Here is a 72,089-nt window from a genome sequence, read left to right on the forward strand (position 1 = left end):
TGGGTGGCTCAGTCAGTTAAGCATCTGACTTCAGTTTAGGTCATGATCTCGTGGTTCATAAGTTTGAGCCCCAGGTCAGGCTCTGTACTGACAACTAGCTCAGAGCCTGTCTTTGGATCCTCTCTCTCTCTCTCTCTCTCTCTCTCTCTCTCTTTCTCTCTCTCTCTGAGCCTCCCCTGCTCATGCTCGCTCTCTCTCTCTCTCTCTCTCTCTCTCTCAAAAATAAAAACATTAGAAAAAAGAAAAAGAAGAGAACCTAGAAGGGAGGTGATAGAAATATGTTTATAGTATTATAAGAACGCAGAAAGGGAGACCACCTACCCCTTCCCAAAGGAGGTGAGGTTATCTTTCCTGGAAGACATGAACCCTAAAGGGTGCCTAAAATTGAGGCGTAAAGGCATATATGTTGGGTGTAGAAGGGGCAGTGAGGCATTCTCTAATACTAAGGTGAAAAATATCATGACTTCTGATTTATAACCACTCATCTGTGGATATGACCAGGAAAGAGCCACGGCTGAAAATGTCAACAGGATCAAATCTTGGTGAACCTCACTTGGTGAACACGAGGGGCTCTTACTATCTGGGTAGAGATACGTGTGGGCAGTGTGGCATCAAACAGGAAACACGTTATTATGCTTAAGATCACAGGCTTTGTTGGTACAAGCATCATGGTGATAGGCAGTTTACAGTCATAGACATATGTCATTTGTGAGTACTTACAATTTTGGAATACTGGATGGCCTCTGACTATGGTATATTCTAGACTCTCAGAAGTCTTACGCAAGTGACTTCCTGAACATTTGGACCATGCTCCCAATGGCATCCTATGGATCTCTTGACTTTCTCGGTCCCCTACTGGCTGCAGGACCCACAGACTAATGTTTGATTCTCCATTCTGACAACTTGATTGACATTCTACTTCAACCTCCATGCTGGGGTCACCCTTCTCTGCCATTCAGTATTTTCCCTGTATGAGAGCCAAAATCAACTTGGGAGATTTATACCTTAGGGCATGGCTGTGCCTGGCCAAGGTCCTTGTGAAGTGACAGCGCCTTGATTGGTGTGAAGCAGTTTGTAAGGTGTCTTCTAATCAGAACCATTTAGGAAGCAGGGCTTACTTTTGGACTTAGCCATGTGACTTGCTTTAGAAACTGCCTTTGGCGAGTTAGTAAAGGACAGATTTGAAAGATGTCAGCTTTAAAATGGAGGTGGTCTTGTCCCATGTGTGTGGGACACAGAAAGATGGTGCTTACCGGGGGGTGCCCCCAAGTCTGTTGGCACCATGGGTGAAGAGATCCCAGGATTTGGGGTGGAGATGGGCAGATTTCCTTCCCAGATGGTCACATGGAGAGATGAAGAAGTTCATATATATATTTTGGGTTTCTGATATGACTTGGTTTCTGATAGGCCCTCTGACCACTGTTCCTTTGTTTTTGTGAATTCAATTTTATTTACCTCCTATGAAATGTAGGTATTTTAAGCTTAAAAAATAATCAGAGAAATAAGATGGCAATAGAAAATGTGCTGGGCTCCCGATCAATTCTTGAATACTACATTAAAGTTGATTAAAAAATAATACTATTATTAAGTTGTCTTTATCCAGTTTGGGTATTGCTTTGAGCCACTTTGACAAATGAAAAGGACTAAACTTGCAGTGCTGACTTGGCTAAATTCTGAATCCCATAATCTGGGATTCCTATATAAAGGAGTTATATGTTCATGCAGGTGACTATATCATTTAGCGATTTCCTAAGAGAAGTTAAGAGTTACTATTCTTATCATTCAGTAGTTCTCCTTCTTTGTAGTCTAACTTTCAGAGCCTGATCTCCTCATACAATCTGCGACATTTGTGTTTTTTCTGGTAGCCCCATTTTACACACTCTGTCAATGAACCCAACAGGAGAGAATGCCAGAAAGTTGGAATAGGAAAACCAAACATTTATTGAGTACCTACAGCTGCCGCCAGATGTTAGGATGAGTCATCTTGTTTGAGCCACACAGTCCGAGCGCTTAGGTAACATTATCATCCTGTTTTTAAAGCTGAGGACATGAGTTTCAGGAGCAAACTTCCCACACCACAGGTGACTTTGTGGTTGAGATAGGATTGTGCCCCAAGGGAGCTGAATCTTTAGTTCAAATGTGCAGTCTCTACTCTGTATTTTCATGTTTTTAAATTTATAAATGACTTATGTGTTTATTTTGAGCGTTGACTGACACGTTTAGTGACTTCACCTGGGACCCACTCTGTCCTTTTGAATAATCTGGTCACAAGATGTGAACTGCTATTTGCAGATTTTTTCTTCTTCTCAAATGAACAGAGAGCACATGTTATGTGCAGGATCTCCCAGACATCCTTGTAAGGCAGAGCCACCCAGAATGGGGTCTTTTTCAAAGATCCCATTCGCCAAGTTCCACCAAGTGAGGCTTGGGCACCTTAGTCTTGTGCACGTCCATATTCTTCATTAAAAAAAAATTAATGTTTATTTATTTTTGAGAGAGAGAGAAAGAGAGAGACAGACAGACAGACAGACAGAGAGAAGGGCAGAGAGGGAGATGCAGAATCCAAATCAGGTTCCAGGCTCTGAGCTGTCAGCACAGAGCCCGACACAGGGCTTGAACTCATGAACTGTGAGATCATGACCTGAGCTGAAGTCAGATGCACAATCAACTAAGCCACCCAGATGCCCCCAGATTCTTCATTTTAAAACATCCCCAAGTGTTAAAACACATGACTATGAGAAAAATTGCTACAGGAATTGGTACAGAGCACAAACTCAGAAATGTTTGTTGAATGAATAAATGAATGAACAAATTATCCAGACTATAATCTCTAGCACATAAACTGCAGTTCTATAAACAACCAGCATTTAAATTCTAAGTTGTTTGTTTGTTACTTCCTGCTAAATTATCAGAGATGAGGAGCCCTTTGTAAGTAAAATAAGTATAATAGGTATAGTATGATAAGTATAGTAGTTTAACAGCTACAGCCAACTGGTTCCTATTCATTTTACCCTCCTTGCCTATCTCTGGGGCTGATACTGTTCATTAGTTTCATATAAACATTCTTGCAGAGGCTCTCTCTGGCCCTTCCCCAACAACCCTCATCAGGCTTTCTTACTTTGCCCTATTTAATTCCACCTTCATATTTACTACACTTTGAACTCCTTTTTAAAACATTTTTAAAGTTCATTTATTTATTTTGAGAGAGACAGTTAGCCTGTGTGGGGAAGGGCAGAGAGAGGGAGAAAGAAAGTCCCAAGCAGGTTCTGCGCTGCCGGCACAGAACCCGACAGGGGCTTGAACTCACAGATCATGACCTGAGCTGAAACCAAAAGTCAGCCGCTTACTTGACTGAGCCACGCAGGTGTCCCAAACTCTTCTTTTAAATTTTTTTTGATGTTTTATTTATTTTTGATACAGAGAGAGAGCATGAGAGGGGAGGGGCAGAGAGAGGGAAACACAGAGCCCGATGCAGGGCTCAGACCCAGAAACGTGAGATCATGACCTGAGCCAAAGTTGGATGCTTAACCAACTGAGCCACCCAGGCGCCCCTTTTTAAAAAAATTTTCTAATGTTTTTTTTACTTTTGACAAACTCTTTTTTTAATTTGAGAAAGAGAGAGAGTGAGAGAGAGAGAGAGAGAGAGCAAGAGCACGCATGAGCATGTGAGCAGGGGAAGGGCAGAAGAACAATAGAGAAAAAAATCCCAAGCAGGCTCCACACTCTGTGGAGTGATGGTGGCCTCAATCCACTACCCTGGGGTCAGGACCTGAGCCGAAATCAAGAGTGGATCTTTCAACAGACTGAGCTACCCACGTGCCCCTACGTTCTGAACTCTCTTGACAGTTTCCTGATCGGTCTGTCTCTCCTGCTCTTGCACGAAAGCCTCACAGGCCCATACCAGCTCTGTCATCCTTTTGTATCTGCAGAAACTAGTCGGGGAATCCGTGAACCGTCTGTTTGTTGGACTGACACATCTGAATCTAGAAATTCTTTGTATTGACACTATCGCAGGACCCTCGGAGAAGAGTCCAAAGTTAAGTCACACCTATGATTAACTGCCTTTTTGACAGTTTGATGAGCCTCACGTCTTGTGTGAATTTATCTTGAACTTTTCCACCACTTTTCAAATATCTTCCCACAGCAGGCCTTCGTGCACACCAGATCTCCCAGGGGAGATGTTAGCATAATTTTGGAACAAAGTTTCCTCCCCCCAAATGTCAACTTCACTAGTGGCGTGTGCCATCTGGGGGAGCAGCTGGAGGAAGGAAAACAGAGATTGGATGGGGTTCGGCTCAAACCTCCCATCATTTGGGGATCAAATAGTCGTCTCTTTGTTTTCAGGAATCTAAACAGCAAGTGTGCGGGGAAGGTTTTAGGGGAGATGCCCAGACACGGAGAAACAGGATATCCAATCACCAAGACAGGTGGTAGACTAATTTTGAAAAAAAGGAAAAAAACCAGGTAAGCTGCCATATTACTAAGTAAATCCTTGCAGTCTGTTGAGCAGCTAATCCCAGGAAAGGTAAAAAATAAAAGCCGGTGATTCCCAAGCATCGCAGTGTTTGCAACAGAAATTTCTAATTTATATCACTTGTGTAACCACAGGTGCAGTGAAGGTTTAATGTATTTTTGAAGTGTTCCGGCACCCTCGCCAGCAATCCAACAGCTGCAGTTAGAGATGTGTCTTGTCTCCGGCGTCAGATGAGAAGACACATTGTCACCCGAGACAAGCAATAGATATTTGCATTCTCTCTTTTTTTCCCGGCCTTGGTTTCTTTTCCTTTCCTATTCTCCTCCCTTTCTCCCTTCCATCATCCCTAACTTTAATTTTATTTTCTTTTTATTAAGAAGACTGAACTGGGAGGACCAGAGGGGCTCAGTCAACTAAGCGTCTGACTCTTGATTTTGACTCAGGTCATGATCTCAAGGTCCGTGGGTTTAAGCCTGCTTTGGGCTGTGTGCTGGCAGTCAGAGCCTTCTTGGGATTCTTTCTCCCTCTCTGCCCCTGCCACACTCATGCTCTCTGTCTCAAAATAAATAAGTAGAATTTAAAAATTAAAACAAAAAGAAGATGGAATTCTTCAGGATGTTAAGCCACCACTGCCTGAGTACCATCATAACACGCAGGACGAAATCACCAGATGTCAGAAATGCCACACTGGAGGCACAGAGGAGAGAGGACTGTCATCGGGCCAACAGCGATTAGTTCTTTTATTAGAGTGAATGCAGTTTTCAACTTACCTGCTAGATTTCATAAGAACTGCATTACTTAAAATGATGAGAGAGGCTTTCACCAGCACTTTTGGAAGGAGGAAGAAACCAAGCATCTGCAGACTGCTTTGAAAGTGACAATGACATGTCTTCTCCGTCTTTGTCCCCTGCTTTGACCTCATTAGAACTGGAATCCACAAAATGAAGTGGATTGGCGTGTAAAGAAAGGAGATTTGGGCTTTCTTCTATTTTGTGATCTTGGGCAGGTTGATAAAACTCTTGACTCTCAGTTTCCTGATCTGTGAAATGAAGGCGATTTGGGCTCCTAGTACTAAGAATGTTCTTCTTTATCAATCGATTTTTTTTCCTGGTTCTTTGATAAACATGATTAACAGGGGTAGTAATAAATTAACCTCATGTGCCAGGCCCAGTTCTAAGCACTTAACATATTTCAGCTTCCTTAAATCTCACAACCAACCTGGCTGGACATCAGCTAAAATCTTCATTTTCAATCTGAGAAAATGTGAAGCATAGAAAGGTTAAGACACCTACCCAAGGTTGCTTCAGAATGGAGACAGAATTGGAACCGTGGCCACCTAGAACCAAGTACTTGGTTCTCTTACTGCTTTGCCAGGAGCTGAGTTTGGGTTTTGTTACCCCTCCTGAGCTTCTGCACACAGTAGTTGTTTCACCCCAAGGAGATTACTGTCCGTGCCTCACTTTCTCCATCGGTAAGAGATTATCATGGTACTTTACTCAAGGCTGTTTGGAGGAACTGAATGAATGACAATGTCATATTAGTCAGGAAAGGTTGCTTTATGGTTAAGTAAAAACTCAATTTCCAAACTTCAATGGCTTAAGACCACAAAGACTTTTGTGACCATGTCTCATGCCCAGTGCAGTTTGTAGGGTTTCTGCTCCGTATGGTAACTCAGGGACTCAGGCTAATGGAGGATCTAATGTAAAAGAATCATGTATAGGAGAGGAGGAGGGAGTTGAAGAATTGACTGTTTTCATTGCCCAGTCTGGATGTGACCCAACCCCCCAGCCATCGGTCAGAAGGAGACATGCGGCTTTGCCTCACTGGAAATGCAGAACAGGCATGAAGGTCTTTCATAAGACCCTAGACTCAGTTACCACTCAGTAAATAGTTGCTATTTCAGTGATCAGCCTTAGTCATAATCAAAGCATTAACAGAATTTTATCACCTATAACTCGGCATTTAAAAATAGATGCTGTAATTTGGAGTGCTCAATTTGGTAACGTTTTAAGAGGTGTTGAAGTGTATGGAGAGTAAGGAGAATGATAGGAGATGATTTTTGAACCTCAACAGGTAAAGTGTTAATTTTTCCTAAGTCACGGGACAATCTGAAATAATTGCTTATGTAGTTTACCAACCCTTATTTAGTCACCCCCTGTTGCTTCTATCTGTTTACACTCACCTATTCATAAACAATAAAAAGTTGGGTGTCCTCAAAGGAAAAACTTGCTCATTTCATTGGCTGATAACATATAAATTATCTAAACCCCTTTATGCCCCATCAGCTCATTTATAAGGTACTGCCCTTTATTATGACAGATTTTATGATATTTTGTGATGACCAGTCATGGAGAGAAAAAGGTTTAATGCACTGACATCTAATTTTATTATCTCTGGTACCTATTCATTTTTTAGAGGCATTTCTTGACTTCGTGCCAGTTTGAGCATGAAGCTTTAAAAACTCGATGATGGCAGGGTCGGGAATTAAACCTTTAAATCAGAACGGGATTAGAAAGACAAATCACAAAGAGATTTCAGTCATTTAGCGTCCATCCAGCAGGTTAATAAGTGGTACTCATGGAATAAAAAGCACATCACACAGTCTGTTCTGGGTAAGTTGTATGTGTGTTCGGTGCCATTTCTGGGTTGGATGATGTGTTGTTCACATGGGCCCAAGACAAGGGAAGGGAACAAATATGCATTGAGTGCTTGCTGAATCCAAAGGATCATGTTGGAAGTTTTTACTTACGTTACCTCACTTTATCTTCAGAAAGTACTGTGAGGGAGTTAATGATGGTCCACGTTAAGATGTGAAGAATTTTAAAAATGGCAGAAAAATGAGGAAAATTTAAACTTGCTTCCCATGCTGGCTTTCTCTCCCAAATACCTGCTGGCTTTTGCTTTATATCTGCTGTTCCCTCCCTTTTTTTTTAGTTTTAATGTTTATTTATATTTGAGAGAGAGAGAGAGAGAGAGAGACAGTGCATGAGCAGGGGAGGGGCAGAGAGATATGAAGACAGAATCTGAAGCAGGCTCCAGGCTCCGAGCTGTCAGCACAGAGCCCAACGTGGGGCTCGAACTCACAAGCCACGAGAATATGACCTGAGCCAAAGTTGGACGCTTAACTGAATGAGCCCCCCAGGCACCCCAACATCTGCTCTTCCCTCTGGCTGGAATGGTCTTTGGCCAGATTTTGCATAACTAACATCATCTCATCATTTAGCTCAATACAAATTCCTTGGGTTTAGGGAGGGATCTTGCTCATGAAAAGCCTTCCTCCTTTACCACTGCTGTGTTTGTTGCTGTGCACATGCACATTCCATAATGAGGCAGGACTCTGTTCCTTATGTGCTTATTGGGTATTATTTCTTTCTGTTTCCTTGAAGGTGTAAGCTTCTCAGGGCTGGGGCTTGTATATCTTACTCACTTTTTTTTTTTTTTTAATCTCCGGAGCTTAGAAGAATTTCTGGCGAAGAGTAATTTCTTAGTAAGTACAATTTTCTGGTGAATATATATATATTATACATACACACACACACGCTTATGATGTGGCTAAAGGTACTGAAGTTCCGAAAAGAGAGGTCACTTGTTTAAAGATCACACATCATGAAACTGGCAGAGTTGGGTCTGGAACCCAGGAAATAGCTATAATAGGTAACACTGATAGAGTAAATTACCTCTATCCTCACTCTTCCTTAGAATGGAACTTTGGATGTGTTACTTCGGGTGATCCACCCCCAGCCCAATCGCTTTTTAACTCCCATTTTACAGTCGAGGAATCTGAGGCAGAGAGGCTCGGTGACCTGCTCAGTCTCCCAGCTCCTTGTGAGGTCTCTACACTGCTTCCCAAGCCGTAGTTTTAGAGCATCGTCCATTCTTTCACTTGACACAAGCTGCGAATGCTCTTTAGTCCAACCTTCTTGGCCCAGATAAGGGGGAAGGGAAACTAGAATGCAAGTTTTCCAATTATCTATATTGGCTTCGTTCACCAGCCTTATGAATTGTAGTCTGTTCAGCTATAGGCACTGAGTGGATATTTGTTAATGTGTGAATAAATGGCTGCAATGGCATTTATAGAATGCAGAGAATTTATTTTAGGATCCGGGGAAGCTGGCTGGCGGATATGTTCATTGCTTGCATGGTATCATTTAACCTTGCAAAGACTTCTGGCAGCTAGGTGGTCATTATCCCTCCTTTTAGGGAGGACACTGAGAATGCACAAAAGGCCATATGTTATCACACTTGTTTGTCTTTCAACCATTTGTGTGGGTTGACTTTACGTCTGCACTGGGAAGGTCAGAAAGGAGTAAGACAGAACCAAGTTATCTTACAGACATTAAGTTAGCACCTGTGGGGTTACTTGGCTTCACGTTCCCTCTGAGCTTTCATTTACCCTAGAACAGAAGTAAAAGAGGACCTGCCTAAAGACCATTCCTTCCGTCACGTTCTTAGCCCAAATAGTCAGAAAACATTCCAGTCTTGAGAGAGGAAAACCTTTCTAGAGAATTCTAGACAAAGAGCCAACTTTATCTTTTACATTCCATGCTACCAAGCCTGGTACTTTTTCTCATATAAATACAGTGATTTGGGGATGCCTCACTTGGGCACATTATTGTCCCCACTGCTAGTGGGAGGGGGGGTCCCCAGAAACCATCTGGGTGCACCACTGGGAGGAAAGGTCAAGCTCGAGGAAAGCCCAGTGTAATTTTAGTTCTTCTGTGTATTAGCTGTGTAACTTCGCAAAAATTACTTAATTCCTCCGTCTTGATAGTCTTCAAATCTATAAAATGGGCTAGTGCCTACATTAATATATGGTTGTTGTGACAATGACAGGAGGCAATAGGTACAAAATGTATAGCATGGGTCCTACTCAAAGTAATTGCTAAAAAATGTTAACCAAGAATGTGAATGCTTTTAAATAAAAATTCATCAGTGCAAGTACCGATTGTTCCTAGATGTTGACCTTCCACCAGCTTCTTGTTTTCTTACTCACCTGTTCCCTGTTTCCAAACATGACAGTGCAAGTCAAGACCAAGACCTCATCCTAACAACTGCATTCTGGACACATTGGTTATATAATCACGTTGACCTGAAACATAGGCACCTTTAATCATTTTAAAAGTCGTTCTGACTTGACCATATTCTTGTTTAACTATCTTAAGCAAATTAATTAGCTTTGCAGGGCCCCTGATGCCATGAATTCATGGTCTATAAAACCTCAGGCCTAATTGAACTTTTTAATATTGTATCTTTATTACCTGATATAAGTATCTTTTAAACTATAAGAACTGCTATAGTTAATACCTTATTAAATAACTACCTACAGATGGAAGAATGAAACCTTTTCAAGATTGCAGAGTAGTCAAAACTCAGATTTTAAAACAAAGATGATTTTATTTCTCTTTTATGGTAACATAAAAATATCAAGAAGTTTGACTATGTAGCAAGGATACTAGAGAGGTCTCATGTTTCCAGCAAAGAATGTGTGGTCATAGGGCCACATCTGGTATCTGAAGGTTAATCGGTAAATATTCATAAGCTGAAATACCTAAACTAATACATCAGATCTCCTAAACCACAAAGTCACAAATACTACTTCATACCCACGAGGATGGCTGTAATCAAAGAGAGATAATCACAAGTGTTGGTGAAGGTGTTGAGAAATCGGAACCCTCACCCCCCAGCGGGTGGAGATCTAAAACAGTACAGTCACATTGGAAAACAGTCTGGCAGTGTTCAACAATTCCATTTGTATGTCTATACCCAAGAGAAGTAATAACATGTGTTAGCATGAAAACATCTACAGGAAGATTCATAGCAGCATAACTCATAATAGCCAAAAGGAGAAACAACTCAAGTCTCCATCAGCTGGTGCGTAGATGAATAAAATGTGGTACATTCATATAAATGAACATCGTTTGGCAATACAAAGGAATGGATTGATACATGCTAAACAAATGAACTTTGAAAATATGAAGTGAGGGAAATCACAAAAGACTACATATTGTATGATTCCCTGGTTTATGAAAGGTCTAAAATAAGGAAGTTTTTAGAGACAGAAAGGAGATCAGTAGATGCAGAGGGTTGTGGGGTAGAAAGAGCAGGGATAGTCTGCTGATCGACAGGGACTTAATTTCTGGAATGACAAAAATGTCCCCAAATTAGATCGCAGTGGCGGATCCACAAGTCTGTAATATTAAACCTGTTTCATCGTACATCTTATTTGGGTGAAATATATATAGTATGTGAGCCATAGTATTTAAGGCAGCTCAAGAAAACTGCCTAAAAATTTTTTAAATCTATATACAAAATACAATCTTGAAAAGAAAATACTTGAGAATCAACTTAAGAGGCCATGGGTGTCATAATTTGAGTGTCAATATGAAAAATAAATGTGATAAATTGAAATATATTACATATGTTAGGACTCCACGAAATCATAATGATACTTAATAATTCATTGATTTGCTTTAGAGGAACATTAGGGATCCCACTTATTATCTAAAATTAGGTGCACCAAGGGAAAAGTGAGGCGTATAACCTGCCTTTTCTGTTGAAACAGTAGCCCAGAGTAACCCAACTGACTGATGAAGAAATGTTCTTTCTGTAGACACAACCACCAAGGAAAGGAAGAAGTAACTAGAATTATAATATTAATACTTTACATGTCCTTAACAAAATAATGACTATAGGCAATGAACACCAGTGGTCACTAATAAATTAAAAGGAGCCACGATTAATTGGGTGCTTCCCAGTAGAAGTACGCGATAGCATCTGTACATCTTTGTTGCCAAAAGAAATTGAATCTCAGTGACATGATGGAGAAGCAAACTGCGGAATCCTGAGTGTGGGGATTCTACTGGGTAAACAATCCTGTTTCAGCAAGAAATTCATTGCAAGGGGGAATAAAAAAGAGGAGAAGTCCTCGATTCAGGAGAATTAAGGGACATATCCGAATGCACTCTGTGGGCTTTGTTTGGATTTTGATTATGAAAAACCAACCATATATATATATATATATATATATATATAGTTGAGAGAAAACTATCAAAACTATCTCCATATATATATTCAGAGAGAGAGAGAGAGAGAGAGCCACCAGAAAAATTTCAACAATGATGGGCTATATTATGATATTAATTTTTGATGTGATAATGGCATTGTGGCTATGTCTTTAATAAGAGTCCGTGTCTTTCAGAGATACATACTGAGGTATTTATGGATAAAATTATGTTCAGAGTTTGCTTTAAAATAAGCTAGTAGTGAGATGAGTTTGGTGGGAGAACAGATAATACAAGAAAGCCTGACCTCATAATTGTTATAGGCGATGATAGGTACATGGGGGTTCATTATACCATTCTCTCCACTCTGAATACATTCGAAATTTTTCATGCCATACATTACAAATACATGCACTTAAAATATTTATGCAAGTGTTCTATTTATGTGATGTGTACACTAGACACGTTAGGAAAATTGCCTGTTGGAACAGGTGAAGAAGGAGCAAGGCGTATGAATATAGAGAGAGACTAATACAAGGGATTTGAAAGGACCAATGCTAATTGTGTGGCATAGGACGAGGAAGGTAGTCAATCTAACCCACTTTACTTGAGGTCCAAAATGGGAAACGGAGCAAAACAATTCCAAGTTTCCTCTATATTGCTGTTGGTCTTACTTGCATGTACACATATCTTCTTGGGAAGAAAATTGAAAGGGACCACCCACCCTGTATGTGTCTATGCCCAGGAAAACAAAAATAACAACAAAAACCCAAACACAGAACGCATACTGTAACCCATAGATCTGACCACTTCCATGTTAAGTAAGCCCTGTCAAAACAACCACAATTACATTAGTCAGTATATTTTAGGCTAATAAATTGTTTTATAGATTATCAGAAAGATTCACTTAAGCTGTAAGGTCTTTTTCTTCTTTTAATAAGAACCATTAAGCCTAAGCTACATCTTCTCCTTAAGGTAATTCATTGTGGGAAGCCACATTAAACACGAAGATAGAGTCCTGCCAATCGTCTGTGATAATTCCAATTTTGCATATGGAGAGATCACTAAATGTTACCTCCTGGAGCTCCTCTTACCATTATGAATGTATTTTGTACTCACGCAAATGGTCTCAGCCGAAGTGGTGATGGGAGTTCATTTTACGCCTACTGTTTGGTCAGGAGCCAAGTGAATTAGTGAGCTCTCAAAGATATTCCACAGGCCACTTCGCTGAAATCATCATAATTTATGTTTTCTTTCCATTAACATCCCATATACCCAGGAGATAGTAGACTTAGTTCTGGATAAAAGAATATTGTCTATGACTGCATTTTCTGTGGTTTCCTAGCTTACCTTTCAAAATAAAACGTATTGAGTATCATTTTAAGAAAAATTTAAAAAGGTGTCTGTTTTTCAATGGGATAGTGAGTGCAGTGCTGGAGAATTCCCTTTCTTTTTTGTTTGTAGTAATGTTGTAAAAGCGATGAAGGGCAGAAAAGGCGGACAGCCAACTAGTTATGGAGAAAAGGTAATTGTAACAAGGTCAATCAAGATGCAAGAATAATTGTATTGGTTCATGTAAACAAAAATTAAGAAATCAGTCTGGTTTCAGCACAGCTGGATTTTGCTATTCAGATAATGTCCTCAAGAATCCATGTCAGATTCCGTCTTTCTGATTTATTTTCCTAAGTCTTTGCTTCAGTATCTTACGGACTTCTCCTTCATGGTTGGAAAGATGGCCCCTATGTGTCCAGGCTTGCAGTGTCCTTTCTGCTCAAAATCACAGGAGACTCCCATTTCTCCCCAACCCCATTGGTCTGTTTAGTTTACCAGATCCAATTCAGTGCTTTGCTGAAGGTTGGTTTTGATATATATTGTAACTATTACGTATATGACAAGAAAGAAAAAAAGAAACTATTCAAGGGTAAGAGTTTTCAGTATTATCCCCCCTCTCCTCCCTGGAAGCCCTTTTTTGACATGGATTTGACATGTTTGTGAGGCTGACAAAGACAAGCCAAGGCAGACAGGCAGCATTGGTGAAGAGACGAGGAAAGTGGGTCTCTTTCTAGGAGAAAAATTCTAAGACTGCTTTCTGGAAAAGGGAGTGCATTCTGAACCTATCATTTGACTTACTTTGTATCCTTTTAATAAAAGGGTTGCTCCCATTCATGAGGACTGTGCCCACAGAATCTTATCGTGTTCTGAAGGCCCCGCCTCCATGCCATCACAGGGGGGAGCAGGTTCAGACATAGGAATTTTGGGAAGGACACATACATTCCGTCCATGATGCTGTACTTCTCCAGTTCATTAATTTTTCTGCATGTAAACAGTCAAATGTGTGGTTAGAGCAGCGATCAGCAAAATAAAACTGGTGAACCAGGATGTCCACCTGCTAAGTTTTTAAAAACTGGGAACTTTTTTTTCAAATGAATGATCTTTCAATTTGTAAAAGGTTGAAAAAAGCAATTTTTGATTTTTATTTCACTAATGGTGAGCAAGGTTGAGCCTCTTTTCATGTGTCTGTTGGCCATAAGTATGTCCTCTTTGGAAAAATATCTGTTCATGTCTTCTGCCCATTTCTTAACTGGATTGTTTAATTTTTTGAGTGTTGAATTTGATAAATTCTTCATAGAGGTGGATACTAACCCTTTATCGGATGTGTAATTTGCAAATATCATTATCAACAATAATCAAACCATGGAAAGAGCCCAAATGCCCAACGACTGACACATGGGTGTGTGTGTGTGTGTGTGTGTGTGTGTGTGTGTGTGTATCACTAAACCATCAAAAAGAATGAAGTCTTCCCATTTGCAGTGACATGGATAGAGCTAGAGTATATTATGCTAAGCAAAATACATCAGAGCTAAATGGGTGATGGGTATTAAGGAAAGCTCTTGTTACAATGAGCGTTGAGTGTTATACTTAAGTGATGAATCACTAAATTCTACTCCAGAAACCAATTTTACCATATATGGCAACTAACTAGAATTCAATTAAAACTTGAAATTAAAAAAAAAACTATTTTTGAGACATGAAAATTATATGCAATTCAAATTTTACTGTCCATAAATAAAGTTTTATCAGAACGCAGCCACACTCGCTTATTTACATATTGTCTGTGGCTGCCTCCATGCTTCAAGAGTGGGTAGTAGTGATGGACACTGTGCGGTCCTCAAAGTCTCACATGTTTACTACTTGGTTATTGATAGAAAACTTGCTTTCCCCTGAGTTCTATCCAGACCCAAAGAAGCTATGGTCAAAGAGGAAAACACAGCTCAGCGAGGTCATCTGAGGGCCTGGAGATCAGACGGAAAACATAATTAGAAAACTCTGATGTAAAAGGCAAGCGACTTCAGGGTTTCTGTGTAGGTGGGTATGTATGTGTGTTTCGGTTTGAAAACTGTGAAGATCTTTGGCTCATAGACTAGGAAGTTAGCAGCACCTGCCAACACTTGCGGGAAGTTAATACTGAAGATCTAGGACTGCCTGGACAGGTGACCTTGAATAGCCCCAAATAACTGACCTTCAAGTGTCGCTGTGGTAATTCCCACAGGCCACTGTTGTTTCGTGCTTGGGCAGTAAACTCGTGAAAAAAGTGACTATGTTGACAACAATCATCTGCTTTGCTCCATGCAGTTTGGAATTGCAGGAGAAGAATTCTAAGGTTGGTGATAAATGCATTACCTATAATCAGTTAATCAATCAATCTCAGTATGTATAATATGTATTACATTATAGATATATACATATATTTGATATTTAGGTATCTAGGCAAGGGCAGTGAATAACAGGAGGAACAGCTCAAAGGTATAACAGCGTGGCTGGAGCTGAGTATGAGAATATATAAATGGGAGGAATGGCAGCTGTGCCTAGAAAAGTGGAAAGTAAATGTAAAAATATTAAAATACCAAAACAAGCAGTTGACATTGAGCAAGCAAGGGATGAAATTTAAGCATAAGACCTAATTCTAATTAGCATCATGGTTTTTTCTAAGTTTATTTATTTTTAGAGAGAGAGAGAGCACAAGCATGGGGAGGGGCAGAGAGGGAGAGAGAGAGAGGGAGAGCGAGAATCCATTCTGTCAGCGCAGAGCCCGGCTTGGGGCTCGATCCCGCAAACCGTTAGATCGTGACTTGAACTGAAACCAAGAGTTGGGCACATAATCAACTGAGCCACCCAGGCAGCCTCAGCATCAGAGTATAATAAGTGTATTCAGTGAATACGGTTTTGAGGCCTTTGACTCACCTTTTGCCAGGAGACTAAAATCAGTCCCTTTATCTGAGAGGAGTTCAGGAACTAAGATCAGGTGAGTTTAGAAACTGTAAGTTTTTACAGTCAACAGACAGTAAAACCTAATATTATGGGTGAGTTGTGGTGCAGTTTTCATGAGATAATGCCTTTCATGGTATGTGAAAAACAATAGGAAACAGTGTAAATATAAGGATTATTACTATCGTCATCATAATCACCGTTATTATTAGTGTGTTGCAACCTTGTGTGGAGGAGCTGGTGGGCAACGTGTTTCCTCCTGTGTGAGCTTTGAACTTTTTTCGAGCTGTGATTTGTATAGATTTGGCAGCTCCGAACTTCCAGCCTGGAACTTATTAACCTTACTAATGTAATTGACCTAAAACTACGTTCACCATTAAAGCAATGAAGTTCCTTGGGGAAAAAAAAAAAAAAACAGTTGGCATTCTGACGTGAGGGATGGGCATCGTTAAATTAACCTGGGGAATCCAGGAAAGAGAAAACATTCTTGTGGTTTCTTTTGGAACCGATTGTTTTCTCCGTGGGGGATGGAGGAGGAAGCCAAGTACCACTTTGGCTGTATCACCTACAATTTCAGCATCCAGATCTGCAGCTCGCTGAGCCGGAGGTGGTTTTTCAGCAAAAGAGAATAATATAAACTCCCAAGTTTGATTTCTTTCTAAAGGTCAGTGGCAAAAATGAGAGTTCCTGTCGTTCTTGGAAAAGAGAGAGAGGTGGATAATCCAAGCGTCTTAAATAGGAAAAGACACACAACGCTACTAGTGCAGAGAAATTCTACCCTAGTCAGTCATGATGTGTTAATTATGTGAGATAAAGAAGAGATGGGGACGGGAAAGCTCTCTATTCAGTGGAGTGAACATTATGGTGACAGCGTCAGAAGTGATTGAAGACCATGGGGGCAGCACTTTCCACTTAACTTAACAAGGAAAAGCCCCCTGTAACTGAATAGCCTGCTGGTCTTGTCATTTAACCGGGTTAAGTAAAGCATAAAAACGTTATCTCTTAAGTCTCTTTATCCTCCTCCACTTTAATCTAATTATCTGGGGTATTTTCTCTACACACATTTGGAACCTCATCAGACAGGTATAATTTTTGGTTCCATCATCAGACATAATTTAGTAAACTCTACAAGAGAAGTAGTATAATTCATTACCCATATTTTTGCTTACTGTGTTCTTTCTTGATCATATTTCAAGATTTATTTTTTATCATTTCCTTTCTGATTCAATGGTTTCCTTCTCTTTTTGAGCAGAGATGCAAGGAGCAAATTTCTTACTTATCTTTCATCTAAGAATGTCTTGATTAAGCCTTTGTTTCCAAAGGATTCTTTTGTTGGGAGAAGGATTCTGTGCTCTTGACTATTTTCTTTCAGCCCTGGGAAAATACTGTGCCACTTCCTTCTGGCCTCCATGATTTTTCACAAGAAATTGACAACAATTGGAGTTGTTTTGACATATATGTAAAGTGCCATTTCTCTTTCACTACTTTTAATATATGTACACATACACATATATTAATATATATAGCCTTTAGTTTTCAGAAATTTGACTATAATGTCTTGGTATGCATTTCTTTGAGTTTATCCTTTTGGAGTAAACTCAGCTGTTTGCAACTGTAGGTTTTGGCCTTTTGCCAAACTGGAACATTTTCCAGCCATCATTTCTTCCAGTGTTTCTTCATCCCTACCCTTTGTCTCCTCTGTTTTTGAGACTCAAATGGCATGAATGGTGGATATTTTAGGTGCCACGAATCCCTAGGCTTTCTCCTTCTCCCCCAAGGTACCTCTTTCAGTTGTGCAGATGAGGTCATTTCTGTGGTTCTTCTTTGAGCTTGGTATTTTTTTTATCTTCCTTCTCCATCCTGATGTTGAATCCATTCATTGAATTTTAAACATTTTTGGTTATTAAAATTTTCAATTCAAAATTTCCATCTGATTCCTTTTCTTTTTAAAATTATTTTTATTATTATTTTTTATTTTGAGAGAGAGAGCAGGTGAGGGGCAGGGAGAGAGGCAGAGAGAGAGAATCCCAAGTAGGCTCCATGCTTAGCACAGAGCCTAACATGGGACTCGATACCACAACCGGGAGATCATGACCTGAGCCAAAACTGAGAGTTGAATGCCTAACCAATCGAAGCATCCAGAAGCCCCCTGATTCCTTTTCATGTGTTCTATTTCTTTGCTTATATTATCTGTCTTTGCTGAGACTTTCTATTTTCTTCCTCCCTTCCCTCCTTCCTTCCTTCCGTAGACCATGCCCCATGTGGGACTTGAACTCTTGACCCTGAGATTGAGAGTTGCATGCTCTACCAACTCAGCCAGCCAGGTGCCTTGAGACTTTCTATTTTCTAAAAATGTTTCTAATGTGTTAGTAATTGCTCATTGAAGCCTTTCTATGGTTGTGTGATGGCTGTTTTAATATCTTGGTGAGATAATTCTATCACGCTGTCATCTTAGTTTTGGCATTTATTGGTTGCCCTTTTTTATTGAGTTTTTCATTCAGTTTCCCTGCCAGCATTGTGCTCTTGGTCAACTCCTACCTATTTTTTAGATTTTGGACATCATCTCCCATAGAAAGGTTTTCGTGACACACACAAGTTTGGGTTAAGTGCCCATGCTGGGCTTTTAACCTGTTTCTCCTCAGCAAAACACATTATTGTACTCCAGACTTTATTGTATTCCGTACTGATTTACTTGTATCCCTCACTTGAATAAAAGCTATATGATCATCAGTATGTAGCCTATAACCTGAACTACTGGGAAGTATTGGGTGCCCTGCAAAGGGAACTCTTATTTTGCCTGGTTTTATTTTTTATGTCAGACACACTATATATGATCTCTGGATTGAATGGGCTTTTAAAGAAAGGCTAGGCTTGGGGGAAGGCAGAGAGTAGGAGACCATAAATATATAGGATTTTTTTCTATATTTATAGAAAATTTCCCCCCTCACAATGTAAACATATGGGTGTCTGGGCTGGTCTGGTCTCTGTGACAGTGTCTACTCCGTCCTAGTGTAACCTTGCATGTCCTCCCTCTTGTCCAGAGATACCGCTCCTGTGTCTTATATACAGAAGACACACTATAAATGCTGCTTTAATTGAATTTGATTTGTTTGAATTTTATATCTACCCAGTTGTACGCTTTGATATGCCCTTTGCAAATTTAGCCTGAGTCACTGACAATAAAGGTGACTTTAGCCACTGGGCTTAGACAAAATGTGTTTTAGGTCAGGACAGGGTAAAATGTACTTGACTTTTTAGTTGCCACTAGAGACCTTCTCTTCTGAAAAACAAACAACTAAACCGAGAGACTTGGATAGGGCTAGCTTTAGGGGAGTTAAGTGAGGCACTCACTCGGGAGCACAAAAAGAGAGAGGCACCCAATATTCAGTGATCAAGATAAATAATATTTAACATAATTATTTAGAAAATCAAAACTCATGAAAAAATTCGTAATTCGCAAACCATTAAAATTTTAAATAGAGACAAGCTATTGTTGATACACAAACCTGCTTTGCTGTGCAGCGGGACTAGTCATTTTGAATCAGCCTGCAGTTGATTCCTGGACCCATGTGGCCATCGTCTCTCCTCCCCCCTCCCCGATGGGTCTGTCACAGCTGATAATGGGGCATGAATAGATTAGACAATACCGGGTTTTTATGTAGTTAGGCTTTTTTTTTTTAAGTCAAGTAAAATTAACATACAGTTTTATATTAGTTTCAGGTGTTCAGCTTAATGATTCAACAATTCTGTACATTACACAGTGCTCATCATGATAAGTGTGCTCATATCTCTCATCCCCTGGTTCACCATCCCTTTATTGTAGAGTTTTCATTAAGCTATTTTCACTTGGTTAGAAATATGAGAAGACATTTTATAAGTGTGTGTAGAGGTACATATTATCTTTCAACTCCAAAATTGTCCTTTAGGTCACTGTCCTTGGAAATATCCATCAGGTGTCATGTTTTAAGAAGCAAAGGATGTCTGATTTCCTTGAACCTCTTATCCCAGGGTCCAGTCTAAGGCTAGAAGTGAGAGGGCACCAGGAATCCACTTGCATGGCCAACTTCATTTGCTGAAGGAGCTATAAAGTCAAGCACAGTCCATTGCCTAAAGCAGCCAGTTTCCCTAATCGCAAAGAGAATGGGAATAAGAATTTTCCCTTCACATGTATCAATGGCTCTCCATACTCAGCAATTCACTGGATGAGGGGAGGAGGTAGTTGTTTACATCTTAAAAGTTGCAATTGTTTATAACCATTTTAAGTACTGTATTTAAGGAGCAGATGATAATATATTTGAAGCATCTATGGTCACCAGTCACTTCTCCCTCTGTCTCCCACTGCATCACGAGATAACCATTGTCTGCGATTTATATTTGCTATTAGATTTTTGCTAATGGTGAGTAGGCTTCCTCAGCAAACTATGAGATAAGTTTGCATGTTTAAATATATATATATATATATATATATATATATATATAGAGAGAGAGAGAGAGAGAGAGAGAGAGAGAGAGAGAGAGAGAGAGCGAGCGCATCATCTGTATGTACTATTCTTCAGCAACTTGCATTTCTTTCTCATTTGGCATTATAAAATGTATACTGTTAGTACATGTAGCTCAGGCTGATTTATTTTTAACTTCCATACACTATTCTATTGTGTGACTAGTGCTAAATTATTTATCCATTCTCCCACTAATAGGCTTTTAATTTCTCTTCCTATTTCCTAGTACGAAAATGTTGCTTTCTTGGACATTCTTGATCATGTCTCCTTATCCAAGGTACCAACTCAAAGGACAAATGCTAAGTTGTTAATATTCACTTTGTTGGCTTTCCTGGTTCTTGCTAAATTGATCTCCAAAGTAGTTGGACCAATTTGCAGTCCCAGGAACAGTGTGTAAGAAACCCCTTGCCTTGGGGGCACTTGGGGGGGCTCAGTCAGTTGAGCATCCGGCTTCAGTTCAGGTCATGATCTCAAGGCATTGGGCTCTGTGCTGACACTCAGAGCCTGGAGCTGGCCTCAGATTGTGTCCCCCCTCTCTCTGCCCCTCTCCCACTTGTGCTCATGCTCTCTCTCTCTCTCTCTCTCTCTGTCTCTCTCTCTCTCTCTCTCTCAAAAATAAGTAAACATTAAAACATTTTTTAAAAAAGAACCCCCCCCTTGTACCACATCAATGCCTATAGATCATGTTAAGACATTTTAAGATTTTTGTCCATGTGTTGGATATAAAACAGTATCTAATTTCAGTTTTACTTTACATTTCTCTGATTACAGTGAGCTTAAGATACCTTTTATATGTTCAGTACTCATTTATATTTCCTTTTGTTAATTTCATACATATATATCACACATGTTAGATATATGTATATGTGTATATACATAAAACTCATTTTTTTATTCGATTGTTTTTATTTTTCTGCTGGGTTTGAAAGTCTTTTTATTCTGGATACTAATTTGTTAATCATTTTTAATTCCTTGCAAATATATTCTAATCTATTTCCTGTCTCTAGACTTTTGAAATGTCTTTTGATGAACAATTATATTCTCAGTGTAGTCAAACAATCAACATTTATTATGATTTATGTTGTATTACATTTTATGTTAAAAATCATTCTCTGTCCCCAATCATAGGTATTGTTTCTTATGTTTCCTTCGAAAGTATTTAAAGATAATGTCTTTTATACCTTGGTCATCAATTCTCATGTGTGTGTATGTGTTTATGCAATTTTATTTATTTTTTTAAAGATACCTGGGGCCCCTGGGAGGCTCAGTCAGGTAAGCATCTGACTGCGGCTTGGGTCATGATCTTGCAGATCATGGGTTCGAGCCCCGCGTCGGGCTCTGTACTGACAGCTCAGAGCCTGGAGCCCGCTTCAGGTTCTGTGTCTCCTCCTTTCTCTGTCCCTCTGCCTCTCCTCTGTGTCTCTCTCTGTCAAAAATAAACATTTAAACATTAAAAAAAATAATAAAAGATACCTAATGGTCCAAGTACCAGCCGCCGCAATTACAATTCAGTCCCAGGCATTGAACTTCAGCTCAGCTGTTCTGAGCTCCATTCTCTGTTCCACCAGGGTTTAGCTCTGCCCAAGCCAGCACTACACGTTTCATTCCTGTGCCTGGATACAGGCTCGAGAAAGTAACCATTTCACCTTCTTGATCTTCTAGATTGTCTAGGTTATTTGGATAATTCGTTCTTCCCTATAAATCCTATAACCAGTTTGCCAAATTACAACAAAAACCCCATTGGGATTTGTATTGAAAGTGTACTATATCATGATTAATTTGGAAATATCTCACATCTTCGTATTTCGAAGACTTTATGGCTTGAAAACTATGATGAGTCTTTCCATCTGTAAACAGGGTACATATGTCCATTTATTTAGACCGTCTACCTAATTTGTCAACAATTTCTAAAACTACCTACAACCCCTGCCCTCTCGTTAGAATTTTTCTTAGCTACTCATAATTTTGTTGCTATTTTAAATGTTACTTTTTAAAATTTTTATTTTTTGTTGGTACCAGTGAATAGGATTTTTTTAAACAGAGATCCCATATGCAGCAACCTTGCCACACTCAAATATCTGTAAAAAAAAAAAAATACACCTATGCTCCCTGCCCTTTCCTTGGTATTTCCTGATCTCTATTCGCAGCAGAGTGGTGGAAAGCATTGGCTTTGGGAGAATAGGACAGAAATTCTCATTCTAAAATGTGATTACATTGTGATACCTGGAGGCAATTATGGAATTTCTCTCAATTTTAGGGAGTTTTTAAGCTAATTCCACCTCAGAGATATTAAATAGTATCTCCTTTATTGCATGAGCAGGAAAATCAGCTCATGAATGCAAATCTCTTGGCACGTGGTAAGGACTTCATAAATGTTAACTACTATTATTATTATTATGTGGTTATTGTTTCCAGCAGATGGCTCCACCAATTTGAGAGTGCAAATATTTGTGCAGTTTATTCAATTAGGGGAAAATTAAGTGCCAGCTGAATATATAGCAGGGTGTCTAAGCCTTGGTTTTAAAAACTTTGGCCAGATAACTCTTTATGTGGGGTTGGTCCTGTACGTTGTGCAATATTTAGTAGCACCATTGGCCCATTTTTATTAGGTGCCAGTACCACTCCCTCCCTGCTTCCTCAGTTCTGAGGGTGACAACCACAAATATTCCAGACATTGCCAAATGTCCCCTGGTAGGGAGGGAAGCAATATGCCCCTTACTTGGTAACGACTGTTCTTTGTAAATCTTCAGTCTTTCTGTCTCTCTGTCTCTCTCTCATCCAAGTGACACATAATAAATTTCCCTATAATTCTCTCAGACCTTTTACATCCTGTCTTGTCTCTGCATGCCCTTCCCCAACTTGAAGGTCACTAGGTCAATACTGCCTATCAGCTGGAAGCCAGAAACTGCAAAGATGTGGCCCCTAAGGGGTTGTCTGACTGTCATGCTGAAATTCACATGAGACCTACCCCCGCAGGGGAATAACTGCCTCCCTTCCAGAGCTAGCTGGTGGGTGGTCTGCTGCCTTTGTGGCACCCATGCTACCCCCTCCTGCGTTTCAATCAGCAGCCCTCTGAGCTTTGTTAAAGTAGCAGCTTTTGGAAGAGAACCTGATCTTTCAAATGATGGAGCCAAGAATATTAAAAAAAAAAACAAAAAAACTTGAACATAGCAAATCAGATTGTACTTTGAGATGAATAATGAGGAATCCAAGGAAAGGGTTTCAGGATCCTGAAAGGAGCAATTAAAAAGAAAACGTTATTCTCAAAGAGGAAATATAAGGGCCAGTCAGCACACTTGAGCATGTGCTTGGTGTGCGCAGAGCCCCTTTCAGCAGCTGGAACACTGAAGGGCTTTACCTTGAAGAAAGGCATGCGCAGTCAAGAGGAATGGAAGGTAACATGGCTCTTGGCTGGGCTGGGTTCCTACCGTGTTTGCTTACTAGCAAATAATAATTGAGTAACAATTGATGAGTATTTACCTATTAAGTGGAATGACTGCCTGTGCTGGTCTGTGGTCCCTGCCCTGTTGGTGAGTCAACTTTACAAGCCTCTTATCAACATCCCTACTGCCGTTGGGAAGGTTAACAATAATTGTGAAGGCTCAGAGGAGAAAGACAAGACCTCTTCCCAATGACGCTTCTGCTCCTTGCACTACGTTTTCCAGTTTTTTAGTCTTTGTCCCTTGTTCATAGTCCCGTATCATTGAAGTCTATCCCAACCTTCCACTTGCCAGGTTCTGAGATAGCTTTCTTAGTGAAAATTCCTTGTGTAAGAGTCACCTTAAGGTGGCGGCCGAGTGGCCATTCTGCTGTAGGTCGGGGAAGAACTCCGTGCACCGATGACCCCCACCCCCTCACCTGCAGACCTGGAAGGTCCCACCCATTTTGAAAACAGCCAATCATGAAGCTCCAGCTTCCCAACACCCTGACAGAGGAGGCAACCTATTCCATCCCGCCACGTCCCTGAAATGCCCTCATTTGATAATCTGCCCTCCCAAAATCAAACCCGGAACTCCCTCACCCTTAAACCGCCCCCCCCCATCACCTATCTGGTGCAACTTCCCTGACTCCCCACTCCCGGAGTCATGGAACTTCACAGGGGAATCGCAGATCCCAATAAAGGCTTTCTTGGCTCCATAACCTGGTCTCTTTCTTTCCTCTCATCTCTGCCTCCATCTATGAAATCTTACATCTTGGAGGTTGGCACCCCCAGCCACTGCTGGAATAATCCATCCTAAGTTATTTGCATTTGTTCTTGCTACCTGCCCACTTCCCTGACACCCTCCCACATGACTTCCTTCCCACAGAATCCAAAATATTGGCCATCAGCTTCCAGGGAGATGAAGTGTCACAGAAATTGCACTGGACACATTAAAGAGACAAGGAAGATTTTTTTTTTTTCAAAATCAGACTATTGCCTGAGTTAAAAAAAAATCTTTGTTGACCTCATGAAGATAACCACCTACATTTTATCTGCAGCATTATTTATCATGGGAAATTACAAAAACCATGCTGACTGTGAGACAATACTTTTAAAATGCATCCTTGTGGCTTATAGTGTGATAGATGGCCATCAAACAGCTCCTAGAGCAGCATGTGACGATGTGAGTACTGCTCATTGAGAAAGTGTGGTTATGAAACCTATTGTAAAATATGATGCTGTTTTGAAAATGCATGCAGGAACAAAGACTGAAAGAATACACACCATTGAAATTTTTTTTCATGTTTATTTTTGAAGGAGGGAGAGACAGCGCACGAGCAGAGGAGGGGCAGAGAGAGAGAAAGAGACACAAAATCTGAAGCAGGCTCCAGGCTCTGAGCTGTCAGCACAGAGCTGACGTGGGGCTCGAACTCATGAACCATGAGATCATGTCCTGAGTTGAAGTTGGTCATTTCACTGACTGAGCCACCCAGGCTCCCCAATACACACCATTTTAAAAGTCATTATCTTTGAGTAGTGTTAATATGGATTATTAAGTTCTCTTTGCCAACTTTTCTTTTGCAATATTTATACAAGCATATGCTCCTATTGTAGTAACAATGAGCAAATCTGTTAAAATGAAGAGATGGAAACACTAAATATGACAATAAATATTTGATCTCATTTCTTGGATTGTTAGCAGTTAGAACATGATGTAAATATTAACTTGTTCATCTACTGCCTCACACCTGGGGATGTTCACAGGCACAGGAGGGGACCAGAGGCCAGTGGCAACAACTTGATATTTTACCTATCAAAGTCAAAGTTTAAAAAATGGGTTCTAATCAGCAATAATTGTTGCCTGCTGATGTCTGAGTTCACCAACTGGCTCCAGTTTGATTTCCAATCACATATTTAGTTAGCATATCAATTTAGTCTCACTAGTGAGCCTGTGATATTGTAAATAACTCAGAAATTTCCTACCAACAAACACACAGGCGCAGTCACTCTTCACTTTGGGACTTGGAAACAGGAGGTTCAGCAGGCATATGGCTTTCTTGAGTATCTCTCTCATTTGGAAAACCGTGGGGAATGATGTAATTATCTAGATAATTCCCACTCGGGTGACATATGGGTTATTTTTCATGCCATTCACAAAATAAGAAAAGAAAAAGCCCTTTATAAATCTGTTGACCAAGAATACTATCGCTTCCAAAGTATCATCCTCAATTTAAATTTTATTTGAATCTCTCAAGAGATAGCTTTGCTGTAAGTTAGATTTTCAATTTTCATTTTCCTGAGTCTTTAGTTTCTTCTAGAAATCAACTCAAAAAGAGTAAAACCTTTCAACCCTGAGCCTTCCTCAGATAAGATGATTGAGAGAATGTTGCAACAATTAGCAATGCCAACTTGCTAATATCCTTGCATTTACTCAACAAATCCTATCCATGCCAGATGCTTCTCTTTGTGTGGGAGTGTGAGGGTTAATTCTATGTGTCAGCTTGATGGCCTAAGAGATGCTCAGACAGATGGCAAAATGTTATTTCTCAGTGTGTCTCTGAGGATGCTTCTGGAAGAGATTGACATTTGATTTGGTAGGCAAGTAAAGAGACTGCCCTGACCAATATGGATGCCTCATCCAATCTCTTGGGGGCCCAAATGCAACAAAAATGCAAGGAAGAAGTAAATTCTTTCTTCTTGAGCTGGATTTGGACCTTCTCCTGTCCTTGGTTATCAGAGCTCCTGGTTCTGTGGCCTTTGTATCCTAGGAGAGATACCATTGACTCCTGTGGTTTTCAGGTCTTTGGATTTAGACTGTCTTAAAGGTGGTAAATTATGGGACTTTTCATCCTCCATAACCATATTAGTCAATTCTTATAATAAATATCCTCTTTGTATCCTTACATTGACATATCTATACATCTCTGTCTATCTATCCATCAATCCATCCATCCATCCATCCATTCATTCATCTATCCATCCATCCATCCATCCATCCATCCATCCATCCATCCATTCATCTATCCATCCATCCATCCATCCATCCATCCATCCATTCATCTATCCATCCATCCATCCATCTATCCATCCATCCATCCATTCACCTATCTATCCTATTCATTCTGTTCTCTGGAGAATTCTGAGTAATACAAGGATTAGAACAGTGAATAAGGTAAATGGAATCCCTGGCCTCAAGAAACATGCATTCTATTTAGGGAGGCAGATAGCAACCAAGCAGACTAAAATAATTTCAGATAAAGATAAAGGCTCTAAAAAAATAAAGCAGAAGAGTGTGAGAGGAATCTAATATAGCAGAACAGTGGCTCTCAAAGTGCCTCAAAAATAATGATACCTCCTACTTTACCAGGAATGAATGAAGCAAGGAAGAATCTCAACTCCTACCCTCACCAATTATGCTGAGTGTGCTTGTGTAGGACACAATCAACACAACTACCTGTGGCTACATGAAAGGAATGAGTAACTTTTATCTTTACTTCCTGTATGGGGCAGGTCCTGCTGTCATGGCCAGTTTCATGCATGTGTGGCCTATGCAGTTGCACAGGACCTGCACTGAAAGGGGAACATGCCTCGTTCAATGTCGTATGTTCATAATTTTCTCTTTGAACTTGTGATTCATAAGTGAAATCCTACGGGACCATGGAACCTGGCTCAAAGAGAGAGAGACATGCAATATGGCTGCCCATGTTCCTTGTCATCCCTTTTGTAAATAATGTTTGCAGTGCCCCATGACCACAGAATTTTGGTGCACACACAAGGTGTGGAAGTTTAACAAAATTCACAGCAAATACAAGGTACCTGTGTTGCATCTATGACTGATTAGGCAGGAATGCAACAACACCACATTTTCCATTTGAACCAGAACTTGCCTTGAACTTAGAAAGGAGATAGTAGTGTCTTCAGAAACATGAATGACCTAAGAGTTCTGTCACATCCTTTCTTGCTCATGTTACTTTCCTGACCTAGACAACCACTTACACTGAAGATGATCACATGGAAGGAAAGGGCAAGCTAGGGCCCCTCTTCTCCCCACCCCTCCTGGCCCATCCGTGAGATGAAAGCACAGGGTGTTGATGGAGTGTACATGAAATAAAGACCACTGAGTTAGTTTTATATAGTGATCTCACTGACCTGATAAGAGCAAAACATATATGTGTATGAACTACAAAATACTGATTATGTAATTTTGGTGAATTTGTATGAGTTACATGATTAACTATTTGCATATAAAATCAACATCGTATAACATAAAAATGAATGTTAAAATGTATAATAGTAATTTAAAATTGATTTTATTGATTTTATTGATTGTGTTAGCTTAGAATGATATTTAGTAGCAAAACAAAAACCTGTCTGCTATGACAAGTCAAGACAGATAATGAAAGAAAGGGAAAGGTAACTCTAGCAGTATTTATTTTCTGGCTTTATGAGTAAGAGTCACTCCATTTTCATTTTGCACTAGGATCTGCAAATGATGAGCTCTTCCTGTCTGTGGGAAACTGAGTTCAAGAGAGTATAATGAAGAAATGACTGACGCAGGGCAGTGAGAAATTGGAAAAGACATATCCTGACCTTTCCTCTCTCCTGCCCTCTGATCTTCTAGGCCCTTCCTTTGGCAAACTCAACCAGAAGCCAGACAGCGAGGGAGCCTGTGGGACGCGGCCCATGGAATCAGGTTCTCAGGACAATAAGACAGGTCAGAGGAGGGCAGAGGAAAGATTGGGAGGTGGTGATAAGTTGAGAATAGCCGAGGTACAATAAAAAAATAGATATTCGATCTTTACTTCCAGGTCCTGGCACAGAGCTCCTAAAACTCTTGGAATTTCCTTAGTGATAAGACTATAGTTTGTATCACCTGGATAGCTTCAGGATGGGGGCCGGCTGCCAGAAAGAGCCAGACATGATAAGAGGGCTGTAACTTTTAGCCCCATCTGCTCCTAACCTCCAGAGAGGGGAGAAGAGGTAGAGATTGAGTTAATCACCAATGGCCAATGACTTAATTAAGGAACCACACACAAAAAGACCCTAAATGACAGGATTTGGAGAGCTTCTGGGCTGGTGAACACATTGAGACGCTAGAAGGGGGATGTATGTGCCCAGGGAAGGCTGGGAAGCTTCGTGCCTGTCTCTCTTACCCTGTAGGCATCTCCTCTGTTGGACTCTTCCTGAGATACAGCCTTAGTAATGAGCAGGTAAACACAAGTAAAATCTTTCCCTGAGCTCCATGAGTCATTCTGGGGAAGTATTGAACCTGCCAGTGAAGTCATGGGAACCCACAGATTTAAGTTGGCTGGGTAGAAATATGGGGATCCTGGGCACCCCATTTGCAACTGGCATCTGAAATGGGGGCAGTCTTATGAGTAAGCAAGCCCATGACCTATGGAGTCTTCACTAACTCCTGACAGTGTCAGAATTGAATTGAATTGTTGGATATCTAGTTGGTATCAGAGCACTGGCTGGTGCTGGGAAACACACACTTGGTGTTAGAAATGGTGTCAGAAAATACCACAAACACGGGCACACTGCCCTACTGATGGGGACAACAAATGCTGAGCTCTATGCTAAGCACTTTTCTTCATTTCTCTTCAGATTCTCATAGTAGGATGAAATGGCTAAGTTATTAGTAAGCCCATTAGGAAACTGGGGAGGTTGAACCAAGAGCTTCACCAGGAACAACTAGTAAGTGTCAGATGTAGGATTCAGACCTGCATTGGGTTCCTATGGCTGCTATAACAAATGACTACACATTCAGTGGCTTATGGCAACACAAATTTATCATCTTACAGTTCTGGAAATCAGGACAGAAAGGGTCTTACTGCTCTAAACTCAAGGTCTCAGCAGGGATGCGTTCCTTCTGGAAGCAGAGGAGAGAACCTTTTTCAGCATCTAGAAGTCATTTGCATTCCTCAGCTCATGATCCCTTTCTCTATGTTTCAAGCCAACAGTATAGCACCTTGCATTCTTTTTTACTCTCTCTCTGACTTTGATATTTCTGTCCCCCTCTTCTAAGAACCCTTATGGTTACATTGGACCCACTTAGATGACACAGGATAGACTTCTCAAGATCTAGTCATATCTGCAAAGTCTTTTTTGCCCCACAAGGCAACATATTCATTGGTTTTAGGGCTGGGGATGTGGACATTTTGAGGGGGAGTCATTATTGTCCCTACCACAACATGTAGCTCTCCCATCCCCCAGTTCTATTTTCTAGAAATGGAAAATTAGCAACATCTTGAATTTCAGAGCTCAGCATATTTTTTAAGCCCACACAATTTAAAATTTTTTTAATTGCCAAGATTTGACTCAATACTTTTCTTTTTTTTAGTTTATTTATTTATTGAAAGAGAGAGAGAGAGAGAGAGAGCATGGGAAGGGCAGAGAAAGAGGAAGAAAGAGAATCCTGAGCGGGCTGCACACTATCAGTGCAGGGCCTGATGTGGGGCTCAAACCCATGAACCATGAGATCATGACCTGAGCTGAAATCATGAGTCAGACATTTAACTAACTGAGCTACCCAGACACTCCTCCACTCAATAGTTTTCAATGAAAATCTGCATGTCTAACTTGTCTTAAAGATGTAAAGAAGCCATGATTTTGGCAAAGTAAGAATAGGTTATATTGGCTGTCCCTGGTGGATGGGCTATGGACCATCCAGTTACCATAACCCCACAGTTTCCTGGTCAAGTTCTCACTATGAAGGCCACATACCCATCATCTTACTCCTGGCCACTGGGGGGCATTTGCAGAAGCAATCCCATCTTTGTCCCTCCTCATGCCTTTCTTTCTTGCTCACAGACATCCAGTGGAGTTTTAAAGGATCAGCAAATTTAGCATGTATGTCCAAAGATGAGTCTTCAATTTTTAAATCTAGGTATTGCCAAAATATTTAAGCCTTATTCCTGTCTCATTTGGGCATGGGTCAGCAAATATAAAAGCAGACAGAAACCTGCATACAGTGACATCCAGGGCTAGTTTGAAAATCAACCTTCTCGGTGTTCAGTGACATGCAATGGAGCTTGTTAAAATAAGCCTTTTTCAAGTTATTGACTGTTTGCCAAGAAGACACCCTGTTCTGAAAACTCTAAGAAGCCTCCATAAGATTTTAAAAGACAAGTCTACAGACCTCTGTTAAAGTTCCAGATATTCTGTTTGTAGAAAGTATATAGGGGGGAAAGGTGGATTTGGACTTCATAGTTGCTAGGCAACAATGCATGGCCATTGCCATTCTGGATTTAATAACCTTTAGCTTCTGCACTTTTTTGGACATATGGCTAATTTACAGGCAAGTAGCCCTCACATTGATTCCCCCTCTTCATCAGAAATGCTTGTGCCATGCTAAATTATGTGGTCCATTCCAAAGGCATGGCAATTCAGGTTAATACACTGCCGCAGTTCTACGATGTGGACCTTACGGTGATTATTAATGAAAAGCTGTGCTCTGTGTCAAATTAATGTGCCATAGAGTTATGCTTTGGCTCAAAAGCAAAGCCAGGTAACTAATCTCTGCCTCCTGTTTATTAGCAGAATGCTGAGCTCATTATCGCCCTTGTAAATTGGCAACATGCTCTGGAATGCCAGCCTACTGAGCCTTGATCAGGGATGAGGGACATCCTCCTTCATTGGTGGGTTGTGATTACCTTTTCCACCAAACTCAACCCTGAGGTGAAAAAAGAAAAGAATATTATATTGTTGACCAAATTCCAGTTCAGTCTCGCCAGATCCATCTCTTATATCATCTGTATAACAGTCTGTGATGCACGGAGTGTGTGGCCCCATGGCCTCAGCTTAGGGCTCAGAGTCAATTTTCGATAAATGCTCATCGAGTGTTCAGGCTGATGTTAGCCACCATGGAGGCCATTTTTCCCCCTTTTGTCTTACAAGCCCTCCTTCCCCCTTTTTCTGGAAATGTGACCTGCACTTCCTTTATTTTGCTGGCCATAGTGGTGGGCATGTAACACAACTTGGCTCATCATAGTAGCTTATTCTTACAGACATAGTGAAGGGACCAGGGGTCAGCACACAACACAAGCAAAACCAATCCAAGCCCCCCCTAGAAATGGTCTGATGTTCTAACAAGCCCCTTCCCCCTGTGTGTACTTGATAACGGGTAGGTCTGGGGACCAGGGTGAGACAAGCAAGGTGCCTTTAGGACACAGAATTTAAGGATACACTTACTCTCAGGATCCTGCAAGTGCAGAGCTGATACTTGAAAGTAGTACATGCTTCAATCATGACCAGTATCTGCCTCACTGGCCTCAGCCTGGCCCCAGACCTGAGAAGATGGGAACCTAGAAGTACCAGCAGTCATTCCTTCAGCCACACAGAGAAATCCATTTCATTTAGAGGGAGTGAAATCCATAAGCAAAGTAGGCCTGGCCCTAACATTTGTAGGGCTCAAGGGAAAAGTAAGAATGAAGCACACAGCATATGTTTAAAGAGTAATACTTTATTAATGAAGCTGCACCAATAGTCCAACTAGCGTTCGTGCCCAGTGACCATCAGCCATGTTCACGGTCTTCCCCTCAGGACCTAGACACCAGACCAGCTGAACCCCTCACCCCTCACCTCCCATCCCTGCACATCTGAGTGGTAGTCAGGCTCTGGGAGATGAGTCACCCACTCAGCAGACTCACCCTGGCCCAGTTACTGAGAGACCAGGCTGAGGGGGAAGCACAGGAGAATTTCCTTCTCCTCAGGTCGTTTTCCTGGTTCCAGTAGTACTTGAGCCTGACTTAATCCATGACAAGGAGAAGGCAGCTCTGGCAAGAGGGCCATTTTATCTCCTTGGGAGATCAGAAGCAGAAAAGTTCCCTGGGTCACCAAAATGGCCACATAGACTGTTGGAGTTTCAAAGATACCCCTTTAAACCAACTTCTGCATGGATGATCTCAAAGAACAAAGAAAACAAAGCTTCCGTAACTGTGAAACTCTCTCCACCTGTCCAACATTCATGCAGTTTTCAAATATCATACTTGAAACAGCTCAGGAACAAAGGGTGTTTTTGTACAAGCAAAGCAGTACACATATAGGACTGTCACCTGCCTAAACCTGTCCACAACTCTGCCAGAAATACAGGGGTGATCCAGGCAAAAATGTATTTAATGACCTAGGTTAGAATCCGAGTATCATGACTTTCATTTGTATGTAGAAACAGCTATTCAGAGGGTGTCTGACATCAGTTTTTTTTCTTTGCAATTTTCTCTCCTCCTGGAAAAAGTGTTGGGAGAATTCTTAAGCAGCTTGAAATCATCATATTCCAATATTTATCAATCAAACACTTTACCATGGATAAAGTGTTAACCGAAGCTCTAGAAGGATATTTTACGGGATTTGGAGATCTTATCCTAAAAACAAACTTCATCTAAAAGATGAGCTTCTGCATGATTTGATAATATGCTCCTTCTTTCACTGTAGAAGAATCCAAAGGCAAATGTAAACAGAGATAAAAATGAGTCATTTAAGGCAGAGAAAAGCTGAGTGACCCACCTCTGTGTCGGGAGGATTGTTCAAGAAAAAGACTGTTTTACGTAGTAATGATGCCTGACTCCATTAAATGTCTTCTTTTTATTTTAAGTTTTTTAATGTTTATTTTTGAGAGAGAGAGAGAGACAGAGTGCGAGTAGGGGAGGGGCAGAGAGGGAGGGAGAAACAGTATCCGAAGCAGATTCCGGGCTTTGAGCTGTCAGCACAGAGCCCAATGTGGGGCTCCAACTCACAAACCACTAGATCATGAAGTCGTCTGACATGAGGTCGGATGCTTAACCGACTGAGCCACCCAAGGCACCCTGAAATGTCCTCTAATTGAGGGACCTTGTATTCCATCTGTATCTTCATGTGTTCTATAGAGAAGGTTTCTCAACTTCAGCATTGCCGACACTTTGGGAAGGGTAGTTCTTGGGCCCGCAGGGGGCTTTCCCATGCATTGCAAGAGGCTTACCCACATCTCTGGCTCTTTACTCAACCAGTACCAGTACAACCTTACCTCCATGTGATGCCCCCAAATAGGTCTTTAGGAGAAGCCAAATGTCCTCCAGGGACAAAATCACTCCTGGTTGAGAAAAGTGGTTTCAGAGGACATCGGGAGATGCTTGCCCACCTCAGTGTCTTTGTGGGAAACTGCCTCTGGTTGTCAGTACAAATTCATGTGCTGATTCTCCCATTACAGAAGCTGAGAGGATCCTTGAAGGATCAATGAGCCAGCTCCTCAGACTCATGGCCTCAGCAGGTCCCAGGAAGATCAGTGAGCTAAACTTAGCCAGTGAGGTTCTTTGCTTCTTTAGAGGAATGCAGTTGATGAACTGATTGGGTTTAGTCTTCCCAATGGCAAGTTCCCAAGCAAGACCACTGAACAATGCCTACTATTGATACCTGGTTCCTGTCTGTTCCAGATCTGGTCTAACGGCCTTCTCTCCCAACCTGTAATAACCCTCATTGTAGTCCTTAAATAGATTAGCCAGAGTTACAATGCCACGTGCAACCAAAGACCTATGCTAGAACAGACTCCTTACATTCCTTTCCTTATTAAATCTTTTAAAAGCAATGAGTTGGTAAAAAAAAAAAATCAAGGAAAAATAGAAAATCAAGGAAGATTCCTTACATTCCTTTCCTTATTAAATCTTTTAAAAGCAATGAGTTGGTAAAAAAAAAAATCAAGGAAAAATAGAAAATCAAGGAATTAAAACTTGTTTTAAATAATTTAACCAACTAAATTATTCTTATACTCAAACATTAAACACTTAAGCGATCCTGAGAGGCCTGGTGACTCAGTCAGTTGAGTCTCACTCTTGACTTCAGCTCAGGTTGTGAGCTCATGTTTGTGAGTTCAAGCCCTGCATTGGGCTCTGTGCTGACAGTGTGGAGCCTGCTTGGGATTCTCTCTCTCTTCCTCTCTCTGTCCTTCCCACATCTTTGCACATTCTCTAAATGAATAAACTTTAAAAAAATTAAGCAAGATTTATTGCTTGTCAGTTGCATGCCAGTATTCTACTGTGTCCCTATAATATAAACTTTACTTTTGCTCTCAAATACATTTCCCCTTTGATTTAGTTATTTCAAACAAACAGAAATATTACATGACATTAATGACAGTAACTGTTTACTTCAGGGATACTCAAACTTTCAGTGGCAAAACCCAAGTTTCAAACAAATCTATTGCTCAATTTCAATATGAAATGAACAAAATGCCATTTTATTAGTACCTATTTTTGACTTCTATATAATTCTTTATATAAATTTAAAGTTTAGCTTTGTACTTAACACTTTTTAATGTTTATTTACTTATTTTTAAGAGGGAGATTGAGCGTGCACAAACAGGGGAGGGGCAGAGAGAGAGGGAGACCCAGAATTGGAAGCAGGCTCTAGGCTCTGAGCCATTGGCACAGAGCCCGATGTGGGGCTCGAACTCATGAACAGTGAGATCATAACCTAAGCTGAAGTCAGATGCCCAACAAACTGAGCCACTCAGGTGCCCCTTTATACTTAATGTTTAACTCAGTCTATGAGATCACTAAGATATTTTGGTGATGACGTTTAAAAATCTTAAATATATATATTTTTAATACCTATAGACTTCAGGGATGCCTGAGTGGCATCAGACTCTTGATTTCAGCTCGGGTCATGATCTCACAGTTTGTGGGATGGAGCCCTACATCCAGCTAGTTCTGTGCTGACTGCACAGACCCTGCTTGAGATTCTCCCTCTCTCTCTGCCCCTCCCTCCCAAATAAATAAACATTAAAAAATACTTAGAGACTTCAGTGTGTCTCAGCATCTGAATTATATCTGTCATGAAATTCTCCATTTGTTCACCACTAAATTAATGTTTCCCTGTAGATAATTTTCTTTTATGCCAACTGTCCATTTATTGCCCATCAGCCCCAAATTCACCCTTCAGTACCTGCCCTTTAATCACACCCCTGGACCCTGTGCACACTTCTCTGCCAGCTGACACAATGTTGAGCTTTGTCAGTAGAGGCACCTGGAGAGACCCTGGTGGAGAAAGCCTTCTGTCTTCCTTTTTCCAGAATGTTCTCTCAGGAGGCTCTTGCAAAACGCATGACTTCTCTAGTGACCCCTTCCATAGTATAAGCAGCAGGTGGCTTCCCCAGCTCTGGTTCCCGCCGCACTTGCCGTGGGGCAACCAGCAGCCTGTGACCCTCCCTGAAGACAGCTTCCCTCTAACCCCTCTCAGCTGGCTTCCTAGAAAATGCCAATGTGACACCACCACCCCACACAGCTCACCCAGACCCCCCACAGAGATTCCTGAAGTCCTGCTGGTACAGTTCCTCGGTAAAGTTCCCCACTGACCCACATGAGCCATGACCCGGTTCTCTTGGACAAGGTCTGAATTACAGCCCTGGGGGCAAGGGGACTTCTTCCTCATGCACTGTTTCAGCCCAGGAGGTGGGAGCTGTTTATTTCTCATATTCCTGTATTCTTTAGAACCTCTTTTATCCCTGGATAGCCAATCCTCTGTTACTATAATTACACGATAAAGTTTAAGTCCTTCGTACTAATCTTTTTATTTTCAAATTTTTGGGTGATTTCTCTCTGCTGGCTGGATCCCAATGTATCATTTTTTTTCCTTTTTTTCAATCACTGATGTCCTTGTTGGACAATTCCAACATGTCAAATGTGTATGAATATTTTTCTATGGATTCTTTTAAATTTTGACTGTAAATCATAGTTTCTATTTTTTCAAATGTCTAGTAAACTTTATATTGTATCATGGATATTATAAAGAATACTTTGTAGAGATTCTAGTTTCTCTTACCTTCTGAGGGACGATGACTTTTGTTCTATAAGGTACATAAATTATGGGAAGATATCCTTGATGTTGTAGATGCTTGGTTTGCAACTCTGTCATTGTGGAACTATTTAATTTATTCACTTTTATTGAAAATATTTGTTGTAATTTGAGTTGTGCAATGTGTTAATTTGATACACTTTTATATTGTGACATGATTGCTCTTGTCGCTATGTTTAGCAATTCTATCGTGTTATGTCATTATGCTTTCTTTTTAGTGGTTGGAATAAGTAAGTTTCAGTCTCTCAGCAAGTTTAATGATTGTACTATAATGTTGTTGTCTATAGTAGGACTATTTCAGTTTTATCCTTAGTTGTCAGGTATAACCCTTAGTCCTGGGACCTTAACTGTTAAGGCATGCCTCTTTTGAATAGAAAGCCAGGATGTTTACTAACACCTTGTAATTTGGGGAAACTTGAACTAAAAGCTCTCTCTCCCCAGACCTGGGCAACAGATTACCATCTGCTAAGTTAACATTATAGTTGTTTATTCATAGCTTCCTTGGAGGTTCACTCCACAGGTGGGCATTTTAGAAGTCAGCAAATGATTTAAGGTTAAGGGTGGCTTATGTAGAATTGGGAGCTTCCTCTCTGTGCCTCAATCCTTTCTGGGGTCTCTCCCCCCCCCCCAGTTTCTAGCCACAATGGCATCCCCAAGCTCATATCTCCAACTCCCCAGTTTTTCTCTGATTTTTATCTCCCTTTTATGGAATGGACCAGAGTTCCATGAAGGTAGAAGCCATATAAATGTGGATCTAACCCTATAGAACCCCTTCTTTCAAGGTTTTATACCAGCTTTTTTTTTTTTTTTTTTTTGCTCACCCGTGCTATTTCCATAATCTGTTGCTGTGTATGAACATGCCCCAGAATTTAGTGGTTTCTAACACAAATTGTTCACTTAGCTCTCCTTTCATTGTGTTGCCTAAATGGTTTTTATCTGAGCTGACTTGGCTTATTTGTGCCTGGATCACCAATGGACCTGCAACCAGCTGGAGGACAAAGTGGTGTCTCAGTGGTCCGAGACACACTCACTCCTATTTGGCTAGTGGTTGTTGACTGTCAAAGGGGGCAAGTGGGCCACGTTTATCATCCTCCAGGTTAACTTGTGTTTCTTCTTGGTCATGGGTTTTCAAAAGAGCAAAAGGATAAGTCTCAATGAATGAGTGGCATATTATTAATGCTTTGTTGGTCAAAGAAAGCCATGTAGCCAATCCAGGTTCAAGGGCTTCAGAAATAGATTCTACCTCTTGGTGAGAGAGGCTACAAATCTCATTGCAAGCGTCTGGATAAAACAGGGGAAGACTAGGTAGCCTCTTATGTGTTCTATCACAAGAGTCTTCAAACTATAAAAAATCACCTGAAGTTTGGAGTTGTTATTGGTCTAATACATGCGGCTCCACTATTGCCAAACTTATACTTCCTGTGTCTTTAAGGGAATGTGGAAGCCATGTGTCATTCATTTGATGTGATCTGTTGTGAATTTGCTTCCACACTTTATTTTATGTGGTCTTGTATGAGCTATTAAATGAAACTGAGTGTAGCACTAAAACAATCCCAGTTATGTCTACTAAATAAAGGTCTGCTTCTATACAGGAGATTCCTCCTCACAGCCAAGCCTGATTCAAAGTTCCCACAATGAAAGACAAGCTTTGATGTGCAATTGTTAACAAAAGGTAGTTTGGAGAGATTAGAATTATTTCCAGTTTTGCATAAGGTCAGAGTTTTTGTGTAATTGCATAATTCAGGTTCTGATAAAATATAACCATGGTGCATATTCACAGATATAGCTCCCAGGCCTGCATAAAACAAATGAATCTGACAATATGAGTTAGCACATTTTGGGGTTGCAGTGTTATCACTTGGTGTATAAGATTTGATGGGGCAGAATAATTTATTATAGTTTTTAAAATAATTTAATCACGTTTTAATAAAATTCAAATAAAACATTTGCACAGTCCTTGAATAATACCTGTACTAAAAGGAACATAGTTCCTTACACATTGTTTCATATGTGGCTTCTGCCACAAGACCATAGATGTTGTGAGAACAGAAACCCTGTCTCATTATTGCACCCTAAACTCCTAGAAAGTAATCATCCTCAGTATTTTCTTTAATGGAGGTTTAATCAAATAATAAATCATCAACAATCTGGCTAGTGGCAAGATAAGTTTTGGTCCTGAATGGTGATTGTTTTACAGTAAGTTCTGTGCACTAGGCACCATAAATTGCATCGCTTACTAATGTATTGAATAAATATTATTGAGCCCCTATTATGTACCCATGTGCTATGAGAAGTCTAATGGATACCAATAGGATTAGTTTTTGTAAGCATGCAGCGCACAGTATTGAAGTGGTAATAAATATAATAGTAAAATCACTGTCAATGCATGCATTGTTGCTGAGAAGTCAATTTAGAAAAATCCACACTATCCTATGTTTCTCCTTTGTTCTCACACTATTGCCAATCTCAAAACCCTCCCACACAGTATATGGGTTTTTCCCCACACCAAGAAATTTTGTGACACCAGCTGGGGGTCCTGCAAGTTAACTAAATTCTGACATTATCTATCTGGAGGTGGAATCCGACATTACAGGTTATGGGCTCAGTCCTAAGAGACTGCTGTCCACTTCAGAGGCCAATTGCAAGTAGTAGATCTTCAGGTTGTCCATTCCTTCTGTCCAATCAGGCTACAAATCAGGGGTTCCCATGACCCCTCTTGGTTTGATTAATTTACTAGAGAAGCTCACAGAGCTCATGGAAACACTTACAGTTACCAGTCTATAAAAGAATGATAAAAGACATACATGGCCGGATGAAGAGATACATAGAGTGAGGTCTGGAGGGACCCAAGTCCAGGAGCTTCAGTCCTTATGGAGTCGGAGTGTGTCACCCTTCTACTCTGTGGATGTGTTCACCAACCTGGAAACTCTCCGAAGCCCACACTATTGGGATTTTTCTGGAGGACTTCTCATGTAGGAATGATCAATAAGGAACTCAACTCACAGCCCCATCCCCCTTTCTGGGGAGTAGGGAATGAAGCAAAAATTCCAGGGTTCTAATCATGGCTGGGTCTCTCTGGTGACCAGCTGGAAAGCCACCCTGAAGACTATCCAGAGTCACCTTATTAGAACAAAAGATGTTTCTGATGCTCTCATTTAGAAAATTATAAGCGTTTAGGAAGCTCTGTGCCAGGATCAGGAGGCAGAGACCAATATACATATTTTCTGTTATCTCACAAATGTGAAACGGTACAGCCACCTGGAAAACAGTTTGTCAATTTCTTAAAATGTTGAGTCTTTTAAGAGGAGTATCAACCCAAGAGAATTGAAAGCAGATGTCTAAACAAAGACCATATGATAAATTGAGAATGTCAGCAGCATTATTCATGATAGCCAAAGAGTGGAAAAAACCCAAATGTCTATCAACTGGTGAATGGATAAACCCAATGTGGTATGTCCTTACAGTGAAATAACATTCAGCAATTAAAAGAAACAAAGTACTGATGCATTCTGCAGCTGGAATACATGGAAAATACATACACAAGTGAACCTCTAGAGCATGATGCTAAGTGAAAGAAAACACACACAAAAGACCACTTGTTGCATGATCCCATTTATACAAAATGTCCAGTAAAGGGCAAATTTGTAGGGCTAGAAAGCAGATTAGCAGTTGCCCAGCTGGGATTGGAAACAGGGAGTGACTGCAAACGAGCACAAACTTTCTTTTCGAGGTTATGGGAATATCCCTAAATTAGCTTCTGATAATGGTTGTGCAACCCTGCGAACTTTTTAACAACTACTAAATTGCACACTCAAAATGAGTAAATTTTATGGCATGTAAATTATACCTCGATAATGCAGTTTTTTAAAAAAATCCTCATTAATGGGATGTAATACATTTTGGGTCAGAGAAGGCATACTGGAATAAATGGCCTGAGATACATGTAAAAAGAGATAAAAATTCTCTATTTGACATTTCTATGGTTGAGTGGTAGCCAAGGAAAAGGCTACCGCTGAGGTGAACAACAGCATGATGTATGTTGAGTGTGTCTGGTACGTGTGCTGCATCTATGGTAATTTCTGTTTCAGTAAAGTAGGCAGTCATAAAAGGTAAAAAATAGAGATGTCAGAACTAGCTAGAACATGGAGGGCCTTGCGTATTGTATTTTAAAAGTGGGCTCTTATTCTGTACATGATCAGGACATTTCAAAAGCTTTAAACATGATAATTATTATTATTATTATTATCACCTGATCAGGGCTTTATTTTTCCGATGAACCACGATGGCAGCTCCCTAGGATTCCTAGAATTGTAAGCAGTCATCCCAATTCACTTTCCTCAATTTAAAATTTTTTAATGTTTTTTATTTATTTTTGAGAGATACAGGGCGAGCAGGGGAGGGTCAGAGAGAGAGGGAGATACAGAATCCAAAGCAGGCTCCAAACTCTGAATGAGCCATCAGCACAGAGCCTGATGCAGGGCTCGAACCCACAAACTGTGAGATCATGACCTGAGCCGAAGCCGGATGCTTAACCCACTGAGCCACCCAGGCGCCCCATGCTTTCCTCAATTTAATTAGCAGAATGTTTGTACCAATGTCTGTTCCCTGATGGAGAAGTTCCTATATGTGGCTTTGGATTGGTGACTTTTGCAGAATGTTGTAGGTGGAAGGAAACTTGGAATGAATCTTTATTTTCTCCACATTGATAGATCATGGACCAAGGGTACCCTAAATTATGTTTTGTTGGGCTCATTTGCCCAAAATTTCACTGTAACTTTGGTTAGTTGTAAATTTGTTTTAAAGAAAGAGTTATCATAAGAACCTGGATTTTTAGCTTTTCTTATAAAAACAGTTAGAAGAGAATACAGTGCTGGGGCCCGTTCTCACATGTTAGCCGTCGGCTAGGACTGAGTACAGGCTGCCATCTTTGATGGGGTGTATGCTTTCTAGGTGCTGAAGCCAAAGCCCAGTTAATGCTGGCCAATTTTTTAAACCAAAAAACTAAAATTCAGTGTTATTCAACCATAATTTCTCATCAGCCATAATTTATTTGTAGTTATTACTGGATTAGTCTGCAGATACATATGAAGACTGCTTTTAAATGTGATTTTAAACTATTTCTGTTGAGCATGCTATCTGAGCATACTTTTGCCCAGCCAGTTCCATGCCAGAGGAAACTAATTTGTGTTGTCACTTGTATGATAATTATTGCATTTACAAGACAATTTGAGACTCAATCTGGTACTATTTTCTTTTTAGTGTGTAGAAATCGCATAATTTACTATTCATTATATATAGCTGTTATAGGAAGTATGGGAACATTTTGGGATAAAAATTTTCAAAATACAGCAACTCAGCGTGTCTATTAAGGCGATTCAGACTTAAAACTCTCTAAGCATTCATGCCAACATCTGTCTAACCCAGAAAACCAGTCTGGTCTGGTGATAGTGGCAAGAGCTTGCATTTGAGCACTCCACTGTGGGATTCTGGACAACTTCAGGCTTGAATTATTGTTCTGAGTGATGCAGAACTTGGCTGACATGAAACACCATTGGGACTAAGGCTGAAAACAGATGTTGTGACATCTTACTCCTTTAATTCTTAGCGTCTGGTATTTGCCTGGGCTGGTAAAACTGGTGTTGGTAAATTGAGACTATTTATCTAGAATTTAAGTCACAAATCTGTGCAGGGATTCGTATAGGAAAAATTCCCAGTGACTTGGGACATAGTGTGGGACAGCTGGATGGAGAAATGTCAACAGCTGTTCAACACGCCTGAGCTTCATATAGCATGAGACCAAACAGAGCCCGAGATCATCTCTGCAGGTAAAAGCTAAACAGCGAGCATGAAGAGGTAATGTAAATCACAGACATTAGCCAGCATGATGGACAGCTAGTCTGCATTCTGTGAAGGCATCTTTTCCTTCTGAGAAATGATGCTGTTGTTGTTGTTTGTTTGTTTGTTTGTTTAGAACAACAAAGGTAATCATGCCATGATCAGTAGAATGTTGAAGCAGAGACGTAATTGAAGGTGGAATTATTGATGCATGGGTCAATGCCAGCTTGATTAGCAGGTCAGAAACCCAGTATTAATAAACGCTCAAAAGGAAAGCTGGGATCCAAGAAATATAAAGTCCAAATGGATGAAGGGTCCAGAGGACCACATTGACTCTTCCTTTGGCCATGACAGGCATGTCAATCCCTGGGCAGTCTGCTGTTGAGCCTGGAAATGGCCTACTTCTCAGTCCCGTGCTTCAGATAGATGCCTGCTTTAGCTCAGAGGCAGAAGCCTTCAAACCCTCCTACCTACCAGCTGAAGATACCTAGTTCACTTTTCCAGAAAAATCAGAGTGGAACGCATATAAACGCTGCAGTTGAGTCACGGTGTTATGTATTACTTTATCACCAACCGAGGGTGGGCAGAATTTTTTCTTAAACTCTGCGGAAGGTAGGCTCTCCAGATGAAAAGGAAGAGAACATTTTCTTATAACTCAGTTTCTCTGAACAACAGTTGCTGTCACTTTCAGTATAATGATTCATTTTACTGAAGGTGATTTCTTTTGGATTTAAATTATCCCACTGACTTACATTACTTGGAAAGGTATCTATTTCCTATTCGCGTCAAATTATATGAAGATAGCTGAATCTCATTTATTATTTCAATAAAAGGTACTTTTTGTGTGTTCTGGGAATCCAAGAATACGTTGTTCTTCATAGAACCTCTCACCTGTGGGGAGGATGTGTTGCATTCTGGATGGGATGTTCTGTTACAGGCGGGTCCTAGAGCAAATGTTTCTGTAGATTATTTATGGACAAGGTTACATTTTGCTCCTTCTGTCTTTCACCAGCGAGCCTGTGACTCTTGGAGCTATTCACCCCTTATCATCATATTCATTTGTTCTTTTGTGAATTTTAACATTACCCATTTATATTCAGGCCTCTGTTTGAATAGAACCAACTATTTCTCGATCTTGTCAGATTCTCCTCCGTATTTCTGCTGTAGCCATTATGAGTCTTCCGTGGCTGTGTGATAGCTTTTAGATACTCATCAGCAGCATAAGACATTTTGTCTAATATGACCCGATCCTCTTCAAGGGCTTTCTTTACACTTCTTCATCTTTAGGGAAGGATAGTATACAAAATGGCCAAGAGCATGCATGAATAAGTTCTGTTGTTAAAATCTTAGTGAGTGCCATGAGTGTAAACTTACGCTCCCATTAGACTTCAGAGAATGCTTGTATCTCGAACATGGTTTTTGTAGCATTTTCTTCCTAAATATCCTATGATTTGTAAGTAAGTGAACACTGCTTCCTATTATGCTAAACCAACAGCATTTTCTTTATTTTTATTTTTTAGTAACATGCCATGTCCTTTAAACGGTTGGGGAAGAAAAATGAAAATCTGATAGGTAGGCAGGCCAATGCAGCATTATTTAAAATGTAATTATCAATAACGATCAATATTAATGCAAGTGTTCTTTTTTTTAAACATCGGTTGAGGTTTGCTCTCTCTCTCAAAATAAATAAGTAAACACTTAAAAAACACAAGAGCATCAGGGTGGCTCAGTTGATTTAATGTCTGGCTATTGATGTCAACTTGCTGTCCTGAGATCAGGCTCCACCTTGGGCTCTGTGCTGAGTGTGGAGCCTGCTCAGGATTCTCTTTCCCTTTCTCTCTGCCTCTCTCCCCTCAAAATTAATAAACCTTTTTTTAAATTATTGGGTGAAATTCTGCCATTTCATGTAAACCTTCCATTTTTTTCTTTCCTGCTGACCAATCCCAAATTAAAGCTTCGGAAATTCATTCCCATCTCTCTCTTTTATTATCAAAATCAGAAGGGTTGAGGTTGCCATTTCAGACACCGGTGTTTTTTCAGACTTTCCGGTGATTCCAAAGTGCACCTAAATTGCTGTTGGCACCTATAAGGCTCCTTATGATAAGGAAAGGATTATTAGGAGAGTAAGTTTCATTATGGCCCAGAGACACCCTCTGGGTATCTGAACAAACTGTTGGTTTGCTGAACAAAACATCCACGTTCAATCCGTTCTCTGCTGTGGGCATCCCATTTAGGCCCAGACACCTTCTTAGTAGCCGGATATGGGTCTTAAACTGGTGTGGGTACAGAGTACGGTGTTTGGTGTTTGGGATGGAGAAGGATTGCAGGAAAGCAGCTAAGACCGTTTGAGCTTGAGTTTGAGAGTCTGACAGTGGCTCCGGCTAAAAGATCATGGTGGCTTGGGTCAAGGTGACTGCAGTGGAGATGGGAGAAGAGATGTGCATGAGAGAAATTTAGGAGTTTCGCTTGACAGGAATTGATGACTGTAATTCATGTGGGAGGCCTACAAGGTGTCAGGAAGGATTTAGGTTTCTCATTATAGCAACTTGATGGGTGAAGGTTTGCAGAGATCGGAAATGTTGACGGTGGAGACCGGGGACTCCCCAGAAGTGGGGTGAGGGAGATAAGCAGGGGAGTAGGGAATTTAAAGCGATGCAGTGTCCAGGGTGGGACTCTGAAGATGGGTAGGAAGAGAGGCTAGGGAAGTCAACAGGTTACTGAGGAGAAAAACCAAGCGCATGCAGTATAACAGTAGCAGAGAAAACAACAACAGTATTTTAAAGTGACCAGGAGGTCAAGCAAAAGAAGGACTGAAGGACCAATGGACTTAATAGCTTGGGAGATTCCCAAGATCCGATGAGCTGGAGGTGATGATATCAAACCTTGATATGCTTATGAATTCATGTGTAAACATAAGGTACTCTCTGAAAGTTAGCTACTCCTGCTCATCAACTCATAAGCTCACTGAAGATACAGATACTTTTATTTGTTTTGTATCAATAACACCCACCTCATCTCTTGCCTCAAAGCTATGATTATCAAATATTTGGTGGCATAATGAATGAACACACCATGACGCATTAGGACTGTTAGAACACTCGGCAATTTTTTTTCAAGAATTTCTTTAGAAATCATTTTTGCTTCTGACTTTACAAACCCAATTTTAATCCATTCCTTTAAACTTCCAGTTGGGGAAAGTCAATCCTAGGACATAAGATTTTCCTGATTTCACAATTATAGTCCCCAGAATTTGGAAATTTATAATTCCAAATAGAGGCGAATTTGAAAATATGAGTTCCTGTTTCACTGGCCTCAGCTGGAAATAATGACTTTAGGTTTGCTTATTACTAGCGTACAAATGAATGTGTCCACTTTAGAGCATACTTTGATTTAATGGAGACAGATTCTGTGTTATCAATTGTTCTCACCAGCTTTCTAGTCTTTTATGTAAATGTTATCAGAATATAAAATATAAGGATGTTATCCATTATAAAAACACCACACCATGTACATGGTAATTTTATTATTTCAGGGCATTTTATTATGTTACTAGTTTCTGGACATTACGTATGATTTTTTAAAAAGTGTAATACTGTTTTCATTATAAAAATATCCATTATAGCATGGGTGAAAATGTATAACAGTATAAAAAATACAGATACTTGTTCTGTTCTTTGTATTATGAAAAAGACACTTTTAGTTTTTTTTCAAAGTATTTGTGTCACAAAAAAATTCCACTATGCTTCACAATCTGTTTTATAAATGTATTTAACTCAGTTTTTCTTGGTCATTATGTTGGGACCATTTTCCAAGCCAAGTGATCGTCTGTGAAACACAACACTACATGTACACACACACACACACACACACACACACACACACACACATCCTATTGCATGGATGAATCCAAATTCATTTAGAGAGCTTCCAATAATTAGATATTTAGATAATTTCCAGTTTTTCAATATTATAAACAATGGTTCTGGGCGTGTTTTTAAAGCTAAATCTTTGTACACAGCTTTGATTTTATCTCAGAATACATTTCTGGAATTGAAACAGCAAAAATAAAATGTAGATATATATAAGTTACTGATAAGTAATGCAAAATTTAGGGGCATTAAAAATGTTGCACTAGTATAAACTGAATGTAGAAAAAGTGAGAAAAGAATAAAATAAGAATTGCTTTTATTCTCACTCACCTGAGATGGAATTTGTTGTATAATCTTATAAATTATGTTTATTAAATATGCCAAGTTCTCTTCCTATCTTCATTTTTTGGTAGCTAACGTATCTTTGTTGACATATGATATGACATACCACATAACTTACAGCATACAGTCTGTTATATGATATACAATGGACTCACTAATGATTTGTCCTCTTCACTAAGATCCTGCATACTGACCCTTTGTTCATTTTTATTTTTATTTTGGGAAAGAGAGAGAGAGAGAGACAGCACACAGCATAAGCAGGGAGGGGCAAACAGAGAGGGAGAGAGAGAAACCCACGCAGGCCCCATACTTTCAGCACAGAGTCCAGTGTGGGGCTCCAATCTCCAAACTGCAATATCATGACCTGAGCTGAAGCCAAAGTCGGATGCTTACTGACTGAGCCACCCAGGGGTCCCCATTTTTATTTTTAAGTGAGATGTCATGTTTCCTTCTTTATTACGGGAGGTGGGTCATTTCCTTTAGATAAATATTGCTACTACATATGTAAGCAATTGATTCCAAATATTTCATCTGTAACAGTCAATGTCTTAAAACTCTCAATGATTTTTTTCAGATAGTTTTTGTGGATTACCTAGACAAAATAATTTTCCCTTCTTAAAAAAATAGAGTAATTTACTTTCATCATTTCTGAAGTGTATTATTTTTCCTTCTCTCCTGCCTTCTCTTTTTTTTTTAAAGTTTTTAAAAATTTTTTTAATGTTTTATTTATTTTTGAGACAGAGAGAGACAGAGCATGAGTAGGGAGGGGCAGAGAGAGAGGGAGACAAAGAATCGGAAGCAGGCTCCAGGCTCTGAGCTGTCAGCACAGAGCCCAATGCGGGGCTCGAACCCACGAATGTGAGATCATGACCTGAGCCGAAGTCGGGTGATTAACCGACTGAGCCCCCATGGCGCCCCTATCCTGCCTTCTCTCAACTCATCCTTCCTTCCTCCTTTCCTTTCTTTCTTCCTTTCTTCCTTTTGTCTATTGCTTTGATTACAGTTTGGTAAAAAATGTAACAGTGCTGATTATGACTGTGCCTATTTTCTCCATTTGTCCTAAGGGGTAACGTCTGTTGCATTGGTAGTAAGTTTCAGGTGAGATTGACATTTTTTTCTAGTTTAACCATGGTGTCTTCAGTACATCTGGCCTTAATACGCTAGTACTTAATGTATAATTTGGTTCTAATTTGGCTCTAAGTTTCTAAGTGAGATAGGACTGTGAGTTCATGTGTGGGTATGTGTGTGCACCTGTGTGCAGGCGTGTGTGTACTTACTCAGATTTGGCAATAAAGAAATACTAGCCTTCCTAGCTGAATTGGAAAATTTGTAATTTTCTTCTGGGCTTTAAAAAGAAGTTTAAAAAAATAAAAATCAAAAATCAAAAGAAGTTTAAACAACTGGGGACTTAACTTTTCTTAGAGTGTGAATACACAGTTCCTGCTTTGACCCTGATCCAAGCACCATAGTCTCTCGCCTGGACCGACTTGATGGCCCAGGTTCCACCCCATCCTCCCCTTTGGTACAGTGTTTACCAAGTAGTCAGAGTGAACCTTGTATTTGTCAGAACATGTCTCTTCTCTGCTGAGAACTCTCCAGAACTTCCTGTGGCATCCATAACACTGCATCCCTGCCTCACCCACCCTTCTCTGCGCCTCTCCCCTCCCTCTCCCCTGCCCCTGGGGGAGGGGGTCTCTTTGTTGTTTCTACAGTGAAGCGGAGCTCATCCCAGATCACCGCCAGCTGTTTTCCTCTGCTTCCTGCAGGGATTCTTCTATGGTCTCTTACCAGAAGTACTTTCCTGGCACCTCATGTAAAAGACACCCCGTCTCACCCCCATTTTTCTCAAGCTACGTAATCTAGGATTTATTTTATACAGAGTACTCTTCTAAAGATTTCCCACATTAACTCAGTTAATCCTCACGATGACACTGGGGTAAAAAGTATGAATCCCATTTTGCAGAGAAGAAGGATGAGGCACGATGCATGCGGTAACCAGCGCACATTCAGGACAGCTGCTTGGTAAGGTAGTGGGGATCCCAGCTGGGAAGACAGATGCCCTCGTGGACACTCATCCTTTCTGCAGCACTCAGTCCTTGCCCTGTGTTGTCCCCTGTCACACTTTACCGCCACCGGATATCCTAGATCTATGCAGCAGTCGCCTTGTTAGGACTAGGGATTTGCTCACAGCTGGGTCCTGCCGAATTCTTTCTTGGGCCCGAGAGCAATGTCTGGCAGTCACAGGCTCCCAATAATACACATATTTTTTTTCAGTAATAAACTGACTCAAAGAACCAGGAAAATAGGGGCGCCTGGGTGGTTCAGTTGGTTAAGCGTCTGACTTCGGCTCAGGTCACGATCTCACAGTTTGTGGGTTCCAGCCCCGTCAGGCTCTGTGCTGACAGCTGGGAGCCCGGAGCTGCTTCGGATTCTGTGTCTCCCTCTCTCTCTGCCCCTCCCCCATCTCTCTCTCAAGCTTTTAAAGCTTTCAGGATAATTTTTGCTCTACGAGGCTGCCTACATCCTGAGTCACTGGTCATTTTTCTCCCCTAGAAAATGTCTTAGTTTTTGAGATGCCCTGTTACAAATTGTACACAGAGAAAGCTACCATATTAAGTAGTCTCTATTCATATGAAAGACATTCTCGTTCATTAGCCTTACTATTGTGCTTTGTGATTAATCTCTTGTTTTTCCTTAACCAGGCTTTTAAGGCTGTTGTAAACACACTGAGTTAGTAAGTGTAAAGAACTTGTTCCTTACATATAATCCGTAGATCCACTGCTTTTTCTGATTTCTGTTTTTGCCAGCGGTCTACTTTTCTGTTGACTCATTTTTTTCTTCCTTTTGTCAGTTTCCATTGTCGTTATTTTCCCCCTTATTTCACCTGGTGTCACTCTCCCGTAAGTGATGATGGAGTTACTGGACGCTGAATTTGCCCACATTGCAGGTTGGGGCCACACCCTCTCGGGCTGGTGTTTTGCTCTTTTATGTTCTGAATAACCTCGGACTGCAATTTTAATTACTTCTTTTACTCAATAGCAAATTAAGCATTTTTTGTTTTCCCAAAGGCTGATAAAGTTTAGATATTTAATCTTTTTATATTAGCTGCTATGCTTGTTGCATAATAATTACATAATATGGCTGACACAATTTATACTTGTGAGGAAATTGCTGAGGCTTTTGCTTAGGGCCAGAGAAACGGTATCATTCATCATTTTTTTTTTCACAGAAATGTGAAAATAATGCATTTCATTGCTTTCTTCGGGTTCACACATCATTCATATATTTTTAATCTGATGATATTCATTGCATGATTTGTTTCTCATTCTAAATGTATTGTGATATTAATTGTGAGACAAATTATTCTTACTAATAATATATGTAATGAAAGCTTTGGAATATTCAACACGAAAAACATACCGTATATATTATCTTATTCATTTTTTCTTCAACTCAGTGATGTGTAAACCACTGATGAGTAAATTTGAGGCTTGGAGGTGTTAATTAACTTCCTCAAGATTATATGGCTGGTAAAGAGAAAAGTAAGATTCAAACTCAGATCTGGCCAAATTCAAAGGCTATATTATTATTATTTTTTTATTATTATTATTAGGGGCACCTAGGTGGCTCAGATAGTTAATGTCAAGTCAATTTTGGTTCATGTCATGATCGCACAGTTCATGAATTCAAAGCCTTACGTCTGCTCTGTGCTGACAGCTCAGAGCCTGGAGCCTGTTTTGAATTCTGTCTCTCCTCCTCTCTCTGGCCCTCCCCCACTCGCTCATGCTTGTTCTTTTAAATTTTTTTAATGTTCATTTGTTGTTGAGAGAGAGAGAGAGAGAGACAGAGAGGGAGAGAGACAGAGTATGAGCAGGGGAGGGGCAGAGAGAAGGAGACACAACACGAAACAGACTCCAGGCTCCGAGTTGTCAGCACATAGCCCTACACCAGGCTCAAACCCACAGACTGTGAGATCATGACCTGGGCCAAATTTGGATGCTTAACTGACTGAACCACCCAGGCGCCCCTCAAAGCCTCTAATTGTAATTATTGTCATATACTGCGAGCATTATCCATCTGGCTTACTATATATGGGATCAGTTGGTAGGTTAATAGATGCTTGTCTACTCCTTAAAAAAGAACTATCCATTTTAGAAGCAATTAATTTATATACTTAAAACTATATGAATATATTCCCCATGACAAGTTACTTCATATGTTATATTAAAGTTATATAATATTCCATTTTATTAATGTTCCACAATGTAACCAATCCCAATAATTTACTCATGCTAAATATTTTCAGTGTTTTTGTTATTATTCACAGCCATTTGATGACCTCTTAATCGGTAAGGTTTGTCCACATCTATGATTATTTCCAGGCAATAAAATATTAGAAGTGAAAAAGCAGGATCAAAATTCATATATACTACCCTAGGGCCCAGCAATTGTACTACTAGGTATTTATCTGAAGGATACAAAATACTGACTTGAAGGGGGCACATGTACCCTGATGTTAATAGCAATGCTATAAAAAAAACAGCCGAATTATGGAAAGAACCCAAAGTCCACTGACTGATGAACAGATAAAGAAGATGTCGTGTATATACACAATGTATGTATATACACAATGGAATATTACTCAGCCGTCTATAAGAATGCAATCTTACCATTTGTTTAGATAGAACTAGAGTGTATTATGTTAAACAAAGTAAGTCAGTCAGAAAAAGACAAATATCCTTTGATTTCATTCACCTGTGGAATTTAAGAAGTAAACACATGAACATAAGAGAAGGAAAAATAAAATAAGATAAAAACAGAGAGGGAGGCAAACGAAAAGAGACCCTTAAGGATGGACACCAAGCTGAGGGTTGCTGGAGGGGTGTTAGGTGGGGGGATGGGCTAGACGGGGGACAGGCACAAAGGAGAACACTTGGGATGGGCACTGGGTGTCACAGGACGTGACGGATCACTAAATTCTGCTCCTGAAACCATTACTACATGATACGTTAACTAACTTGAACTTAAATGAAATCTTGGCAAGAAAAAAAAAATAAATTACTGAAAGGAAGAAATTCAGATACGTTATAAAGGCTTTGATCTATATTTTAAAACTTCTATGTGGCTGTGAACATTGTTTCCTTGCATTTTACTCATTTTTCTAATTTTAAATGATTTTCAATAATTTTACATGTAAAGCATTCTCTTTCTTTCATAGATTAAAATGTTTCCTGGTTCACACCGCCCACTGATATTCAGAGTTAAATGGGGCAATCATTTTCCCATTTATCCAATTTTTGTGTACTCTCCACAGTAAAGATTTTGTGAAGTCTATACAAATAGGTTCAGCGGACATAGGGTTAATATCCGTAGGTATTTCACTTGTGTTAGTGTATTTAAAGAAAAGTTTGTGGAGGGTTTTCTCCATCAGCCCTTCCTGGTTATTTTTAATAGGTAGAAATTATTGCTATTTCATATTTAATTTTGAATCCTGCAAAAGTATTGAAGCTCCTATTTTTAAAATGATCTTTCAGTTGATTCTCCCTTTATTTTAATTTTATCTAGACTAATACTATCTTCTGTAAATAATAATTTTGTATCATCTTGGTAATCACTGTGCTTAAAATTTTTTAGTGTTGTTCTATAATTGCTTTGGCTAGGATTTCAGAACATTATTAAATTAGAATGGTGATAACAGAAATCAGATGCTTATAGCTTAGTCAGAATGCCTCTGTGTTTTATGTCTCTTTGTACAAATTGGCTGTTAGTTTCATGTGATTTTTCTTTATCATAAGTAATTTTTAAATTCCCAGTTTACTAATATAATTTATTATTAGAGATGAATGTTAAATGTTATGAAATGGTTTTACTCTCAAATATAGGTTCTGTGGATCATATAGTATGATTTTCTAATGTAATAAAATAGATTCATGGATTTCATATTTATTTATATTTATATATCTAGAGAGAGATGATGTTAATATATGTAATTTCTGTTCTGTTGTGCTGATTCTATAGACTAATAATTACTCAGACATATTTTTTTCTGTAGTATAAAAGAGATAGCTAGTACTTTGGTGTGTAGGTGTGTGTGTGTGTATACATGTGTTTGTATGAGATTTTTTCACACTTTGCTATGAAAGATGTACTATGAAATATGTAATAGGGATCACTCTTTCTATAGGATTTTTTTTTCCTTTTCATGATGCTGTTAAAAAATAGGTATCTATTGTCCTTTTACTTAAAATGACTCATCCTATAAGTACATCTATACTTGGCATGATAAAATAAAGCCAATAGATTGGGATACAAAGCCACAAAACGGACACATGTATGTGAAACTTAATGTATTACACAGCCTCCATTTCAGGTCCCTGTAGGAATGGTGAGTTACTTAATAAATTATGCTGGTCCAGTCTGTATAGAAACGTATAAAATTGAATCTCAGGCTCACACTAGCCACAAAAATCAATTTCAGATGGATTTATGCTTTAAATATGAATGATAATACATTAATTTTTAAAAGAAAACTTAGAAGAATATCTTATGACATTGAAATAGGGAATTTTAAATGGTAAATATGACAAAAATGACAAATCATAAAGAAAATATTAATATGTTGAATTATATTAAAGACAGATTTTTACCAAAAAATATTGTGAAGCTGAAAAGACAATCACAAAATGGAAGAAGATATTTTCAAGATCTAACCAAGCATTAGCATCTGGAAAATGTAAACAGCATCTACAAATCAATAATCAAAAGAAAACTCCCTCTGATGAAGGTGTAAGAAAAATAAACAGGAATGACAGGTAAACACAGTGAGATATTCTCAAAATCATTGGTAGTCACACATGCAAATCAAAGCCACAATAAGATACCATTTTACACATATTATATTGGCAAAAATTAAAGAGTCAGATGATGCCAAGTGATTTTTTTTGCCTTGGGAGTGCCTTTGGAAAAAGGAAGGTGGAGTTATTCAGTGAAGTTAACGATGTGCACGTTACATTTTAAAATTTCGACTCCAGGAATATGGAGAGCCTCTCCCCTATGTTCACGAGGGGACACGTGGAGGTATCTTTAGACTAGTATTTTCTATAATAGCTAAAAATTTGGAAACAGCCCAAATATCTGTCAGTAGTAGAACAGACAAATAGAATGGGTAGATACGTTTTTAATATTTAGACAAGGGAACATTATGGAAGAATATCATTGAATGAATGTTAGATGAGACTCAAAAAACTTTATGTTTATCTGGGGGTGGGGTTGTGGAATTCTCAGAATTGTTGGAACATAAGTTCATTTCTATCAAGGTCACACGTGGCAAAGCTATGGAATACAATATATTATTAGAGATTTTTGTGAATATGCTAATACTATTTTTAAAAAGGCAAAGGAAGGATTTTCAAGGGAAATGATATGCAAAAATCAGAATAGATATTTCCTCTGAGAACTAGCATTGATGAAAGAGTGTACCGAGGCTTTCAAATCATTTTTCTATTTCTTAAGCTTATTCATGGGTAAGTGGGTGTTAATTTTAGTTTTCTTTAAAACTTTCATACATATGAACTGTTCTGTAGAATCTATGTATCACAGCAATTAAAATATGCAAATGTTCTATCTTTTATTAGCTTAGTTGTTCGTAGATTTAGTTTCTTTTTGGTTTTTATTTATTTATTTCCTTTGCCTTTTTGAGTCAAATAACATGTTTGTATTCTTTCTAGAATCCAAATTTCAAGAAAATTTCCACTTTGTGGAGATTTTAAAATGTTCACTCTAGCTTATGGTTAGCAGTTACTTATTGGACATTAAATAATATTTTCTTTAAATACAGCTTGGCATATAATCCTTAGACAGTAGTATGTACTAGAAGAATCCTCATGATTATTTTCCTAATAAGTATTTATGGTAGCTTACATTTTCTTCCAGAGCTTGGGTTGTTTTCAGCCTCCCAAGGTTTTTAGTTGGTTTGTGTCATCATTCTTTTGCTTCTCATTCACAGATTTACTGCAGGGAGTTCAGAGAATTTACAGGTAGTCTTTTGTTGCTCTTACAGTGTGACTTTTCTCAAAAATATTTTCAATTGTTAAATATAAAACAAACACAGAAAACACACAAAGCCAATATGATTATGACGTGACTGTCCCTGCACCTGTCACCAACATCGGGAGCTAAACTTTACCAGTGACCTTTCCATCCAGGGAACCCCATTCTTCCACACATGCTACCCTCGCCTTATAGAGAAAGAATCTCATTTCTCCTGTAGATTCTCACAGTGTGGATTTTGTGTATTGTATTCCTTTGATATAGCTTAATTTTTTTTTTAGTTTTCTTCTCTCTATCATCTCTATCTCTTTCTTTCTCTCTTTCTATCATCTATCTATCATCTGTAATCTACATCTATCTAATCTATATATATCTATCATCTATATCTATTTATATCTATCTATCATCTAATCTATATCTATCTATCATCTATCTACATCTATTTATCCTTCTATCTTTAGTAAAAGGCAAAAAATTTATATGATCTGAAGAGAAACCAGAGTTTTATTTATCCATCTATCTATCTATCTATCATCTATCTATTGTCTATCTACCTATTTACCAATCCATCTGTCTGTCCATCTATCTACCTATCTATATGTATTCTGGCAAAAATTATTTACAGCTGTGTGCATTCTTCGTTAAAAGACAGACAACTTTCACACCCACTCAATTGCTATTTTTGAAAAAACATCAACAACAAAAGTTAGTGAGGGTTTGGGCACCCTGAATTCTCACACATCATTGGCAGAGATGTAAAACAGCACAATTCCTTTGAGAAAAGTTCTGGCAGCTTCTAATAAAATTAAACATATATTTCCCTGGGGTCCAGGCATGCCACTCTTAGGAGCTTACCCAAGACTGAAAAGAAAACATATGTTCACAAAAGGACTTGGGCAGGAATATTTACAGAAGCTTTACTTAATAGCCCTGGCCTGGAAATATCCCAGATGACCATTAATAGAAGAAAGAGTAAACAAACTTTGCAACATGTATACAAATGAATGCCCTTCGGCAGTTACACAACCGGTCTGAAAACGCTCTGCTGAGAGCAAGGAATCTTATCAAGTCATTTCGTGTGATTCTGTTTCTAGGAACTTCTTTTATGTTTTCCTGCTTCTGTTTTCAAAAGCTTTATGTTTCTTTTTCTGTTTTATAGAGAGATTTGAAACTTGACTCAGTTTATTTTCTAATAGTGTTTACTTTCAATATGAAACAACATAATATCATCAAGATTTCACCATGATCTGTTATCTCTCATCAAAAATGAAAAGTTTAAGGTATTTTTGTTATCTGTTGTCACCACAATATTAGCATAGTTTTCTTTTTTTTTTTTTTTAGGTTTATTTATTTTGAGAGAAAGAAAGCATGAGTCAGGGAGGGGAGAGAGAGAGAGAGAGGAGGAGAGAGTATCCTAACCAGGCTCTGCACTGACAGCACGGAGCCTGATGCGGGGCTGGGAGCCATGAACTGTGAGATCATGGCCTGGGCCAAAATCAAAAGTCTGACACTTAACCAACTGAGCCACCCGGTGCCCCATAGTTTTCTTTAAATATCTCTCCTTTTGGTGCACCAGCATGCCTCAGTCGGTTAAGCGTCGGACTTCGGCTCAGGTCATAATCTCCCAGTTCATGGGTTGGAGCTTCAGGCTCTGTGCTGACAGCTTGGAGCCTGGAGCCTGGCGCCTACTTCAGATTCTGTCTCCCTCTCTCCCTACCCCTTCCCCACTTGTGCACTGTCTCTCTCTCTCAAAAATAAATACATGTTAAAAATTTAAATATCTTTTATTTTAATAAATATTTTAAAATTTTAGTGCATTTTAAACCTTGAGAACAATTACTAAGGAAATCTGTCTTTCATGATTTACTTTGTTACATGTCTTATAATTCCGTTTTTAAAATTTGTATTTCTTTATCTCTGGCTAAAATAATTATTTGAGAGGTCTATTTTTCAGGAAGGATAGTAAATATAATGCTTTCTGAGAACTTATACATTAGAAATGCATTTCAATTGCATCTGCAAACAGAACTCGTGGGCTTAAACTTCTGGTATCCAACTACTCAAAGACCCCTTGGGTATTGCTTTTTTAACATGTGAGAATGTAGGATGTGTCAGTGTCTCTCTCTCTCCTCTCTCTCTCCTCTCTCTCTACCCCTCTCTCCCTCCCATCCTCCCTCCCTCCATCTCCCTCTCCCTCTTTTATTGTTGGCTTTTTATTTTTTGATCAGATCATTGGTAGGTTGTTGTTTTCTTTAACTTACCCTAAATTTTCAGAAATGTCTTCAGTACATGGCTAGGTATTGGTGGCTTCTTAAAAACATTGCTTCCTTCTTGAAGGTAATTAGAATGTGTCAGAAACTCAGAGACATGTTCAGAAATAAAAACAGAGCATTCGGAGCCATTAAATTAAGGATGATGTTCAATTCATGGAACTTAATGGGATCCAATAGAGAGGACAGAAGAGGTTTCGGAAGACCAGAAAAACCTCCAATTCTGCAGGTCTGGTAGAAATGGGGCAGAAAGCGATGAAGATGGAGAAAGACAGGAGAAATGGTTGTCACAGCAGCTATGAGTCACAAAAGAAAGAAAAAAATCCACTCCTTCAGAGGGTAGCTCTAGTGTGAAGCTATATTTAGGGAAAGTGTGTCACATCCCTAAGAGAGTAATTGTTAAAAAAAAAAAAAAAAAAAAGAAAAAGGAAGGAAGGAAACTGACCCTGTATGCATTTTAGGCATATTTGTCATTTTAAATTCTGTTTTATTATCATGTATGTCCAATCTGTTACTGGTATGTTCAATAAATACAGGTATACACAGAATAACGAAATGAGCACCACTTTCTCCATCAGCAGTTCACATTTATGAACTTCTCTTGAATCACTTGTATATTTTTCCTGTATCTACTCACCTAACGCTGTGGATATTTCCAGAGATACTGCTGATCTTCTTTATTGCAGCTATACTTTCTGTTTAATCACCTCAACCTCCTTTCTCTACTAATTTAGTTTTTTTTCTTATTTCAGCAACTTAAGACTGTATGTTTTCTTCTAATTTTTTCTTTATGACATCCCCTAAGTTTTAATTATTTGTTGTTGCTTTTATAAATATACCCACTGACCTGAAAAATAATGTGTACTGTTTAATCATTGGGTCCAGGGTTCAATATATGTCCATAGACCAAATTCAGTCAGGCAGTATATTTTTGTAGCTCTGTTCTGTTTGGCTTCATATTTTTTGAAGGAATGTATTTTGAGACATACAATTTTCAACTTCTTGCATGTCCTTGACCAATGGGAGATTTTTATTGTAGGTACTGGCACAGTTTATCTTAATGGTTTTTGCCTGAAGGTCAGCTTCATTTGGTATACTGCCACCAAATTATTTGGTTAATATTTATATATATATATTCACACACACACTAAATAGTTGTATATTTATTATTATATCTTTTCTCATTATTACTCTTATGTTTTTGTCTATCTTGTGTTAACTATATATACTTGGAATTAAAAAAAATTTTTTTAATGTTTATTTTTTTGAGAGACAGAGAGTGAGTGGGGGAGGGGCAGAGAGAGAGAGGGAGACACAGAATCAGAAGCAGGCTCCAGGCTCTGAGCTGTCAGCACAGAGCCTGATGCAGGGCTTGAACTCACCAACAGTGAGATCATGACCCAAGCCAAAATTGGACGCTTTACCAGCTGAGACACCCAGGGGCCCCATATACTTGGGTTTTTTTTAAAATTAAAGTTGCACAATCATTGTCTTTTAAGCACATGATAAGTTGATATATATTGTGATTACTGACATACATAGATTTATTTCTCATTCGCCTTCTATTATTTTAATTTCCCCAGTTTTACATTTTGGTTCTTCCTTTCTTTCATCACATTGGATTATCTTATTTTTGTTGTGATGATAACACTTTTACTTCTACTGGTTTAGAAGTTAACATCTTTCTATTCACTTTAGCTTTTTCCTTGAAAAACATTTTTTAAATTTATTTGTTTATTTTGAGAGAAACAGAGAGAGTGCAAGTTAGGGAGGGGGGAGACAGACAGACAGACAGACAGAGATGGAATCCCAAGCAGACTCCACCCTTAGAACAGAGCCTGACCCAAGGTTCTACGTCACAGCTGTGAGATCATGATCTGACCTGAAATCAAGAGTTAGATGATTAACCAACTGAGCCACCCAGGCACCCTATTCTTGAAATTTTAACAGGCACTTAGAATCAACTCTAAATCAATTCTCCTTCTGTACTCCTGAAGTCACCCGGAGGTGACAATTATTCTGACAACTCCCTTCTCAGAGCATAAGCGGTTGTTCAGTGTTTTAGTCCATAATGTCATCCATACAAATTATACATCATTACCATTGTTGTATGCGGACAGTTTTACTCGGATGTGGATTTGCCTGCAGATTTAACTGTATCTCTTTTCCCTCCTCCCACCTGTCCCTCAGATCTTTCTTCTCTGGTAGAATTCTTTGTAAAGGAGATCCTTTGGAAGTGATGGTGGATGTTAGTAAATTTTTTAATTTGAGAATGTTTTTTATTTTACCCTCCATCTTCAAAGATTATTTCACGGAGAATAAATTCTGAATTGATGCTATTCTTTTGTTATCATTTGAAGGTATTATTTATGTGTCATCTGGCTTCCATTGTGGCTGTGGGAAAATCAACTGTTGATTTACAATCTTGCTTTGCTGGTAATTGTCTATGCATTCTGACTGTTCTTATGGTTTTCTTTTAGTGTTTGGTGTTCTGCACTTTAACTATAATGGTCTAATGATTTATATCTGTCATAACATCTGGAAGATTCTCTGTCTTCTTATCTTCCTTCCCTAATTCTCTCCATTTTTTCCCTTCTGGGACTCTGGTTAAGCATATGAAACTTTTCTTACCTTGCATGCTCCTAACTTTTGTCGTAGTTTTCTATTGCTTTGCCGTTCTGGGCATCCGTAAGATATTTATCTCTTTCCAACTCTCTCTTCATCTGTCAGATTTGGCATTAACCCATACATTCACTTTTACAATTTCAATTAAAATGAAATCTATTATTCATTGAAGAAATATTCTCTTAGTTTTTTTAATATATGAATAATTTTCTTATGCCTCCTTAATGTTTTCAAGTTCTTTTTTTCTTCAAGCATATGCAATATATTTCATCTTCTACATTTGATACTTTCAATATCTAAAATATTACGGACTTTTTGTCCATGTTTGTTGCTTCTGCTTATTTTCCCTTGTTTCCCCCATGTTTTATGATGTTCAGTCTGATCCCATGCTTGCCAAAACTTGATCTCTGGGAATTCTGTGAGAACTACTTTGAGAACATGTTACCCAGTGAGGATTTACATTTGTTAGTTTGAACATCTGGAAGCTCTACTCTACCAAGACCACTTTGAAAGATTTTCTGGGACTGAATTCTTTATATCACACAGATAAAGTGAATTTGAACCCCAGATTCATGTAAAGGCTACTTATAGATCATACATTTCAAGACAAACTTTTTCTTGCAGACAGAGTAAAGACTCATACAGAGAATGTCTTTGACTACTACTTTTGTAAAATGGGAGGAGTCATTCTTCATTTTGGCTTATCACTGAAGATATTACCATTGGAAATTCTAGATAACGTAGCATCTCTGCTCCAATCTGGTGCCTTCCAAGTGTGACTAAGGCCAGTCTCCCATCTTCCTCAGGATACTCAACCGAACACCCTTAAGGTAGCTCCCTGCCTCCCTTCCCTTTGGGATGAATATTCTCCTTTATATCCCCACTATGCGTTTAAAGGATTATTTTAAATATATCTTTTAGTCAGAGTTGTAGACATTTTGTAGTAGGAAGGATGTAAGTGTATATGGTCTAGTATATTTTTGGAAATGAGGGTCAAATCTTTCATACTAGAACCAAAGTAGGGCATTAGGTTTTGAAACTAATCTACTGTTGAACTATACTTAGAAGTAACCAAGTGAGTATACACTGCAAATTAAAAATAAGAGACAGAGGTGAATTACCTGACATCTTCTCAAGAGGTAGATTTTTGCCCCTTGATTGTTTGCTCTTTCGGCAAGACCCTAAGGTGAGAGCACAGTCTTGAGAGAATTAGATTTACTATAGGCACATTTTGATGTAACGTGGAAGAAAAACAAAGCTCAACTAATGAGCCTCTTCAACTTGAGAAAGGAAGCACAGTAGGGGAAGGATACTGGGGCTTTGGAAAACTAACAAAGTCATAAAGAACTCCAGGTACTAAGGGAGAGAAATTACAAAAGACTAAGGAAAGCATGAGAAGAACATGGTGGGAAAAGATGGTGTTATGCCCAAGATTTCAATATCGTCCCCAAAAACCAGAGACCGCCGGGGAGACCGAGTCATGCATGCAAAAGCAAAGGGCTTTATTACCATTACGGGCTTGGGCTCAGGCTCACAGACTTCACCAGCACAGTGGATCTGTGCTGAGAGCCCCGAACAAAGGCGGGGGAAGGGGGAGTTACAGGAAATTGTGACACAGGTACAGTGACCCAATTATGATTGCCTAACATCATGGGCAGTAACTTTAACCATACACATTGTCCAGAATGCTTGTTATTTTTGGTGGGACCCAATCGCAACATTTAGAGCATTAACCAATTACAGAGTGGACCCAGGACCCAGGACCCCCACGTAGGGTGTAACTAGCTTTAAGCAATAAGTGATTATCTGTAGCTTCTATGTCTAGGCCTGCCCTTGGGAATGTTAAGGGTGTTAGCTGGCTGTAAGAGTTGCCATGGGAAGGCAACTGAGCGGCCACTTGGCTGTGGAGAGCTGCGAACACTGACAACCCCCACCCGCAAACCTGGGATGACCCGCGCCATTTGAAAAGCACCAGCGGCCATTTCATTGCAGGCCAGACAACAGATCCAGGCGCCACCAGGACTGACGACCCCCACTCTCAATCTGGACTGTCTCAAACTGGAATGCCTCACCATGGAATTCCAGCATCCCCCTCCCCACCGAAGCGAACAGCCAATTGAATCCTGCCACCATCCAAAGATGCCCCTACTTGGCTATCGGCCCACCTGAGCTCAAACCCGGAACTCCTGCACTCATAAAACACCTTGCTCTCCCGTACCAGGTGCGACTTCCCTGACTCCCCGCTCCAGAGTCACGGAACCTCGCCCGGGAATCGCAGATCCCAATAAAGGCCTTCTTGGCTCCATAACGTGGTCTCTTTGTCCTCCCATCTCTGCCTCCATCTATTAAACCTTACCTCGGCCTTTCCTGATTGGGTGTTACCAGGGTGGTCCCTCCTGCCTTGGGCAATGTGTGCCCTTTTATTGTCTAATGATTCTGAGAAACCAACTCTTAGGCCTCCAAGGTCAGAGGGAAACTTGAAGCCTGTCATGGAGTCAGTTTGATTCAGACCTGCGTCCTTACAATGGCAATCGCGTATTTCCAAATTTAATAGACGGCTGACTGTCCAAATACCCTGTATTAAGAATTTTTTAAATGTTCATTCTCATGAATACCTAAATTTACTTGTGTGTATCAGGTGATTATTTCAAACGGCAAAAGTCTACATCTTCATTGTTTGAGTCACAAAATTGATTTGATGAGCATTTTTTTCATGAGCTGTGTAATTTTGATTTGTTGGTTTTTAGAAGAAAACTTACAGGCCACTGTTTTGGGATTATGTTGACCCTACTTTCAATTCTAATACGGGATTGAATTTCAAAAAAAAAAAATTGGTAATTTTACAAAGATAATACAGTTCTCCTCTGTGATAGGCTATATCTGCATATTCAATTTTAAAAAATAAGAACAATTATCTAATAATTTCAACCAAACATGTGGCCCCCCAAGCTCTGAAAATCTAATTTTTTAGCATTCATATTCCATTATAAATGTATGCACCAAAGGCAGACGTGGTTGTTTCCACCCACCCCCGCTTCTGTTATTCACTCAGACCTCAATTTTCTATCAGATTCAATTGCTTCCTACTCAACTCCTACAGATTGTAAATCCTCCCTGTTGAGTTGCATAGCAACTGACACTCAACCTCACCTGCAGAAGGTTAGTCCAACATCTTTCCTTTTTCCTTTTTTTTTTCTCTTTGAGTCTAGAAATAAGCAAGCCAGCTGGTAGCATTCTAAACAGAGCTGCTCAGATCCGCATTTTAAGTGCAACACTATTGTTATGCCAATTGTTGCAAATGAAGGGCGTTAAGAGAAAAAGGCCAAGAACTTGAAACCTGGGTGTATCCCTGGCCAGTCGCTGGCCATTTGAGAATAACTTCTCTCTTCCCCTTTCTTGACCTTCGTTTCTCTTTTGAATAATGAAGTAGTTAAATGAAGTGGCCCCTGGATTGTTTCCAGGTCTGACATTCTGGCAATGGCACAAAGAAAAATATTTGTGAGTGCAGGGACCCGGGTGACCTTATCTTTAAGGCTGCCCCATTATGCAGTTCCTGGTTTCAATAGTCACACTCTATTCAATATAAATGGTGTCTCTTGAAGGACTTCCAGGAGGAGCCATTTACCTGGATTAAAATGGGCAACTCAGTTGGCTATGTCTGAGTTAAATACTCATAGAATATGCAAGGCAAGATTTTGGTGTCTATACTTTCTTCATGGGGGCTCTAATATTCAAAGTGATTCAATCCATGAGTCAGGGTTTTATACAAGAGGTAGCTTTGGAATTTGAACATTAGGCAGCCAGACTCCATAAACAGTGCCTCTTCAATCAGGCTTTAATGTTATGTTTCATTTGACTGTGCCATATAGATAGATAGATAGATCAACAGATATATAGATAAGAAAGAAAGAAGGAAAGAAAGAAAGAAAAATAGTTTCAAACAGAGAGGGAGGTCATAAGAGACCCTTGAATGTGGCGAACAAACTGAGGGTTGAAGGGGGGAAGGGGAGGGACGAGATGGGGGGTGGGCATTGAGGAAGGCACTTGTTGGAATGAGCACTGGGTGTTGTATGTAGGTGATGAATCACAGAAATCTACCCCCAAATCCAAGCGCATACTATATACACTGTATGTTAGCTAACTTGACAATAAATTATATATATAAATAAATAAAATTTAAAAATAAAAAAAATAGTATTTTCAGAACTCAATTGCAAATGGCAGAAAGATAGAAAGTCATTTCAACCAAGCTTCAAAAGTAAAAAAGAATGAATAAATTAGCAAAATTCGTAGCTGAACTGAATAAAAAGCCCAGACGTATGTTACATCAAGCTTGGGATCAAAGTTTCTCTCTCCACCTCTGAACTGTGCCCTCTGTTGTATTAGCTCTGTTCTGAGGCAAACGCACCCCATCTGGTAATGCAATGACAGTTAAATTCCAATCCTCACTTTCTTAGAAACCCCGGTGGAAAGGCAAATGCTCTTTTCCAAGAGCTCCGGTTGAAATCATATGTTGGAAGCTCTCCGTTGCCAGCCTGGGCCATCTGCCCGGGGTCCCGGTGCCCAGTGGGTATTGCATTCGCTGTCCCCAGGCCTGGGAGACCCACTCAATCCTGAGCTATATGAGAAATGTTAGTCTCACTGAATCACAAGGATGGAAACAATGCCAGACATGGGCTCTGAGGAGAATATCATGGTGCCAGAAGTGAGGATGGGTAGCTGCTGGGTGAGCAAAATACAATGTTTACCCTGTACCAATGTTTTCACTTACTAAACTTGAACTGTCACTGCCAGACCCAGGACTGAATGCGGTAAGAGAGGAAATTCTGTGTTTTGGAGTACTGGATTCTCTATGTAATATTTTTCAGTCAAGCCAACTGACATATTGAGGCACCTGTCTGTTGCCAGGTCGCAGCTCTGGTTGACATACGAAAAATATTATTTTATATGAATCTTCTTTTTTCCCCCTTTATGCTGTAGCTTTGACATTGTCTAGAAATGGAGCTGGACAAAAGGAGACAATATTATTGGTAGGCAGTAATTTGGAAGGAAACCCACTAATTCTTCCAATAGTATTTCCTGTAAAATATCCTTAATCTGACTTTTAATGTCTCACACACCAATCTTAGGAAATTGGTATTCTCCTTTGACAGAAAGTGCCGCTTTACCTCATAGGCATGAGCAGAACGGTGGCATTGAGGATTCTATGATTTCCAGAGATTATTAATATGTCATCTTTCCCCTGATATGAATTTTTTAGAAATAATCAGTATCCTCTTAGATAAGTTTTCAAGACAGTGTCTTGAATGCCTCCACAAGACAAAAAAATGATCAAATGATCGGTTGATAATCTGAAAAGAGAGTTCTATTCAATAAACAAAGCTTACTGAAAAACATGCTAGTTCTACAAATCATTTTTTAAAATGGGAATGGTCCCTTCTCAAGAACAGAATCTACGCCTTTTCCTTCTTGTGTGGCTCCCTTAGCAAACAATAGGTGCATACTTTGTGTTCATTGCAAGAAGTAACTCAACAAGTTATGTTTCCGTATCAGCAAGTGACACTGAAAACATTTCAGATTTGATCCTGTATTTGTCATATACACGAAATGATATAAACTTGATGTTGAAAGAGGGAAATGTGCCCTGAATTACCAGTATGGAAGGTACAACCATCCTGTTAGGGCTTCTCTATTCTATGACTTGGGTATATTTTCCTTATTATTTCCTTTCCTTATAGTTCTTCCTGGGGAGAGTGCCTGGAGGCTTTCCACCCCATTATTATTTATTTCACTCCATTTATTTTCTCAAATGGAACAGCATTTGCTTTGTTTCTAACTCCCCTTCATAGCCTGCAACACAGTGTCTCACACACATGACTTAATAAAAATTTACTGATTGAATTAATGAGTGGGAATGTATCTTTATTTTTAATTTCATAACTTGATTAGTCTTGTAAACTTGAGAAACCACTTATGGGATAGAGAAAGTCTCTACCTTTTCTGTCAGAGGAAATTCTTTTGACAGGAGCTTGAATTGCCTACGAACCTCTTGAAAAAAACATAATTTTCTGTTTGAAGCCTATTGACTTTTTTTTTTTTAAATAAAAGGAATCAAGTAAAAGAAGCCTCAGCTCCTTCCTAATAGTAAAACATATTTTCCATTGAGTCATAGCAGGTAACATTTAATTTATGAATCATAATGAGTATCCCTGTTTCAGAAACTAATTGAATTTGACCCCGGTACACATTTGTAATATGAAATGAACAAGAGGCCATAAGAAAATGCAAAATAGAGCTTAACACGGTGACCATATCACATTGATATTTTCAGGCCATGGCGACTCCAGTAATCCTAAGTGATCTTTGCAACACATAATTAGAGCACTATTGTTGCAAATGGAAGTTTGATGTGTACAAAATAATGCCTGATTAAGTGTCATCAGAAGGGCACCGATGGATCAGCAGCCTAAATAATGTCATGTCGAAGATTAAAACAATGATTGATTGTTCACTGTGTCATTAAAGAAAGAAAAAACCCACCACGACAGTGATACCTAGCACAGTCAGGTGCCATTTCAATTACTAATGGGCATTCCTCCCCTGTCATACAGGGAGACTAAACAGGTGGGTTTTTTTTAAATAGATTTTCCGTGGCATCTGGATAGGTATTGTCAGTCAGACTATAATTTAAGATCTAAATCGCTCCGACCAGATATTATTAGGTTTAGAGTGAGTAAATTATGGTGGTTGGCAAATTAATCTCTCCATAGAAACACATGGTCCCCAGAAAGTGCCTTCAGAGGAGAAGGATTTGTTTAAAAGTTATGGGATTTGCTCCATGCTGTGCAATTGCCCAGCCGCTATAAAGAGGAGGAAAACTTGGCTTCCTTTGAAGGCTGCAGCTCCAGCTCTACATCATCCTAGAGTAAATGGAGATCATGGCCTACTCTTTATCGAGGAAGTGAGAGGTGTCACAATGTCCCGGTTCTATGTCTGTGGAATGAATTTGTCACCAGGGGTTCACATGAGCAGAAGCTAGCTAGTTCCAGCTGGTCCTTCTTATGTCTCAGACTAGCCACCTGCCCTGTTGTGCAGTTCCAAGTTCTCATGCCATTGATGTTTTAGAAATAGAGTCTGATCTTCAACCCAACCTGGCCACTAGCTACCTTGACCTAGTAACTGTTTTGGGTGTTTGCTCATTTCTCTCTCTCTGGATCCATGATCCAATAATTCCTTGTACCGTTATGAGCTCTTCGTTATCAATGATAGAAAAGCGTTTCAAATTTAAAAAAAGAAATGTATTGGTTCACATAATTTAAAAGTTCAAATAGAGTGTTTGCTGTAGGTACAACTAGATGGAGCAACTAAACCAGTGTTATCAGGATTCTTTTCCTCTCATCTCCCTTTGCTCTTCTTTCATTCCTGTTGGCTCCCTTCTAAATCAGGTGTTACGGCAACATGGTGGTGGAAATGACCACCACCAGGTCCATGTTTACATTTTACCAACTTGTAACTCCCAATAGTTCCAACAAAATCGAGGCTAAAAGATCACTGGCTCTCATTGGCTTGATTAAATAATATGACACCTTAACGGCCTCCCAAAGCATGTAGACTTTTACTGTAGCACTTCAAATAAAATCAGGTGGCTCTAAGCAGAGAAAGATACAATGGATTCTTGGCAGGCAGAAACAGCAACCATTTCCTGTATCTTCTATAGCAGGAAGTATCTAACTTTTCACTCAACCCATGTCATTTTCTTCCTAGCCACATAGCTAGATTGCATTTTTTAGCCTGCTTTGCAGTTAGGTGTGTGACCATGGGATTGAGCTGCAGCCAATGTTGGACTGGGCACTGATAGCTCAGAGCATGTAGCCTGCTTCAGATTCTGTGTCTCTCTCTCTCTCTGCCCTCCCCCAACTCACTCTCTCTCTCTCTCTCAAAACATAAATAAACATTTTAAAAGGTAGGTTTTTTTTAAATAAAAAAGAGGAAGTTGGAAGATTTGGCCACCTAATTTAATGGCTTGTTATAAAGCTACAGTAATTAAAATAATTTCACACCATGAAAAGATAGAATTATATAGCAATAGAATAGAAAAGAGAGATCAGACATGGATTCACATATATATGATTACTTGATTTTGACCAAGATGCCAAATCAATGTCAGTGAGGGAGAAAAATTCTTTTTAAACAAATGCACTGGATCACCTAGATTTTCCATAAGGAACATTGACACTGAACATTGACCTTTTCTTCACATCATACACAAAAATTAATTCAAAATGTAAAGCCTAAAACTGCAAAAGTTCTACATGAAGATATAGGAGACAGTTTTTGCAATCTTGGGGTAGGCAAATGTTTTGAGACAACACAGGGCTTGAACTCATGAGCCACGAGATCATGGCCTGGCTGAAGTCAGGTGCTCAACTGATGCCACCCACGCACCCCTTCCAACCTACTCTTTTTAAAAATCACTTCCGTTATTCTAAGTCGTTTACATTTTCATATGAATTGTAGAACCTTCCCAGCCTCATACTGTGCTCTAGATTCATCTTATATATTTTCCTCATTCCTAGAATCAACTATTTCTCTGAGGATCCCTGGTCCCTTTTACTGGCTAATGGTATTAGAAACCAAGATCTGTGAGCTGATGTGCTCAGTGCTACTGGGATATCAATCCTTTTAACCAGTAGAGCAAGGACATACATATGTGTGTACTAACACATGTGTACACATAGCTCTATAAAATTTTTCATATATAGCCATCTCTATATTAAGCTAAACATGAGTTCATGCTGCTATCTCCAATTCTGGTCCATTAAACCACATGGATCATTCTAGTCTTTTGCTTTTCTGTAACTTCTTATTCCAACAGTGGGAGATTTGGTTCCCATCATCCACTATCTATTTCTTAATTGTTCAATTACAGTCAACATGTATAGTAAAATCACAATTGTTAATCCATACACCACACTAAACTATAGTGCTTACATATAGTTCCTTTGCCTTAAAGACTTTGCTTATTTGCATTACTTAGATCAGCACTTTTTTCTCTCGTCCTCTTTAGTGAATTCTTTCATACATTTATAATATAATTAGATATTTTGTCACTTTTTGCATTCCATCCAGGAATCCTCTGAGCTCCTAAATGATTTTTAAGTTTGCATACATTAAGATTTACTCTTCACACTGTAAAACTCTATGGGTTTTAACAAGTGCATAGTATCTTATATTCACAGCTACAATAACATATCATATAGAATAGTTTCATTGCCACAAATAACTCCTTGTGCTTAATTTATTCAGTCTCCTCTGCCTCCAGATAAACCCCTGGCAACCCAATAACCTTATATTCACTATAGTTTTGCCTTTTCCAGAATGCTGTAAATTGGAATCGTACAGTTCATACCTTTTCAGACTGACTTCTTTCACTTAACAATGTGCATTTAAGATTGATTCATGTTTTTTGTGTGATAATTTTCTCTTGCTGCTTAAGGATTTCCTACTTATCTCTATTAGTTACAAATTATCCTTTAGCAGGTTGAGTATGATATGTCTGCTTATGCTACTTGGATTTTCTTTACCTTCCAGAACCTACAGAGTAATTTTTCACTAAATTTCACCAAATTCACTAAATGATGGGACTTTCCCACTCTTATTTCTTCAAATAATTTTTCTTCCCTTTCTTTGTCTCTTTTTGGACTCCGATCATATGAATGTTGGCATATTTAATATTGCCCTATATGTCTCTGAGGCTCTGTTTATTTATCTTCAATATGTTTTGTCTGACGTCTCATTGTAAAATTTCTACTGCTCTATATTCCAGTCCCTGATTTTTTTTTCTGCTTTGTCAAGTCTTCTCTTGCGCTCATATAATAAGTTTTCCATTCTTATTATTGTACTTTGTAAGTCTTAATTTTTCTGTTTATTTTTTCTTTTTGATAGTTTCCTTCTCTCTGGCACAATTCTCTATTCACTTATCATTGGCATATCTCCCATTAATTATTTAAACATACTTTCCTTTAATTATTTGAGCACATTTATAATATATGAATTGAAGTATTCATCTACTCAATCCAAAATATGTTACAACTCAGAGTCTGTTTCTATTGTCTCCTTGTTTTCAGAGCACAGGTAAGACTTTCTGCTTTCTTTACATGTCTTAGTAATTTTTGGTTGAAAACTATACATCATTGTCAATGCATCGCAACAACTCTGGATTCTATTTATTCTTCCAAATGTTGACGTTTTTATTCATACAGAATAGTTTCACTCACGTCGTTTGCCTGGACTCCAACTGTAAAATCTGTCTCCCTCACTCAGAGCAGTCACAGATATCTGTGCTGCAGTTTGATTTGTTTTGTTTGTTTGTTTGGTCTGATTTATCCACTGCCCAGGTTTTGTGCAGGTTAAGAAATTCATTTAGATGTGCCATTGATTTAAAGTTTCTCAGGTTTATAAAAAAAAATGAAATCTTGCCATTTGCAATGATACGGTTGGAACTAGAGAGCAGTACTATGCTAAGTGAAATCTAAGAAAAATAGACAAAGACCATATGATTTCATGCCTGTGTGGAATTTAAGAAACAAAGCAGATGAACATAGGGAGGAAAAGAAAAAAGAGGGGCAAACCAGAAAACAGACTCTTAACTATAGAGAACAAATTGAGGGTTACTGAAGGGAGGTGGGCAGGGGGATGGGTTAAGCGGGTGGTGGATATTAAGGAAGGCACCTCTTGTGTTGAGCACTGAGTGCGGTAGGTAGGGGATGAATCACTAAATTCTACACCTAAAACTAATATTACACTGTAGGTTAACTAACTGGAAGTTAAATAAAAACTTTAAAATGAAAAAAAAGTTTCTCAGGGCTTTCTATTTTTTCTAGATGCATCCTCTCCCCTGCACACAGTTGAAAAGTCAGCTAGGAATGTGGAAAGAATGTATCCTCCTGACTCTTCCAAAGGTCTTCTGTTCTCATTATCTTCCATTTAAATTCCTAACTGCTCTGGCACCTGCCCAAACTGAGTCCATCACCTCTGGCTAACTCAACTGGGTTTTGTTTGTTTGTTTGTTTTGTTTTTTGTTTTTTTTAATCACTTGAGCTGGGAGAGACAGACATGCCTCCAAGCAAGAAGCTTTACAAATTCATCACTCTTATTTGAAACAATAGAGTTGCCCACAAGTAAACACCTCTCAAGTTGGTGCCTGAGTTTGGTCATTTTCAGTTGTTTTAAAAATAATTTTGTACAGTTTTATGCTTGTTTACTATGGAGGGGGAATTGTCTAAACGTCTCATGCTGCTATACCAATAACAGAAATGAATGCTTGGAAACAAAAAAGTAATACCTTCACATGATTGAAAATGCAATGAAAGTATATTATAACGAAAATTCTCCTTTTCGAACCTGTCTCCTCCAGCTACCCTGGAAGGGAGTCAATAAATGTCAGTAAATTATTATGCATCCTTTGAGAGATATTTTATGTATAGATTAGCAGGTGTGGACATACATTAGTTTTCTTTTTTCATATATGTTTCTGCATATTTATTTTATTAGAATATTTTACATCCACATATAAAGGTATTTCTTAATTTTATGCCTGTGCATCCACTGTTTCACTGAATATCTGTATGTTAAATCTTGAATATTCAATACTTTAAACACTGAGATTAAAAAAATAATAATAGGTAACTATGTTAGACATACAGTCCGTGTAACAATTTACCCCAGATTTCACAGGTGAAAACAGTTTCTGTAAGTCAGCAATTCAGGAGCCCTTTTGCTTGCCTGACTCTGGTTCAGAATCTGTAGGGCTAACAGTCAGGGGGCTGAAGGTTTGAGTAGGATCGGAGAATCTGCTTCCAAGATGGCTCACTGACATAGCCATAGAAGTAGCCAGTTTCTCACTAGATACTGGGAGGAAGAGGTCTCATTGCCAGACTAAATCAGTCTTTTCTTAGGGCTGCTTTAGTGTCTTTGTGACCTGGCAGCTGTCTTCTTCCAAAGTGTGTGATCCAGGAGAAAGCGTAAAGTGAAAGCCACCATGTCGTTTATGACCTACAGTGGGAAGTTACATTTCATCATTTCTAATCAGGTGCGATAGGTTTAGTGGGTCAACCTCATTCGGTGTGGGAGGGGACTACACAAGGTCAGGAACACCACGAGGTGATAATCATTATAAACCATGCATGTTGGAAGCTAAAATAATATTCCTGTATCTTTTTTTATATCTACATCTCTTCATCTATTGCTATGTCTATTTGATATCTGTCTATCCATCTCTGAAAATATTTCCTTCCTATATAACAATAAATTCCTCGATATAGAATTGCTACATCAAATGGTTTATGCATTCGTAATTTTGTTGGACATTGCCAAAAAGCTCTCCTTGGGATCTGATTCATAATGAGTAGTCTTGCTTAAATTTCTAGTCACTTAACTTTATTGGATTGTTTCACACTAATGTAGTTTGTCAAGCACATACCTCTTATTGAAGTATTGAAGCTTCTAAATTTGTGACTGTTAGATTTAAAGGCAAAAACTTACATTATGTAGCAAAGTGTAAATATCAGCAGCTTTGTAAGCAATATAAAGCCTCTGAATAAATAATGATTTGCAC

The sequence above is a fragment of the Suricata suricatta genome, chromosome 12 (assembly GCF_006229205.1).
Source record: "Suricata suricatta isolate VVHF042 chromosome 12, meerkat_22Aug2017_6uvM2_HiC, whole genome shotgun sequence".
Taxonomy (NCBI): Eukaryota; Metazoa; Chordata; class Mammalia; order Carnivora; family Herpestidae; genus Suricata; species Suricata suricatta.